The following is a 72,089-nucleotide window of genomic DNA, read 5'->3' as shown; positions in this document are numbered from 1 at the left end:
GAATACCAATAGACCAGGGAAAGAATTGGCAGGAATGTGTAGGAGAGGCTAGATTTTATTAACAAGTTACCATATTATGTATAAAAGCAGAGATGAGCTGCTGAAGAAAAAAAAATCAGGTGGAAAAAAGTTGGCTATTATGCATGGGAATTCTCAGCATTCAGGTTCTCATTTAAAAGAGCAAGATGAAGGGTTTCAGCTGGAAGAAAAAGCTATCCGTTTAGCTAAGAAGAAGCAGAAGGCTAACAAAAGAAGTCTGCATTCAACCTTTGTACAGATTCAGCCTAGTTGCCATGATGAGGACTGCTAGGAGAGTGCATTTCAGCATAGGCTGAAAATGTAACAAAGTCATAAGTGGAAAATGAAACAATGGTACAGGGAGAGACTTCTAAGGCCAAAGCTTGCCCCAAAACAGGAGAACCAATCAAGGAACACAGTGTTTAGGGAGATCACTGAGGATTTTACTCAGCAGGAATTCACAGACATTTTGAGTTGGTTCACCCAAAGGATGGGAGAATCATTAATATTTTGGATGGTGAGATGAAGGAGCTGGAGGAGTAACAATAGATGGCGTGGATTGCTTGAAATTTATAGGTATTAGAATCCCTTTGTACAGCAAGCCTTTGAGATTACAATATTCAATTAGTTAACAATACAACTAATCTATTAACTTTGGCTAGAGAAGGATGCAGTAAGCAATATCTTACTGATTCTATGTGGCCTAGTGGAGATAGAAACAGATATTCACTTAGGGACTGTAGAAGAAAGTTAAAGGAGGAGGTAATGAAGACTGCCATAATGATCAGAAACACAAATGGGTACTATGACACACCCTTAGCAGTTTGCCTAAGAATATAATAGTGAAAATGACTACTCCTGCTTACAAACACCTAGTTTTGACTCTAATAATTGGGGAAGTATGGAATCCTCTTTCAGGGATGCTGGACAACATTCCTCAGTTAAGTGACTTAGGGAACTAGAAAAAAGACAAAATTTCTAGAGAGAGAAGAGTAAATAGAAAGTGTATTCAAAGACAGAATTGTTTACTGCTCTATTGAAAGCAGGGGTAGATTTAGGAACCATAGATGGTATTCCAGCTAATGAACTATGTAGAATGTACTGAGAAAAGGGGCTTGATACTAGATGGAATAGAAAAGTAAGAACTGCCCCTATAGACCCTCCTGAACCCTTGTATTCAAGTTTGCCACACCATCAGGGAGAATAGGAAATTAACTGAGCCCCTATTCAGATTAAAGAAATACACAGGCAGGATTACAGACCTCATATAAATTTGACCATATATACAGTATCAAATACTGTAACTAGGGCATTAATAGATACTAGGGCAGAGACCTCCTTTACATATGGAAACCCCGACCAGTTTAAACATGGAACTCCTACCACCATCAAAGGATTGGGAGGGGCTGAAATATCAGCTAGACAAGTCAAGCTAATGACGAATACTGGACAATTACCAAAGAAGAATATATGGTGGTAATCATATCCATTCTTGAATACGTCACTTAAATAGATATACTGACAGGTATGCCTTAAAATTACTTGAAAGGAGATACCAATTTGAAGTAAAGAAGATAGGAATTAATACAGTTTTAGTGGATAAAATAAAAATGGACCCAATCACTTTCCCTGAACCTTCTGAAATTATTACGTTAAAGAATTATTGTGTGCCAGGTGGGCAAGATGAAATTACCAATACTACAAAGCAATAAAGGCAGGAATGTTAGTCCTTGCAACCAATCCTGTCTGGCCAGTAAGAACCAGGCAGGACATAGAGGATGACAGTGGATTATAGACAATTGAATAAGGTGATTCTTCCCTTGTATGCTGCTGTTCCAGATACCATTACCTTAATAGAAGGATCCAGAAATATCACGGAACTTGGTACATAGTTATTGATTTAGCCAATGCTTTCTTTACTATCCCAGTGGATTTTAAACAATGGGACCAATTTGCTTTCCCTTGGCAGGGCCAACAATATACTTTTACATGCTTGCCATAAGAATATCTGCACAGCCCCACTATTTGGTATAGGGTAGTTGCTAAACATTTAGATAAATTAGAGCTACCTGCTGTAGAACTTACACACTATATAGATGATATTATGATACACAGAAAAAAATTTAAAAGAAGTAGAGAAGAGTTTGATACTTTCAATTGAGCATGTGAAAAGCAAAGGGTGGGAGATTAATCCTGCAAAGATTCAAGGGTCAGTTCAAACTGTAAAGTTTTGGGGTATACAATGGAACAAAGGACTGCAAAATAGTCTCCTGCAAGCCTGACAAAAGATTCAGGATTTTCCTATCCCCACCAATAAGAAAGAGGCCCAAAAGTTTATAAAATCATTTGGATGTTGACAATATCACATACCACATATAGGACAAATTTTGAAATGCTTATGTAAAATTACTAGGAAGAAATATGAATTTGATTGGGAACTTGAACAGAGTAAACCTTTTGAAGAAGCAAAGGCCACTATACAATTGACCTTGGATTTATGGCCTATAAAAAGTGGTCCAGTGGAATTACAAGTGACTGTTCACGATGAATATGCAAACTGAAGTTTATGGCAAAAACAACAAAGCTGAAATGTACTCTTAGGATTTGGATCTAGGAAGCTCCTTTCATCTGGAATTCAATATACCCCTTTTGAAAAGCTGTTGTTAGCTGAATCTTGGGCTTTGATAGAGACTGTAACAACTGATTTTAGGTCATGAAGTAATGTAAAGGCTTGGAATCCCAATTATAACTTGAGTAATGAATGCCCCAGAATTGGACATTGCAGAAGGCTAGCATAATTAAATGGAAATGGTGTATTCAAAAGAGATCTAAAGTAGGCAAAAGTGAAATGTCTGCTTTACATGAATCTATAGCAAACATATACTGAGGGAAATGATAGCCCCTGAATCAAAGTAACAATTGGTACAGTCCTTGGTAAAATGGAAGGAGGGATATGATGGATTAACTGAAGAACAAAAGAGACATGCATGGTTTACTGATGGGACAGCAAAATATTTGGGGTACAAAAGACATTGGAAAGCAATAGCCTGTAACCCATGTACTAGTCAGACTTTGGAAAGTACTGGGATAGGTGGAAATAGTCAATATGCAGAATTTATGGCAGTACATCAAGATATCAAAACAGAACAAGGAGGACAGTGTTATATATTCACTGATTCATGGGCAGTAGCTCATGGGTTAGTTACATGGATGCCCATGTGGAAAAATCAAAATTGGGAAATTCATGGCAAACAAGTCTGGAGCAAAGAATTATGGGAAGATATATGGGACATGTCTTTGGTTATTAATTTGTAGATTTTTATGTAGATGTCCATGGGACCCACATCACACCAGAATATGAGTACAATTCACATGCTGATTGACTAGCAAAGATTACTACTCAACATATTGTCCCTACCCTCACACCAACTGATGATATGGTATTAACAAAATGGGTTCAACAAATGGTCAGTCATTAAGGGGTCCAGGCCACACACCAGTGGGCACAAGACCACTAGTATTTTTTGTTCATTGTCAAAATAAGTAGCAGAGGAATGTTATATGTCAATTAGAAAAGGAAGTAGCTGTTCTCTGGGTAGTAATTGGAGAGACAGCAAGGGGAAAAAAACCATCTCAAATGTAGAAAATAGATTATATCAGATCCCTACCCCAAGATAAAGGATGCAAATGTATATGTACTTGTATTGACACCTATTCAGATGTACCAATGGCTTGTCCCAATAAGAATGTGACCCAGAAAAACACCTGTAAAACTCCAGATATCATAAGTCTATATTATGGAACCCCAATGCAGATTCAAAGTGACAATGGGTCACATTTCAAAGGTAATGAAATAGAGATATTGTGTATTAAACAACATAGAGTGGATATATCATATTCCATATTATCCACAAACATCTGGGTTAATTGAAAGAATGAATAGATTATTGAAAGAACAGTTAAGGAAGTTAAGTTCTAATAATTCTTATCAACATTTGAAAGATAATTTGTTCATTGCTTTATATAATTTGAATAATAGACCATTGGGAGGAAGCACACCTTTAGCCAGAAATATTACCCCAAATTTGCAAATTAGAAAGCAACAAACACACAAGATCCGAAATACTGACTATTGGACTGTGAGACTAGATGTCCCAGCACTGTAACCAGTGACACCTGGTTTGGCAGGATGTGATTTGTATTGTTCAGAGAATTTACATTGGATGGAAAAGAAATAAGAAAAATCTCTATTGGAATAAGTATGAGAATCCCCAAAAATCATTTTGGAAGGATATTACCCAAATCAAGATTAGCAGCTCAAGGAATACATGTACTAGATGAAGTGATAGATTCTAATTATCAAGGAGAAATTATTATGACATTCCAAAATTTAGGTGAACCCACATAGTTTTGTAAAAATAATAGAATAGTTCACGTGATTATTATTCCTTGTGAAACAATGCCCCTTGTGAAAGCTGATCCTCCTTCCAAAACAATAAGCAGAAGAAGTGAAGGGTTGGGCTTTATTGATAAAATAAAATTGAGACCTAAAGTATGTATAAAACAGAAAACAGATGATGTCCCAAAGGCTACAGAAATTATAACACAAGGGAAAGATAATACTGTAACTGTTGTTTATTCAGGAGAAGATGAATAGGAAACTGCATTCTTAACTCATGTATTCTACCATGAATGAGGCTACGATAGTGGGTTCATGGATTCCAGAAGCACAGCTGACCCTACCTACCCTGCCTCTGGTTATTATCTGTTTGCTTCTTTTTGACTTTTTGTCTGTTAAACTTGTTTGCTAAATTTGTTTCCTGAAGGCTTAGTACCTTGCACCTGCAAATGCCTGATTGCTTAAGCCAGATGTCATCCCCTGTCCATGCCTGTGATGTGTCACCCCTGGATTTGACATTGATCAATCTCCAGATGCCAGCAACAGAACAGTGGTCTCCAATGGGACCTCTTGGGGCAGGAACAATTTCAACAGGAAGTAGCTGAAGAAGAAGAGACCTTTACCTCTTACCCCAGATTTTAGGCCCCATTTGTCTGAGGCAGGAACAATGTCATGCTTGTGATTAAGCCTCACCCTAAGATATTGTTTTATATGCTTATTTTCTATTATCCCTGTTACAATTCCATTGATACCAGTTGCCCCACCAACCTATGTAATGAATGCAAAAGATCATAGGGCCAAATATAATGATAATTTAAATGGGAAGATCTTTCCCATTCATTAATAGGCCCATATGATCTGCTTAAATCACATGGAAGCTTAAGTCACATGTTGTGGGAGGAGCTTGCTGAAAGGTTGGAACAGGAAGGGTGGAGTAAAGCTGAGAGGAAGTTGATCACCTAGTGAGATCTGGGGAAGACACAGGCAAGCAGGCACAGGTAGGCCAGTGAGTGTTTCTTTGTGGGAAGGCCTCAGCTGGGAGGTGGGGGTGCAGAGGGGGCACAAGAAGGCTTGGAAATGCCTTTGTCCCCTGCAGTGCTAATGTGTATTGGCTTCTTGGTTATTATGATGGATTTGGCTTTCTGGTATCTGAATAAATGTTTGTTTTTTTTTTCTTGCCTTCTATACGCAGAGGCTGTTATACTTTGGGATTCAGAACTATGTTAGCATATTCATAGTCATCCTTGGTGCTGTGAATATTGCTTGAGTGATACAGACAGCCTATTTATTGCATTAAGTGACCAGGAAGTCATATCAACATGTTCAAAGGCTGCCAGGAGACTGCTTCAAGGGAGGTACATTTTAAACCTCAACCCAGAGAGATGGGTTGCTGCACCACAGAGATGTTTGCTGCCTTTCAAGAACAATCAAGCCAATCTGCATAGGGGAATAGGTTAAGACAGTGCTCCTCCCACAGATTTGTATACACTTCTCTGAGCCTGAACATGTACAAAAAAAAAATCAAACTATATGTTTTGTCATCATTGTTTGTTTTGTGTGCTTTTTTAAATAGCAATTACTAACTCACTGAAATTTAAATGTATTTCCTTTGGAGAAGTTTTGATTTTCTTACCTGTTATCCAAAGGTCTGTTTCCATTTTGAAACAGACTAAGCACTGTTGGAGAGTTAACCTGTTTGTCAAGGTTAACATTTATTTCTCCCTTAGTTAATGCCTCTAATAAACTAAAATACTTGTTATATGGGTTTTTTGTTTTTTTACTTTTCATTCATTTATTGATTAGGGGATGTAAGAAGAATTGATAACCAAGTTTCAGGGTCCCAGTTTTTGTTTGTTTGTTTGTTTGTTTTTAATCAATTTATTTATTCTTAGATTTCAACTTTCATTTCCACAAGATTTTGAGTTTCAAATTTTCTCCCCATCTCTCCCCTCTCACCCCTCAAAACACCATGCATTCTGATTACCCCTTCCTCCAATCTGCCCTCCCTTCTATCACACCCCTCCTTTCCCTTATCCCCATCTTCTCTCTTTTCTTGTAGGGCAAGATAGATTTCTATTCCCCATTACCCATATTTCCTATTTCTCAGTGGTATGCAAAAACAATTCTCAATAGTCATTCTTAAAACTTTGAGTTTCAAGTTCTCTGCCTTTCTCCCTCCCCACACATACCTACTGAGAAGGCAAACAATTCAACATAGACTACATATGTGTAGTTTTGCAAAAGACTTTCATAATAGTTATGTTGTGAAAGACTAACTATATTTCCCTCCATCCTATCCTGCCCCTCATTTATTCTATTCTCTCTTTTGACCTTGTCATTCCCCTAAAGTGTTTACTTCTAATTACTCCTCCCCATTTGACCACCTTTCTATCATCCCTGCCACCCCACTTATCCCCTTCTCCCCTACATTCTTGTAGTGTAAGATAGATTTTCATATCAAATTGAGTGTGCATGTTATTCCCTCCTTAAGCCAAATGTGATTGGAATAAGCTTAACCTTTTTCTTCTCATTGCCCCCCTTTCTCCCTCCATTGAAAAAACTTTTTCTTGCCTCTTTTATGAGAGATAACTTGCCCCATTTCATTTCTCCCTTTCTCCTCCCAATATATTATTCTCTCATCCCTTAATTATATATATATATGTGTGTGTGTGTGTGTGTGTGTGTGTGTGTGTAAGTGTGTATAATCCCTCCAACTATCTAAATATTGAGAAAAGTTTCAAGAGTTACAATATTATCTTTTCATGTAGGAATGTAAATAGTTCAGCTTTATTAAGTCTTTTAAAATTTCTCTTTCTTGTTTACCTTTCCATGCTTCTCTTGATTCTTGTATTTGAACATCAAATTTTGTATTCAGCTCTGGTCTTTTTATTAAGAATGCTTGAAAGTTCTCCATTTCATTGAAAGACCAATTTTTCCCCTGAAGTATTATACTCAGTTTTGCTGGACAGATGATTCTTGGTTTTAATCCAGGTCCTTTGACTTCTGGAATATCATATTCCAAGGCCTTCTATCCCTTAATGTAGAAGCTGCTAGATCTTGTGTTATCCTGATTGTATTTCCACAATACTCAAATTGTTTCTTTCTGGCTGCTTGCAATATTTTCTCCTTGATCTGGGAACTCTGGAATGTGGCTACAATATTCCTAGGAGTTTTTCTTTTTGTATCTCTTTCAGGAGGTGATCAGTGGATTCTTTCAATATTCATTTTACCCTATAGTTCTAGAATATCAGGGCAATTTTCCTTGATAATTTCATGAAAGATGATGTCTACACTCGTTTTTGATCATAGCTTTCAGGTAGCCCCATAATTTTTAAATTGTCTCTCCTGGATCTGTTTTCCAGGTCTCTTGTTTTTCTAATGAGATGTTTCACATTGTCTTCTATTTTTTCATTCATTTGGTTTTGTTTTGTAATTTCCTGGTTTCTCATAAAGTCTTTAGCTTCCATCTGCTCCATTCTCATTTTTAAAGAGCTATTTTCTTCAGTGAGTTTTTGAACCTCCTTTTCCATTTGGCTAATTCTGCTTTTTAAAGCATTCTTCTCCTCATTGGCTTTTTGGACCTCTTTTACCATTTGGGTTGACCTATTTTTAAAAGTGTTATTTTCTTCAGTATCTTTATGGGTCTCCTTTAGCAAGCTGTTGACTCACTTTTCACAATTTTCTTACATCGTTCTCATTTCTCTTCCCAATTTTTCCTCCATCTCTCTTACTTGATTTTCAAAATTCCTTTTGAGCTCTTCCATGACCTGAGAGCATTGCATGCTTATTTTGGAGGTTTTGGATTTGTAAACTTTGACTTTTATGTCTTCCTCTGATGGTATGCATTGTTCTTCCTCATCCAAAATGATGGAAGAGAATACCTGTTCACCAAGAAACTAACTTTCTATGGTCTTATTTTTTTTTCCCTTTTTGGTCATTTTCCTAGTCAGTTACTTGACTTTTGTGTCCTTTTCCAAGTGGAGGTTATACTCTAGGGACCTGTAAGTTGTCAGTTCCTTCAAGGTGGCACAATCAAGGAAGAGTAGTTTACTCCTCTCCTGTCCTGCGCTCTGTTCTGGGAGCAACCACAAGCTTTTCTGTCCAGGTTCTGTGAGTAGAATTCTCTCTCCAGAGTTTTCACCAGCTCCACCAGCCAGTATTCCTCCTCACTTCAGGAACACCACTCAGGGCTGAGATCCAGATCAGTGGCTCAATTCGCCCAGAGTCTTTAGACCAAGGGCTCCAAAAATGGACACTCCTATCACCTGGGACTGCTTGGAGCAGGGGCTAGAGCAGGACTCTGCTCCCTTCTCACTCAGGTGAAAGAACTTTCTCACTCACCTTTGAAGGTGACTTTGGCATTTGTGGGTTGAGGAATCTGGGAACCACAGCTGCTACCCATGATTCCATGCCCTGAAGCCTGCTCTGATTCTGTCCCTGCTGAGCAATCAAGGCTGGGCTACGCTCTGCTCTGAGCCCCTTGCAATAGACCTTTCCTGTAAGCCTTCCAGGCTGTCTTGGGCTAGAAATCTCTTTCACTCTGTCTTTTTGTGGCTTTTGCTCTAAATGTTTTAAAGTAATAATGAGAATCTTATTCTGCAATTTCAAATTCATAATGCTACAGGCAAGACTGAATCTTAAAAACAGACATTAGTAGAAAGAGTCAAAATAATTTGGAATACATATCATGTAACCAGAGTGCATAGATTTCCCTCCTTGGATTGAGTGTATTCTGCTCAGAAGGTGTTTACTGATTTTTACCTTACTACTGTACTCTGCAAAACTTCTTTTAATGTTTGTGAAATAGAAAAGGCCATGCACTATTAACCCCAGCCTAATTGATTTTTCTATCACATTTTGCCTTTAAATGAACTAAAGTGGATTAAACATAATCACCATTAAGATGCTAAGTCCATATATGCTTTTCTTTATTTAATATTAATTAAGCACCTAAAGTCCATGCCTTGTACTAGGAACTTGGGATACAGGGGGAAAAAAAATAGAATCCTAGCTCTCAAGGAGATTAAATTCTATTAGGAGTAAATAGCACATGTTAAATAAATAAATATATAAATAATAAGTAAATTCAAAGCAAATAAATAAAAAAATATATTCATGTAAAATTATATACAAAGTTAGATTCTGAAGTCCTGGTGAGATGAAAATGTGCTTTCTGTATGACAGAGCATATGAACTGACCTTTAAGGAAATTCATGCCTCCTCACTTCAGTGTTTTGCATTCTCTCTACACTGTATGTGACTGTATGGAAACAACTCATGAAACAATATTATAACGGAGATGGGACCAGACTTGAACTGAGAAGCATAGCTTCCGCTACAGCACAGTTAATATTCCATGGTTGGACCAGTCAAGTCTGACTCTGTTTGAGGGGAACAGGGCCCTGGAGGAAATATGAAAATACAGAATGTGAGATCTGGAAGGTACCTGAAAGGTCACTTAATCCAACATCTTTTCTAAATAATAGTCTTTTACATCTATGTCACTCTTTCACATATACAAAAGTCATTTCTAATAACAACTTTGTGAAGCCTTAATGACTGACATTTGTAAAGCTCTTTTTCTTTTATACATCATTTGCTTATGTACATTTACTGCAAGTAGAAAAGGTGCAACTTTGGAATAAGCATGTAGCATTGGACTTGTAGTCAGAAAAACATGACTTCAAATCCTGCTTTATGCACTTAACAGCTTTGTGACCCTGGAAAACTTATTATCTCTTAGTCTCAATTTCCTCCTACGTAATGGAAATAATTATCCCCCAATTACTTACATCACAGTATAGTGAAACTCAAGTAAGATGAGGTATGTATCATGTTTCACAGAACTTAAGGAGCTAGTCAAATGTTAGCAAAGACTACAATAACAAATATGGCAACTACCATCTGTGTAAAATTGGGCAAGTCATTTAACTTTTCTGGGCCTAGTTTCCTTTTGTTTTTCAAATGAGAAGGTTGTATTGGAACACTTTGAGGTCCTTTGCCCCTTTAAATCACAATATTCTAATCTGAAAGAATTACTTTGTACATCAGGCAGCTAAGTGACACAATGGACAAAGGATCAGACCAGAGTCAGGAAGATTTGAGTTTAAATATGGCCATAGATGTTTACTAGCTACATAACCTTGGACAACTCACTTATATGCTATTTGCCTCAATTTCTTCAGCTGTAAGATGGGAATCACAATGGCACCTACTTCCCAAGGTCATTGTAAAGATCAATGAGATTATATTTGTAAAGTACTTGGTTTATAGTAGCAGCAGTAGTGTTTGTCCTTCATTTTCTAAGAGGACCATGACATCCAAGAGATTATGATATGACTTGCACTTGACTTTGTTTTGAGTGAGGGAGGGCTGTGCAGGGTCACTAGTCTCACTTTTTCCTCTTGACCCATCTGGATCCAGTCACTAGATATTCATCAGGATGACTGGAGATGGCCCAGGATGTAATGGGAGACCTTGGCTTTTTAGGCTAAGGCTTTTTCCAGTACTCACTTAAAGTGAGGTAATGCCCCTTCAGTGAAGAGGCCTTTTTAAAAGATAGTCAGGGGGATAGCCCCTGGAGAATGGAGTACTAATAGGAAGTTAAGGAGGCAGGCAGAGGGTAGGCACCATATTTCAAGATTTGGGAAAACATAAGGGTGAAAGTAGTTTAAAGAGGAGGGAAGCTGTCAAAAAAGATGGTTGCCAATTTCAGGGTTTCAGAGTGGATAGAATTATCCAGTTCATAATTTTCTCTAAAGCTAGTCCAATCTGCCTTTTTTCTCTACTGATAGTATACCTCAACATTTCTTCAAAGTACTTGCTGAATATGCTTTTTGATTCTAAGCTTAGAAGTAAGACTAGGGCTAAATATATGAATCTTGGAGTCATCTGATAAGATGATCAAGTATGAAAGTACAGAGACAGAACAGAAAGAATCCTGGGAAAGAGCTGTAGGGTAAATTCACAACTGGGGTTAATATGTGGAAGATGATTCAGTAAAGGAAAGTGAGTTCTAGTCTGATAGGAGGATAATTAAAGAGTGTCAAAAATCCCAAAGACAGGAGAGGATCCAGGAGAAAAGGGTGGTCAATTTTCTTAAAGGTAGTAGAGAGATTAAGAAAGATTATAACTAAGAAAAGGTAGTAACTGAGTAGGGATTTAAGGAATGCATAGGAATTCAACAGTTAAGCTAGTCTACTTGTGATTTCCTTGTAGATATGTCCCATCTCCTATTTCTAGACCTTTGTACAATTGATCACTGGATGGAAGTTATGTGTTGTTGTGATTGGTGCATAAATTATAAAAAAAAACTGTATGAGGGGGTGGGGATAGAGTAGGTTCTGGAAGGTTTTAAATGCCAGAGAACTTTGTATTTCATCTTGGAGGCAATAGGGAGCCACTGGAGTTTATTGAATTGGAGGTGGGGGTGGAAATGACATGGTCTGATCTGTACTTTAGGAAAAATCACTGTGGTGGCTGAATGGAAGATGTACAATAATTCAGGTGTGAAGTGCTGTTTCTCATCACTTGGCATATAGTAGGCACCAAAGAAATGCTAGTTCTTGTTCCTATTGTTTTTGCTGCTTACCTATAACTAATAGAGACATATTTGAACTTTGCTTTCTCTTGATGGCAGATCCAGTGCTCTTCTTACCAATGTCTTATGAGAAGGTGAAGTTCCTTGCCCAAGTTCAGAAATTTAGTAATATTAGAAATAGAATTCACATTCAATCCTATCCAAGCCTCAGGTTCTTTCCACTAAACAGGACGAATCACTTGAGATTTGCACAGGGAACCCTAAAACATCAGTTTGTGCCTATCTAGTTTACAATTCTAGAAAGAAAAGGAAATATTTAATTTCAAGAAAAGAAACTTGGGGGATAAATGTGAAGGGCAGGAGGGTTTGAGGGTAGTGTGTAGAAAAGGAGAGAGAAATAAACCAGTTTCATTTTGGCTTTGCCACAAGGCTGCCGTCTTTGCAGCAATCTCAGATGAATGATGTTATGGGATATTATTTCACAGTTCCCAAATATTATTTTGTTTCAAATACGTTGTTCCAAAAAGCCTTTTTTGTTGTTGTTGTTGAGTCGAGGAGGACACTTTTCTCCTCAATATTTGCTCATAGTCTCACCAACACATATAGTTAAAAAGATTCATATAGATAACTAACTAGGTTTTAGAACAATGACCATCATTTACACTTCTGGGCAAAAAGTGGTTAGAGTGCCAAAAAGCAGAAATTACAAGAGTTATTCAACAATAAGACATAATCAATCAGGAAAACTTCATAGAAGCAAATCATCCTTCCTCTCATAAGTAGTTAGTTTTTCATCAATGAAATTATTTAATAGTTTTCAGTGTTACTTTAATATGAGGCTAGTAGACAATGTATACCATTTAGCAGGGTTAAAACATTGCATAAGAAGATTTTAGAATTAAAATTGACCTGAAAATAATCTAGTTTTATCCTCTCTTTTCCATTTGCAACTTTTATTTCCTTCTATCTAAAATTTCCTGATTGATAAATATCATTTTTTCTCTTCCTCATTTACTTCTCAATTGCACAATAAAGAAAATAAGATTACAACAAATATGCTTTATCAAACAAAACAAATTCTAATATGTCATATGTCCAAAAATATTTGTCTCCATCAATTCCATTATTTCTCTGGTAAGAGTTGTTAGGTAAAATATTCATCATCCCTCTCTTTTTATAAATAGAATAGTATGGAAAGTCACGCAATTAGAAGAAACCCCAGAATTACTATAGTTTGTATGTTAATAGATACCCCCCAACTATGGCATTCCTAAATGGCTATCTGGCTATCCAATATCTCTTTCATGAGGTTCAGAGATCAAAAATTTTATGACTCCAGAATAAGCCCATTCCATTTTTCAACAACACTCTATCAAATATTTGGAAACTGCAGTGATGTCCTCCTGAAATCTTTTTTTCTCCAGACTAAGTATCCATATTTCCTTCAAACAATCCTCATATGGCATATAAGTACCCTGCTCTTCTCTGTATATCTCCAAGAATTCAAGAATTTTGAGTGCATTCAAAAAAAAAAAAGAGATAATCTAAACTATGTGTGAATGAGAATTGCCTCTGTTACTGATGTTCAGTCATTTTTTAGTTGTGTTCAACTCTTCATGATTCCATTTGAGATTTTCTTGGCAAAGATACTGGAGTGATTTAACATACTCTTCTCCAGCTTATTTACATATGAGGGAACTGAGGCGAATAGGGTTAAGTAACTTGCAGAGTTAACTATATTGAGTAACATAGCTATTACGTGTCTAAACCTGGATTTGAACTCAGGAAGATAAGTCTTCCTGACTCCAGGACCTGCACTTCATTTATTGCCTAACCTAACTGTACCACCTAACTGCCCCTATAGTGAATTCCCTCTGTGATGTAACTAAAAAATGGTTATGGAGTTTTTGCTTGAAGTGACCCAATGTGAAAGAATCCAGAGCCTACTGAAGTGGCCCATTCCAATCTGGGATAACAATTATCATTAAAAGACTTTTTCCTTACTTAAAGTCTAAATTATCCTGAACATACCATCTCTCTCTCTCCTCTTTCTCTCTCTCCCTCCTCCCTTTCTCCCTCCCTGCATTTCTTTTTCATTTTCTTTTTATTATGAACTCAACAATCATCAATGCAAACATTTCAACATGCTAAGAATAGTAATAAAGGGAATTGTATAAGATGTTGTCATGTCCACTGTTTCTTTAAAAGCATTTATATACATACATAATTTAATAGAAAAATTACTTTTTATATACTGTACTTTTATTTTAAATATGTCTTATTGATGCTCGTTCTTTGTGTGTCTATCACAGCCAACTAACATCTTTCCATCCACCCACTACAAGCTCTTTCAGGGGTGGGAAACTTGCATATGTGGCCTTCTAGGATTCTTGAGTTCAGCCTTTTGACTGAGTCCAGGTTTTAAAGAACAAATCCTTTTATTAAGGGGATTTCTTTTATGAAGTTTGGATTCAGTCAAAGGGCCACACTTGAGGACTTAGAGGACCACATGTGCCCTCAAGGCTGCAGGTTCCTCACCCCACCCAGGTTACACACACACACAAACACACACACAGTATTCATGTACATGCATATATAGATAGTTTCTAATGCTGCATTTCAAGTACTATGAATTTGGGTGTTTGTTGTGCCTGCTACATCACTCTGTTGATTCATATCAAGCTTGCCAAACCCTTGGATCAGAGCAACACATCCTAGAAAGCAGAATTTTCCCTGTCTTCACAAAACACACTTGATCTCCAGCTTAGTATTTACCATCTTTTAAATGAGATATTCATTTCCCATGTCACTCTTTCTCTGATAGTGCCCCATTCCTTCAATTGGCAGAAGAGAAGAAAATAAAATCTGTGCTAACACTTTTTTTAACTTCCCAAATATGACTTCATTAAAGCTAGAGATATTTCACAGCTTTCTTCCAGTGATACAATCACTATGACCATCAGATAAAATATCTCCTATATTATATATTTCTCAAGAAAACAATGTTCCTTTCAACTATTCAGAGCTGGTCAAAATATTGCTACTTCCACACTCTTCAGAAGCAAATTATAAACAAAGACATATTTTTTTTTTCTCTGTGTGGCCAAATGATGGTGTATTGTTTTTTTACTACTCCATAAAACGCTCAACTTTTTCCCATTTATTTTCTTCTCTTTCGTTTTATTGCACCAGGCACTGCATCTCAATTTTATGTCTTCATTTTCAGACAAATTTTAAGATGAAATCTTATTTTTATGTGTTATTGATGGATTTGCTTTTCATTTACACTCATTTCTGAAACTACAGCTTTTTCTTAATCCCACCTCCTCAAATTATTCTCTCTTGTTTTACCATGCATTTGTTTTATAAGCATTTAAAATGTCTTTTTCACTTCCCCCAAATGAACATTTTTAAAAGTGAAAAATAGAACCCTCATGATGAAATATTTATAAATTTATAAATATTTATGAAATATTTATAGACCAGTAGAAAAATTTTCTACATTCATTTCATTTTTCATTCTACATTTTAAATCTATTGCCTTTCCAGCAGAAAATAGGTACCAGATTTCCTTTTCTTTGAATTAATTAATTATCCCATTGCTATTACTTTCTATTAATTATTGCTATTAATTAATTGTTGCTATTAATTTATCATTGTACTTATTAGAGTTCCAAACATTTTCAAAATTGTTTCCTACATATGGTTGTCCTCTTAGAATATGTTCTAATTCTACTCACTTTACTGCATCAGTTCAAATTTAAAGTGAATTGCCTTGGGTCATATTTGAGGCATCTGAGGCCAGATTTGAACTCATTTTCCTAACTCCAGACCCAATGCACTCTCCACTGTGCCACCTACCTGCCTCAATAATACTCTATTACATTTATATATCACAATTTGTTTAGCCATTTGTAGATATGTAGGCACATTGTTGGTTTCCACTTTCAGACTATTATGAAAAAGAGCTGCTAGAAATGGTTTTTGTACATACAGATCCTTTTCCTCTTTCTTTGATCTCTTTATTATATAAGCCTTGTAGTAGCTATGTTGAAGGACAAGTCCAACTTAGTAACTTTGGGGCATAATTCCAAATTGTTTTTCAGAATGACCATCTCACTGTTCCCCTAAGAGTTCAGTACCATGCCTGCTTCCCCATGGCCCTTGCAACATTTGTCATTTTCCTCTTTTGTTCTCCCCACTGTTATCAAAATAAATCAATAAGAAAAAAACAAAGTCAAAAAAACATTTTTAAAGTTAGACTCAAAATATCCAATAATGTTCACTCTATTTTACAAAATAGACTATACTGTGTCTACCAGAGGGAGATAAGGACATGTGTTACTTTCTCCGTTGACTGGCACTATTATCATTTTTTCAGTTAATCAGATGTTTAGCTTCCTGAAGTGATCTTGTCATTTATATTCTTGAAGCCATTTTGTATATACTTCTTCTGCTTTTGCTTCTCCTTATTTTACGCTGCATCCATTTTTCCAAATCTTGTTGGTTTTTTTTCCCATATATCTCATATTCACTTTTTTACTAAACAATAATGTCTCTTTTGTTCAAATACTAGAAATTCTCAGCCATTCCCAAAACATTAGGCATTCATTTTGTTCCTATCACAAATGTGCTTTTATGAAAATGTTGGTATACATAGGACTTTTTTTTCATAAGAAGAAGGAGAAAAAGGAAGAAGAGAAGGAAAATTATTGCATAGGAGAAAAATGCTTGGCGTCATATTCCACAAAAAAAGTGTTGTTTCATAGATACAATTAATCAGAAGAAATATAAAAACTAAAAACCATTTCCAAGTATATAAATGGGCAAAAGATGTCATTACAACTTATTAAAAATGGCAAATTAAAAATTACATACGAAATCAATCTAAATATTTATTCCAAAACAACTCCATTTATATTTTTCTTATGTATGTTTGTAAGTTTTATCTAACTTAATATTTATTCACATTAATGGAGTTGCTGGATCAAAAGATATAAACAGTATAATTATTTTTTCTTAATTCCGCTGATATTCCAAATGTTTTATTAATTCATAGTCTACTAACAATGCATAATATGCTTGTTTTCCTACACTGTCTCCAGAATGATCAATTCCCATTTTTTCTAGTTTTAAAATTTGCAGGATATGAAATGAATTTTTCAAGTTATAATTTATATTTCTATCAGTAATTTGGAGCATGAAGCATATGGTTATTTTCAATATGTAGTTCTTTTCTTGGAAGCTGTTCACATCCTCTTACCATTTGTATATGAGGAAATAGCTCTAAGTCTTATATTTTTGCTGTTTTATTATATGTCTATAAAATCACAGATTTATCAGTGAAATATATGGCAAAGCTTTCCCCCATTTAACTGTCTTCTTTTTCTTCTTCCTCCTCCTCCTCCTTCTCCAGAAGCCAATTTAGGAAGAACTGGCAGTATTCATCATTTCTCTGTCACAGCTTGATAAAATATAGTGAATCCTTCTTTGGGTGAGATCTGGATTGATCTCTTGGTTGATCTGAGTTATCTTACTCTTATTGAGAGAAGTCCTTTAAATTGTATTGTTCTATGTATACATATCTATATCTATATCTATATCTATCTATCTATCTATTTATCTATCTATCTATACACACACACATGCATATACACACACACACACATTCTCTGATCTCTGTTTTGCTATCAATATGGATAAATGGGTTTCTTGACTATTTTCTACATATGTTTTTCGTGAAACTGGGGTTTGATGGGAAGGCAATCCATCCTTGTATATAGTAATTGAAGTCTTATTTCCCCTTTAAGAAACAGTATCAGGAATTTAGGGTGGACATGCAAATATGCTCTAGGCTAATAATATTTAAGGGAACAAATAGATATTAATCTAGTCAGTACCTATTCTCTCTGAGGAGATCACAGTGGTGCTCAAGTTTTCACCCTAATCCCTTGCTTCTCTTCTTAGTAGTAACCATATTCCCTTAGAGACATTGGGGGTGGGGGTGGAGGGAAAAACTCTAGAGATGCATCTATTGTGTGAATCACTTTGAGACAGACTTATTACATGTGAAAAATTTTCTTTTCCTGTTTTGTTTTCCTAGCTGCTCACAACATTTATAATTTGATGTTATAATTTTATTGTTTGATAATATTTCTACTTTTGTTCTGTGGAAGCATTCTATTTCTACTTTTATGTCTGCTTTTAATAATTCTGGTTAATTTTTCTCTATGATTTCTGGAGATATGATATTCAGAGTTCATAAAATTTCCTCTGTTTTAGACTTTAGGGTTGATCTGATTCACAGGGCTCAAGCAACCCTAAAGGTTCTCCAGAACATTCCCAAGGGGTTAACTCCAAAAATTTGCATCTAATACAGCAACCTACATGAGTAACATAGGTATGTCCCTCTCCTACTGTCAATAAGACCACTGGCTTTGTGAGTAGAGTTCAGGGAGAAACAATGTCAGAAACAATGGTCTACGGAGATTGATTTTAGTTTTTTGTTGTTTTTCCTAAGAGTATTGCATCATTTCTTCTCTTCCTTTCATTGCTGGTTCTGCTACACTGTCTTTTTTATTGAGATAAATGAGGAGTTAAAACCTAGTCTAACACCATACTAATAATTAATAGTCTTCAATTAAATTTCCTTTTTTAGTTTGATATTAATAAGTAAAAACACACATACATTTTAACATATGAACAAAAACAAAGACTGTGTATAAAGCTTGTCTGTTAAAACCAGTTTTCAAATGAAATTACCTATGTATTTGTCTAGCTTTAGGAAGATATGCAGTTCTCTACGTGTAAATAGATCCAATCAAATCCAATAAACATTTATTAAGCACCTATGACATGACAGGCACTGTGATAAGCACTGAAGACACAATTAATAAACATAAAAGACAAACACTGCCTTGTAATGTTAAGCTTACAGTCCAAGAGTGAAGACTATAGAAAAAGAGGAAGAATGGTGTAGGGAAGGACACCATGGGCTAGAGAGTGCAATCATATCTTCTTCCTTGGAGATGAAACCAGAGAGGTCAGCAGGGCAAAGTGATCTGACAGTCCAATTTTTGCCCTCTATAAAAGAAGTTATTGGGAGCAGTTTGATATTTACCCACCAACCCTCCAGAAAGGCGAAAGGAGACTGAGGGAGATGAGGTAAAGTCAATCAATCCTTAAGTTAACAGCACACTATTGAGTTTAGAAATCTTAAGCTTATTCTGGGGGGGGGGGTGCATCTTACTGCCTGGAGTGTATATCTCTATTTCTATCCATCTATCTATCCATCTATCTGTCTGTCTGTCTGTCTTTCTCTGTCTCTCTATCTATCCATCTACCCATACACAATGTTTATTTGTGTATATGCATATATGCATACATATAGAGAAAGAGAATCTTGAAAATTTTGTTTGTCCATGTTTGTTTGCTTGTTGTCTCTCAAATAGTTTGTGAGCTCCTTAAATTTAGAATCAGTCTTTTGCCTCTTTTTGCATCCCCAAGACAGCAGAGTGCAGGGCAAGAATAGGTGCTTAATAAATATTTATTGCCTGGCTAAAATGTACAGAAGAAAAGAGAAATAAGTACAATGTAAGATAAATAGGCAATAATTATAAGACAGAGGGCACTAGAATTTAGAAGGATTAGAAAATTCTTCTTGTAAAGGACAGTATTTTAGCTGAAATACTCTTTTTTCTTCTTTTACTTTATCATTTCCCATTACTCTAGTCAACCTACTCCCAAGAAAAATCATCCTTTAAAATAAAAATATTTAAATAAACACACATACATACAAATACATTGACTATATCTGAAAATCAATGTCTTATATTGAACCTCTAGACTATTACCCCTCTGCAAATAGGTGTGAGGAATGTTTCATCACTGGCCTCTTAAAGTCCAAATGGGTTCTTGCTTTGATTAAAGCTTTGACCTCTTTTAAAGCTGTTTTCTCTTATGTCTGTATTATTGTCATGGAAAAGCTTCTTCAGGTTCTTCTCATTTCACTCTGTTTCAGTACGTGTAGATTTTCCTATGTTTCTCTGAATCCATTATGTTCATCATTTCTTATGGAACAATATTATGTGTGGCTGTATTCCTATATAAAAATTCATTATTCATCTATTTCTGAATTGATGGACATCTATTATTTTCTAATTCTTTGCTATAACGAAAAGTTTTTCTATGAGTATTCTTACATGCGTGGGTCCATTACCTTTTTTTAACCTCCCATGAAAGTTTTTAAGGACATAAATTGTCCCGTAAGGACTATTTTCACGATGTCATTTAGAGAAAACAGAGGTAACACTCATGATCTCAGACAAAACAAAAGTAAATATAAATCTAATTTAAAAACAGATAAGGAAGGAAACTATATCTTGTTGAAAGATACCATAGATAATGAAGTCTGTTAATTAGGGATTCTTGGAAGTCCTCTATTTGGCTAAATGTTCATTATCCCCCTGAAAGAGATCATATCTACTTTTACTGGATAGGTGATTCTTGGTTGTACTCCTAACTACTTTGTCTTCCTATATATCACATTCCAAGCCCTGTGGTTCTTTAATGTTTAAATTGTCAAATCCTGTGTAATCCTGATTGAAGCTATGTGAAATTTGAATTGTTTCTTTTGGGCTACTTGCAATACTATTTCCTTGATCTGTGAACTCTGGGATTTGGCTACAATATTCCTGGGACTTTTCATTTTGGGGTCTCTTTAACGTGGTGATCATTGAATTCTTTCAATTTCTATTTTGTCTTCTGGTTCCAGTATATCAGAGTAGTTTTCACTGATAATTTCTTGAAAGATTTTATTCAGGATCTTTTTTTTTTTCACATGGCTTTCAGGTAGTCCAACAATTCTTAAATTATCTCTTCTGGATCTATTTTCTAGGTCAGTTTTTTTTCAGTGAGAATTTTCATAGTTTCTTCTATTTTTTCCCTTTTTTTATTTTGTTTTATTGTATCTTGATGTCTCATGTATTCATTAGCTTCCACTTGCTCAGTTCTGATTTTTAAGGAATTATTTTCTTCAGTGAGCTTTCATACCTCCTTTTGCATTTGACCAATTCTATATTTAAAGAGTTGTTTTTATCAGTGAATTTTTGTATTTTTCTTCCATACTGTTGACTATTTTTCATATTTGTCTTTCAATGCTCTCATTTCTTTTCCAAATTTTTCTTCTACTTCTCTAATATGCTTTTTAAATTTCTTTTTAAACTGTTCTAGGAGTTCTTTTTGGGCCTAAAAGCAAATTACATTTTTCCTCGAGGCTTCACATGCAGCCATCTTGACACATTGTCTTCTTCTAAGCTTATGCCTTGAATCCTCCTTGTTACCATTGTAACTTTGCATAGTCAAATTCTTTTTTTCTGTTTTCTTTTTTTGCTCATTTTTTTCCCCTGTGTATTTAATGACTTGGTGTTTTTATGTCAGAGTTGGGCTCTTTCCCAAGCTTTTTGTGTTAGAGTTCCAGGCCTTGTTTCTGGCTTTCACTAGGATTCAGGACCTAGCTACTTGCTTGCACTAGAGAATATGATTCCCTTTTGGCTTGCACAGGGGGTGGGGCTCCCTGATTACCTTCCCAGTGTGTGGAGTTTCTCTACTGACCTGCCCTGCCCCACAGGCAGTCTCCCAGCTGGATTGCTATGAAAACAGTCTTTCTGCTGGTCTATCCTAGGGGTGAGGCCCTGCTGGTGAATTGCTATGGAAACTGAGTCTTTCTGGGGGAGGTCCCAGACAGCAGGGTCTTGTGGTTGGCCTGCCCTGGGAAGGAGCCTCTTTACTGTCAACAAAACTGTCAAGACCTAAATAATGGCTTTGTGGGGTGGAGTGGGCTTTCTGTGAAGCAGAAACTGCTGCCTTGCAGGAGGATGGGGCTTTACTTATGGATTGCCCTGGGCCAGAGCACCTGGTGCAGGCCCCCTATAGTGAAACTGGCTGTTCCTGCTTTTGGAACCTGTCTGACCTTCCATCCCAGTGAGATGGACCTTTCCTCCTGTGCTGGTAAGCAGCTTCTCTGTTCCTTGATCAGCTTCTGAGGTGGTTTTCAAATTGTTTGGAGGAAAATTTGGCAGGGATTTAGAGAGTTCCTTCCTTACTCCATGATCTTAGCACTGAAAGTTCCATAAGATAGTCTTCTAAAACTGAACCATTTCTTTAATTTTAATTTATTGATTATCATTTCATTTATTTTAATTCTATTAGGATATATTTAATATGCTGCTTTACTGAATTTCACATGTATTTAATGCTCTAGTATATGGTGAATTTTTGTAATGGTGCCATATGACCTAAGTAATTCATATACTTTCTGTCATACACATTCATTAGTTTCCATGATTCTAATTTATCTAATTTTTCTAAAAGTCTGTTCAAATCTTTAACTTGTTCCTTATCTATTTCTTGATAAATGTGAGTTACTATTAATGTTTCACTTGATTGAACACACAAAAGTAATTGGCAAATATGATACCAAAATCTAAGTCTTTAGAAACTGTCGAGGCCTGAGTATTACAGATTCCGTAAGCTTAAAATTGAATTTAATATCTGAATCTAGCATGATTCAACTAATAGAAGATCATAGAAGAATTCTGTAAAAGCTATAGAGGACCATCCATTTTACACACACACACACACACACACACACACACACACACACACACACACACACACACACACACACACAAACACATACCACATTTTCTAATTAGGAAACTGAGACTTAGTGAATTATCAAAGGTCAGAGAGGTAATAAATAGTGGAGCTAGACCTAAATTTCCATCCAGGTCTTCTCAATCCAAATCCAATCCATTTTAGTGCATCACAAGGAGGTAGAGCCTCCTAATCACTAGCCAAACAAGTTAAAGAATTGTTATGTTACTCGGATTGTTTTTCCAACACCAAATAAAAGTATAACTCCTATATCCCCATTTAGTTCTTCCAGTGCCCCACAGTCCAAATCTAAGCAACAATCTGTCGGTCTATACATTTCTTGTGGGCTGAGTCTGACTTTTGGATTTGGAGCTGGGAGGTGTCTATATCCCAAGCTGTCTTATCAATAGCAGGTGCTTAATAAATATATATTAGTTTGGACTGCCTTATCTAGAGGTGACTCTGTTTAAGGTCAGGGGAGGCTTTATTTGGGCATTCTTAGAAACAGGAGGAAGATAAAAAAGAGACATTTATATGTAAAATATAAGGTTTTAATGATTTCATTTTACTCACTACAACCTCTATAATTGCAGGGCATAGTACCGAGCACATTTTCTTAAGGACAACTAATAGTGTACAGATGCATTATTTTTTGAATAGCGCTTAAGCTATGTACATATGCATACATATTTTATATTGAATGAATAATTCATAGATATACAAATATCATACTTTACTGAGGTAAAAGAGCACAGCAAGGTTAAAAAAAATCATGGTCAGGCTGAATGCTGATTTCACAATGCAAGTGAAAGCCATTCTTAGCCAATATAAAGGTCACCTCCATGCTGATCTTACCTACTGATAAATATTTAGGGCATGTTTATAATTTTGTTCTTTTGGAAGATGGGCCAAAATTAATGCATTTTAAGGCAATCTTTGGAGTTGTTAACATTTTCGTGGTCTTTATCTTGTGATTAACAGGGAAAATTAGTCATCAATGACAGACCAAAAAAATTGCTTTACATCTCTTGGATCTACACTTAAGTATCATTCTAATCTTTTAGAAAATAGCATTTTTAAAAGAAAGGTTAGCTTTTTTCATCCTTCACATTTTGCTATCAATATTATTTAGTATATAATTACTTTATGTTATCCAAATTATGTTTCCAAATTTAATACAATTTTAAAAGCTTGAGTCCCTATGCTATGTAGAATATAAATTGTAGGTACATTAAATATAGATACTACCTGTACAGGTTATTTTTTTCTGATAACTATTCAATGCTGCTACTCACTTCCATAGTGTCTTTAGAAAGGTAAACAATCCAGTATACCAAGTTGAATCCTGCAAATGCCACAGGAAAGAGAATTCTGGAATATTGATCTATTTTACTTGTGCCACCAATGACCGATGGGGGTGGTGGTAGTGGTGGTGGTAGTGGTGGTGGTGGTGGTGGTGGCGGTGGTGGTGGTGGCAACGGCAGTGACAGTGACATGTCACGCATCAACTGTGAGTTAGGTGCTCTGGTGAGAATTTTCTTTATCTCAGGGGACTGAAGTTTTGATAGAGTTAGAGAGTTCACTCGCTTCTTCAAAGTATAATTGGAATGAGGATGCTGTGGAAAGAAAGCACTCAGTCGTTAGTAACATACTTGTCAATACTGGTGACAATTTATTCAATAGACATTTGTTTAGTGCCTTCTTTTTATTTTCAAAGCAATGTGCATGGGGATATGCTAAGATCTTCACTGTAATAATCAAAACAATGTCAGTAATTCATCAAAAAGAAAAAAGTTCCTTCTACACTTCCTTAGAAAACCAATGACTTCTTTCTATTGACTGTCTATCATGTCAACTTAGGATGACTCAAATCTGAGGCCTACTCTCCTGATTGATAAATTCCTGGCTGAGACTGCCATTTCATGAGGGATCTCAGTAATAATCCTTACTTCACTCCTACATAAATTCACTGTTTGAACTGTTCTACCTCCGCACCAGCTGTCTTGACCCAGTAGCACCAACTAGCTTGTGTACTCGGCTTGCCTCTCCTCTTTTCTAGCTCCCCTTTATGTTTTGTCTTCCCTTATTATAAGCCCCAGAAGGAACTATCTTGTTTTCTTATTTCTTTTTTCCACAGTACTTGTCACATTTTAAGTGCTTAATAAATTATCTTTCATCTACTATCATTGAATCATCCAATCAGTGTGCAAATATTTGTTAAGTAATTCCAACACGTAAAGAGCAGGCTCAGTGAATTGATAAACACTAATAAGTTGATTCCAGATGATGCTGGAAATTTTGAGATTTTAATACTTTTGCCGCTTAGTTATGTATGTAGCTCTTAGGGACTTGGAGATACCAAGATGATATGACTGTATGACAAGTTAGGTCTAAAACAACTTCCTAAATTTAGATTTTTGGTGTTTTCCTTTAATGTAAAAGAATTTGTGCCCCATTCCTTCCATATTCTGATGGCAGACAACAAACCTCAAAATTCCCAATCCCCAAGAATGACTATCTTGTTTCTTGTCTGATTCAAAAATAACTTGGGGACCCTCCTAATTTGTCCTTATTCTCTAAGGCAAGTCTTGTTAGCAAAAAAAGCAAAATGAACAAGTATTGCCAACCTTCAAGCAAAATATTTAATAAAACCCCTCCTAAGCTCCCTAATCACAGCAACGGGATTCTCTCAAAAGACCCTATCTTTTGTGTCCATGATAACATTCTAGAACCATATCCTTGATAAAGACACATCTGTATAATCTATCAAAGAATAGATTTAAGGCTGAAAAGAATGTGAGAAACAAAGTACTCCAAAACTTGTACAGAGGAAGAAATTAAGTCCCAAAAACATCTAGTAACTTGCCTAAAGTCACAAAGGAATTAAAAGGCAAAACCATGTTTAGAAGCCATATTGATTCATTCCAAATTGAGTTCTTTTTCTATTGTACCACATTTCCTCAAAGTTAAACCATTAGATGAATCTGAGAGAAAATGACTGGGATCACAGAGACTCCTGGAATGGAGTATCCTTTAAATAGGAAGAGTCTAGACAAACAAAGACACAAAGAGAGAGACTGCATTTAAAAGAATTAGAGAATGTTCTACATATTTTAAGGGCATCTCTCAACTACAACACAATAGCAAAAAGTTCTCATACCCACTCTTAACGGGGAAACTTTAAAAAGCAGATTTTTAAGCCTATTTTATAAGAAAATGATAGTTTTCTGTTACTTTCCTAAGTATCATAATTTTGCATCCTCATTCCTTGTACTAACTTTGTTAACTCAATGTTTTGTTCATTGATATTGTGTGCCAGGTTGGCACGGGGATTTTAAATTTGTGTGTGTGTGTGTGTGTGTGTGTGTGTGTGTGTGTGATAATTCATTTGGAGGAAGAGGACCATGAGACAAGGCTTGGGGCCAGGAGGAGGAAGAGGTTGTAGATAGGTAATGATTCACAGACATTTCTGAGTAAGAAAACAAAGTTTGGCCACTCTCCCTCTCCTGGTGCTAATCACCATAAGATGATGATTATTGCCCTTTCCATAAAACTGTACTTAAGTCCAAGGTGTCATTTGATTTTCTTGCCCATAGGAGCATTAAATTCAGCCTTTCTTCTTCTTATCCTAACTATAGGGGCTGAAATTGCTAAGCACAAATTAGATCTTGTTCATTCATTTCAGAGTAGTTTCAGGATTATATTATGCTTCTATTTTGTCCATTACATTTGCTCCTGAAGTACATTTCTTCACTCTGAAGGACAAGCATTACTACTATTATATAATATGTGTTCTATAATGTGTGTTCCAATGAATCGATGAATGATCTGATTTCACTCTCTTTTCCCTCTTCTCTCTCTCTCTCTTTCTCTCTTTCTCCCATCCTCCCTCTGTCTCTGTCTTAAAAACACAGAGATTCAAAGTTCCTGTGTGTTCTAAAAACTCCATCACTTGCACTGAAATGAAGTGCTTCCAGAAGTTCATTGTGTTAACCAAATATAAACCAGTGCTCCCACAAGGCCTTTCCTTTATTTCCATTTCCCTTGACAGATGTGATTCAAGATGTATGGGGGTCATTTACATAGAGCAATCCCCCATAGGCTTGAGTCAAAAATTTCCAAGAGAACAAAAACTTTGGCTGTCCATTTTCCTGCAGAGTGTAGACTGAACTCTTCATACTGGCATTCAAGTCTTCCAACAATTTAGCTTCATCTTATCAGTTTTATTCCCCAGTCTCTTCCAAACACCCCTGTACACCCCTGTTCCCTGTAAACAACAAGCATAATACACCAACATATTTTTTCAGTGAGAATACCTCTTTGGCCCTTTAAATGTCCTTCTACTTTGACAAGAAAGATTTATTATTATACTTTACCATAAATTTCTGTTTCTCTTTTAGCATTGACAAAGAATATCTTTTTTCTCTCCTGACCCTAGATAGTTCTGCATTTTCTTCCTAAATCACTAAATGCCAGAAAAGCAATTTTAGAAAACTTCTTTGCTAATTCTGCTATTTCACAGATGAAGGAACCAAGCTCTTGAGGAGTCAAATGACTTGTCTTGGCTTAACTCTGCTCTCCTGATGACCAGTCTATGTTACTCCCCAAAATACCCAATTCCTTAGTTGCTTTGTAATAAGGCTGAATACCAAAGGTTTTTCCCCAACTATCAGCAACATGGCTTAACAACCCAATTCTGTAGGGTTTGGGCATCTTCCCATTCACGCTGTGAGTATCTCTGTGGTATGTTTGTCCTTTAGTGCCCATTTCTCAGCACGCCACTTGAGGCTGGGTTTGCCTTACAGCAGGTCTCCTTCACAACACATGTTATACATTCTCCTCACTTTCATAAAATAGACTTGTTTACACGCTGGCAAAAGAATTGCTACTTTGATGCCTTGTGGGGTACGTTTCTCACATGGGCAGACCCCATGTGACTCTGGCCTGAAACTCAGCAGCCACCGGATAAGTTGAGCACCTCCCTGAGTGTTGGTTGGTCTACAGTAGCAGAAGGGCCTGCAGATTTGGTGACATTTGGACTACAAGTAACAACTGTTATAATTTTTCTCTCTGGACTTTCTTCGTCCTGAAAGCTTTCATTCAATTTACTAAAGAGACTTGGCTGTAATTATAAACATCGGCTTCAGTGTGAAAGATGAAATTCTCTTTTGGGAAAATAACAGGCTCTCTGTGGGTGAGTCTCTATTCAGAGTATTCTAGTTCATTTTCTCATAACCATTTCTCATACCACATTGGTTTCTCCTTTTAGTTATTCTGTGCTTATCTGTCTCAGTTCATGAGTCAGATCATCTCCTTCACAATATTCCAGAATGAACTGAAGCACAATACCAAGTCTAAGCTTTGAAATGGTCATCACAAATCCTAAAGCATATTTTGTAGATCTCCTGTGTGATCAGCATTATATGGAATGTCTTGCATGAATGTGAATCAAAGTGTCTTAAGCTCAATTACTATTTCATTGTCTTTGTTTTTCCAGACTTTAGCACAGTGTCTGGTACATAGAAAACATTCAGTTGATTGATTGATTGAAGACACATGTTCTATAGTTGGAGGAGCCTGCAAGAGATAAGAACCACGGCAGAACTACAGTGGGTAAAAGTTGCAAAAAAGCAAATGTCTGTGAAGGAATTGTCCCTTTGATATGTGGACATTTTGGCTGCTGGTAGAAAAAGAAAGGATATTTCTCGAGGGAAAACTGATAAAATCTACATGAGAAGAAACATAGCCTTTCAGATAAAATATTGAGGAGAAACCCAAATTTTTCTCAGCACCTTATAAGAACTGCCACTAAGATGAATGCACTGAAAAGAATTAAGGAAGAATAAAGACATTGGTCACGATGGCTACAGGGTGTGGTGGTTCATCACCTCATTTACATGTACCTATTTTTAGAGTTTTAAAGGTTATGAGTAAAAACTGCAAAAAAATCCTTTGGCACTATGGGAAGATTATGCAAAACTACCGACATGATACCTAACATAAAGGTATAGTTGCTGACTTTTCAAATCATAAGTGAGAGACATGTGACTGCTGATTAAGACACACTTATCTGTAGCACAGGAAGTCAGAGAAGAAGCTGTAGGAAAAACCCACATAAAAGCAGAAAAGAAGAAATAGGAACAGGGGGGAAAAATATGCTTTGCATTTATTTTGCTGTGGGAAAAAGATTTGTATTTCTGGAGAGACAAAGGGATAAAGCAGAATCCCTTGCTATTTGCATATCTGAAGAAGTTTGCAGTTGTCTGTCTTAATAAAATTTCTTGTCACTGAAAGAGCATAACTCTTTTTCAGCACTCTACCAAGGGTGACTATGTGCTAAAGAGTCTGTCATTACTTCAGTGGCTGAATGTAGCCAAAAAAATAACCACACACACACACAAAATGAAAAAGAAGAAAAAGAAAAAGGAGGACAAGAAGGAGGAATAGCAGAAAAGGAAGAAGGAGTTTTGACAACCATAACAAGAGCAGAAAGAAAAAATTTTAGCCAGCAGGTGATGTGTGTTAAGCACTAATCTCCAGAGACACCAAGGTCTTCAAGCCTGCCTTACAGGATTATGAGCCCATGAATTTTCTTACTTAAATCTCCTTGTCAAGTTTCTGCAAGAGTGTGCCTACTCTCTACTATGCACATCATGTGTGGTTGGTGGGATAATGTGATATGGTGAGAATAATGGAAATGGTATTGGGGGCTTCAGAGAATAACAAAATCTCAGACCAAGTATAGCCAATCATTTAACTACTGGCATTTTTTATATGAAATATTTGTCCAAAAGCCAATGAATTGACATAATATTGGGAGAATTTTACTTTATCCATTTGTATATTATTTTTGTTGCTGTTCAGTAATGTCTGAGTCTTCATGATCCCATGGATTGTAACATGCCAATTCTGTTCATGGGGTTTTCTTGGCAAAGTTATAGGGGTGGTTTGCTATTTTCTTCTCCAGTGGATTAAGGCAAACAGGTTAAGTGACTTGATCAGGGTCACAAAGTGTGTGAGGCTTTGTGTCTGAAGATGGATTTGAATTCGGCTTTTCTTGACTAAGGCCCAGTGTTCTATCCACTGAGCTATCTAGCTGCTACTACTCATGAAAACAGAAGAAATAAAGAAGTCACATATTTTGGGCTCCCAAATTTTCATTTGAGAGTTGAACAAAAGTGTTGATTGAGATGGTTTCATCACATTTAAAGAGTAACAAAAACGTTTGTCCATGGGACACTTGATCATCTATCTTCCAGTGGCCATGGGGAGCATAAATAGACAAATATGAAGGTATCTATGGTTTATATGTGAAATTACAATGAAAAGAAAAATGATTATAGCATCAGAGGGCTTGGATTCAATATTAAGAGCTTACTATCTGTGTGACTTTGGACAATTCTCTGGCTTCCATTTTCTTCATGTATAAATAAAATAAGGGGCTTGGACTATGTATACTCTGAAGTCCCTTCCAACTCTATATCTCTGATATCATTATCTCAAATTAGGAAGAAGATAGTTTGGTAAACTCTCCAAACTAAGTGTAATATGAATCTGGCAGATGGCCAGCTAGACTGGGATGGAGTCTATGAAGAGTAAGTTGTGAACCTGCCTCTCTGGTATTCTTAATGGTATCTAAGGAGAGCCTTGGAGAGACGGGACTATAGAGCATGGGTGAACATTCTGTAACCTGTTCCATTCAATTAACCACATGGCTTCAGCTGGTTTGAGGAAGTATTCAAAAATGCTTTTCATATTTGCCTGTTCCCTCTTTCCAACTCTTTAACTCATTATTTTTAGCTATAGTCTGAATTTTGGAGTCAGAATCCAGACTGAGTTTAGCAGTTAGTAGAGCATTGATGCTCCAAGGAGAAGGAAATAATCTGTACAAGTGGGAAATCATAAAAAGTTTTCATTGGACAGTTGTGCAGCATCTGGATATGGACTTGGTGAGACCAATTCTATCTTAAGATCTGAGTCAAAGACTGAGGTGGTATAGAAAAGACTATGACCAAAAAGTAATGGTGAGGGGATAGATGTTTTATGTTTATTTTTGCTATGTATTTTAATTTTTTGATCCCTTTGTAAAAACCAATTGATTATAAGTAGTTCTAATTACTGGTTCCCCAATAAATGGGAAAAATACAATTTGGGTCTTGAGGCAAGAGACCTTCTTATTTCTAACTTCTCAAGTTGAGAGAGTGGTGTTAGAGCACACATATTAAATATGTAAGCATATTCATTTATCTTTTGTGAGTACTTTTCAATGAGAATAAAGTTTTTTTTTTCTTTTTAAGCATAGGAAATTTAGTTCACCATTAAAAAAAGCCTAAGATTTTTATACTACTCAGCAGTCTTATATCTGTATATGTTGAATGTTCTCTTAAAGAGGGCCATTCAGAAAGCATCAGAAGTTGTGCATACCAAATAGATAGATAGATAGATGAATGTATAAATGAATGAATGGAAAAATAGGTGATAGATAGATTGATAGATAGGTAGATAGATAAATCCTACAAAATGTTTTTGTCTTAATAGACAGGAAGATTTGGTTATTATTATGATAGTTTCAGCTGTCTTTGTATTAGATGACATACTGGTGTGAACAAAGATCAAGGGAAATATTATATTATTAGGATATACTGTCTATAACAGCATCTACAACCCATCCTTTTAGTCAAGCTACTAGTTTTGAAAAATGGATATTGACCTATGCAAAGATGTTGATTCTAATTATCACTATTTCTTAGCCAAGTTTGACCAATGAAGAATATTCACTATAATAAAGAGGCAGAAAGAGCTCAGAAATCACCTCTGTTAACAAACACTATCTCATTGCCAAATAGAGAAAGGAGAGTATAAGACCTTATAAACTACTATACAAAAAATTCCTGATGATAACAACAACAAAATTAAACAATATCCCCTTACAAGATAGCAAAAAGCAGTTGAGGGGAAAATAAGCATTAAGAATATTTCACACAAGGTCCAGGTCATTCTTGGAGCATTGGAAATGAGACAACTCAAAATTATCAAAATGAAATGTAAAGCAAGAAAACCCCACAAATCTTCTAGAAGTTCTTTTGGTGGTCCATTATAACTAACAATATTATTAAAATCATCATATTTAGCTATTTTCTACCTTATTACCTTATTTACTATGTGTTAAAATTATAGTGACTTATGTGACATATTAATTATATTATTATATTATAGTGATTTAAATGTATATCAACTCCAGTAGAAAGTAAATAAGTTTCTTGAGGAAAGAAATTGTAATTATTCTTCTCTTTATATGTCCAACATTGATTGTCTTACACAGAGTAAGAAACTAATAAATTGCTGAAATTGTTGGAGAAGCCTGAATCAGACCAAATACACATGGAATAAACTTCTAGTAGGAGTAGCACAATTCTAAAAGTGCTGCAAGATAGATTTTCAAGATATCTTAAAAAGGAAAAGATTCCAAAATAATTATACACAATGCAAATGTTAATGTCATCTAATAAAGGTGACTGAGATATCAGTACCTATTTATCCAGATACTTACATTCTCATTTCTATAAAATCTTTATGAGAATGGACCACACATGTAATAAGAGTTTAACTGTTAACAGTGATATTCACAAACAAGTTTCTAAAAGAATACACATATTCACCATCACAAAACATGGAGAGACAGAAAATGAAAACATCTTACTGTCTTATATTGTGCCTGTTGTTAACATGATTACAAAAATGCATTTGATTCACTGGATAAATGCAACCTTAATAGTTTTCCTTAAGTTATCTTTTATGCATATGTCAAAGCCATGGAAATGTTATGACATGACATCAATTTTATTGAATGATCTATAAATTATTATTATCAAGTAAGGTATTGAATAAGGAGATATGATAGTCAAAGGCTTTCACCAAAGTTATGATAAATATTATCCTATGCAAAGTCCAAATAACACATTTTAATCAATTCATACTATATTATTAAATACATGCAAGAATTCCAAAACACTGTGCTACATCAGGTCAACAGATAAAGTAGTTCTTGATCAATGAAATCAAGAACAATTTCATTGTGGGAACAATTTTCCAGTTGTTTCTTATGGAATAGATTCAATTCTCTGTTCAATAGACTAAGAAAGCACTGAGAAGCATGGCAACCATATGGAACAGAGTAAGAAAAGTTATGAAAGACCTAGAGAAGGACTAGGAAAATGGGAAGTAGGAGGATCTGCCTGGAACAGATAGTATGAGCCACCAGGGACTACTGGGTTAAATCTAATGAACATGTCATTGAGTATCAATTTTCTCCATTTCTACCTGTTCATGATGACATTATGCTGATTATATTGAGGGCTATCAATGAGATCCATATTCTTTCAAGATCATTCTAGCTATCCACATTGGGGAAAAAAGTGAATGAAAAATTCAGATTGTAAATGATATAGTATGACACACAATTGAATGAGTCACTACTTCATTTGGATCACAAGTATACATACATACATGTGTGAATGTATATGCCTGTACATAAAAATATATACCTTTAGATGCATACATACATGTATGTATATATGTGTATGTATGTTTAAGTAGGATGTGATGACACATGTCTATAATTCTTGTTACCAGAGAGGTCACTTGAGTTCAGAAGTCATGAACTGTGACAAGGCTAAAACCAATTGGATATTTGTACTATCAGACATAAACATGGTGATTTCCTGGGAATGGTAGGCTGCCAGGATTTGACAGAAAGGGAAAACAAGGACAGATTGAAAATTGATAGGTCAAAGAGTCACATAAAAAGACCTGATCTCAAAAAAAAAGTATATTTGTGTATGTATAAACACATATAATATGGAAATAAGTACATATAGAGATATAAGTTATATAATGTACATAGATGTCCTAAAAATCTTAGTGCCATTTTAACTTTTAATAACTTTGGAAATATAAATGCTACAAGCTTACAAAAACTTTTGAAAGGTTTATTATTTATGTTTTTAAAGTACTGATAGCCTTCTTATTTCAATTTAACATAGCCACTGGTGGCTATATATTGATCTAATCAATTTTGAATTTTGTAAAAACTTTTACTAATTGCTGCTCGATGACTGAAAAGATTATACCTGTAACCTTGAAGAAGATGGGATCTGAGCCCCTAAAAAGAAAAGGACCATGCCTTTGGGATATGGACCCCAAAAATGAAAAACCCTGGACTTTCTCACCTGGCCCAGGTCCCTGGCACTTGCCCAGGGCAACCTGCCCTTCCAAGTTAACTAACTGCCCTTTCGTTGCAGCCCTCATTGTCTGTACCTGGCCCCACCCTAGACCACCACTTCTTAATTCCATCTAGACCTCAGAGTGAATGTGAATAGCAATTGTTTCTGTTTTGGCCAGAAACCTGAGGATCTTTGATTGATTTTTTTTTTTAAACTAGATAAGAAAGGCCATTTTTTGCCCCTTTCTTTACCTAGCCTAAGTATCTGGGGCAATCTTCTGTCTTCCCGATTTATATCTTGCTACTGGACCTTGATAGCTTTAGAGGAGAAAGTGATGCTGGTGGCTTTGCACTGCCTTCCCTCATTGAAATCCAATTCACTTGCAAGTCATGACATCACCTCTCAGATGTCACAGACCTCTCCAAGGAACAACAATTGTTTGAATGTTATCTCTCCTTCTAGACTTTGTGCTCCTTAAAAATAGAGACTATGTTTTGCCTTTTGCCTTTCTGAGCATCTCCAGTGCTTAGTGTAGTGCCTGGTACATATTAGGCACCTGGTATACTTTGTTGGTGGATAACTCACTTGTAATGAGATGGAGGAGGATGAGTCTTCACCCTCTTTACCCACACAGAGGCTTACCAGGAGAGAATAGTATCACAAAAACCCAGAGAAGGGAAAGTTTCAAAGGGGAGAGGATAGTCGAAAGTGTCAAATGCCACACAGAGACCAAGAATGAGACAGAAAAGATGGTGAAATTTGTCATCTGAAAACTTTAGAGGAACAACCTCAATTGAAAGATGAAATTGGCCATCAAATTTCAAAGGATTGAGGAGTAAGAGAAGAAATGGAGGAAATAAATGTAAAGGTATAGTTTTTTTTGCCTCTATGTCTCCAGCTTAGAAAGGAGAAGAGATAAAAGACATAGTTTGAAGAGATAGTAAAATATAGCAAAGTCCTTAATTTGTGATGTGGAAGATTTGGTTGTGTTTGAAGGTAACACAGAAAAAATTAGTAAAGTGCTTAAAACAGTGCCTGACACATAGGAGATACTTAATAAATTCCTCCTTTCATTCTCTCCCTCCCTTCCTTTTTCCTTCTTCCTTTCCTCCCTCCTTACTGCATTCTTGCCTTTCTTCTTCACTTTCTTTCTGCCCTCCTTTTTTTCTTCTTTCCTTCCTTCCTTCCTTCTTTGCTTCCTTCCTTCCTTCCTTCTTTCCTTCCTTCTGTCTCCTTCCATTTGCTAGTTGACTAGCTTTTGGATAATAAAGAATTGGCGATAGGAACCTCAAAGGCAAAAAATAAAACAAAACCCCCAAACAACAAAAAAACCTCAATAGATTTCTAAAATGGGAAGAAAAAGCAGTTTGTAAACCATTCTTCTATGTTTGAAATTAGGACCTACCATCTAAAGCACAAGAGGAAAGGCTCCAGTCAGTGTTAAAATGGGCTTCTGTCAGAGTGCAGATGAGGGCTCAGCTTGAGGCTGTCACAGTTTGGAGGAGAATGAGCACCTATGGTTTTGAGTTTGCAGAGGGCACACCTGCCACTGAGTGCCATCCTGCCATCTATATTTTTAGACAATGCTTGGTTTTGAATGCCATTTAACAAAAATGCATCTTGCATCAAACTAGCCATTATGACTAACTAATCCCTTAAAGGAAGAAAGGGATATTTGATAGATGTTTAGATGGCCTTTAAAAAATTGTTCTATTTATAGAGAAAAATGTATTCAGAAATAGGCTGTAATTCCTTAGGTTCTAAGGGTTAAGAGAAAAATATATTATAGATCCAATCCTCCTTAACTGGACCATCTATAGATTTGATTTGGCAAGGCATTTTGTATTTTATCTTCAAAAACAAAAGATCTGGGGTCAGTACAACCCTGGTTCACATTTTATATCTGCTACTTGTGTGACCTTAAGCAAATTGCACTTCTTTTCTAGTACTCAATTTTCTTATCCTTAAACTGAGAAAAGTAGAATGTGTATGTGTGCATGCATGTGTGTGTATACACACACACATATACATACATATACATACATCAATACATAAGTACATATACACAAACCTGTAAGACAGTTAATCGTTGACACTGCTTACATAGAAGAAAGTCAAGACATAGATTTGGAGGGATTTCTGCTCAAGGATGCAAAGATTATGAGTCAGAACTAAGACTTGAAGCCATATTATCAGCCTGCAAGTGCTTTTTATATTACTGTAACATGGAGTGGAATTTTTTTCAAATTAGTAGAAAATTTAAATTGAATAGTATTTTAAAGAAAATGTAGTTGTTAATTTCAAGTACTGTATTCATTATACACTAAGTTGATGTTCAGTAAATGGTAATGATTATGATATAGGCTATAAACAGACATGGACAAGTAAAATGAGAAAAGTTAATGAGAAAGTTACAATTCACCATAAGCTGGCATTATGTGATTTTTATATGCTAAACATAAAAGTCCTGATTCAGTTACTTGGAAAATTTACTTAATAAGAATAATGTACATCACATTCAATTTCTCCCAACTAATGCAGTAATTTTAAGGATTCACTATCTATTATATATGTAGCATACTTTTTGTAGAAGTAGTTGTTTTTAATAGTCTATTAATAAAGCAACATGTACTGATAAGACAATGGAACTTGAAATTACATGACCTGGGAGTTCAAGTCTCACTTTTGCCTCTTACTAGTTGTCTAAATTTCAACAAGTGCATTATCCTCACCCAGCCTTAGCATTCTTATCTGTACAATGGAAAAAATAACACTTGCACATCCAACCTTACAGGTTTGTTGCAGATGGTACAACGAGAATATGCATGCAAGAGTGCACTGCCATTTGTTGCAAAGCAAACTCTTTGTAGATATGAGACTATCAGGGTGGAATAATTCATATACTGTCAAACTTAGTCGATGTATTAGATACTTATACTGAATTTTTTCTCTTTCTTATTTTCATCTTTTGTTATGGGGTATGGTTTCATCCTGGGTCCCTAAACTAGGATGAATATGATGAGGCTAATAAAAGATATCAAGAAGACATCCAAAAATGAAAGTGCTTACTAATTAATGTGCTCAGTAATTGCAAGTTGTTATTATGTCACTAAAGGTATGCTAAGTCCTTTGGACCAGCTTGATTATCTCAAGAAATGCCATGCTATCATATCCACTTGTTTAAGAATACATTGTTAGGGGACAATCAATGTGTTTGGATGTTTAAGTAAAAGTTAACTGCTTGTTACTCTTTGTTTTTAAATTGAAGGATCTTAGGGAAGTGATCCCACGATAGAGCAATTTCATAAATTGAAAAGTGATTTTTAAGTATACAAATTTATACATATATCCACACTTACTTAGTAACCAGCTAATCTGTACAAAAACACTCTAAAACAATTCTTCTGCCTTTTCCTTGTAATCCATTTTATGAAATTTCTAGATTAACCTGCTTAAATCACGTCCCCAGTCGAGGTAATTTCTTATTCAAAGCTTTCAGTAGTTACCCCAAATTATTTCTCATTGCATTCAAGGAATGACATTATAGCCATGAATTAACCCCAATCTACCTCTTCATCTTAATCTCTTGGTACTTCTACTTCATTCATGTCATTCTCCAAACAAGTTGGACTGCTCATGATCTCTGCAGCAAGCCCCTTTCTTCACAATAATCCCTCCTTTTATCCACCCACCCATAGCTCTACTTATTCAGTTCCTACCTATCTTTCAAAGCCCAATCCAAATTCAGTCTATGCCAAGGTCACCCCTGTATCTGTGCCCCCAGGAGTTTACTTCATTAAATAATCTCCACCCCTCTCTAATTTTTAGTTTTGCTTTCTCCATTGATTCCTTCCCCATTACCTACAAGCAGCTAGAAATTCTCATTAAAAAAAAAAAGATTACCTTCACTTAATATCCCCATTTCCTCAAGATATACTATATCTTCCAGTCAAACTCCTAGGGGGGAAGGGTGGGGAGAGAATTTACTTTCATTGCCTACATATTTGTTTCCCATTTACTTCTCAATCCAGTCTAGTCTGGCTTTAAATCCCACTGCTAGACTGAAACAACTCTTCCTAAAATCATCTATAATCTCTTAGTTGCCTAATACAGGAGTGGGGAACCTGTGGCTTCTAGGCCACAAATGGCCTTCTAGGTCCTTGGGTGAAGCTTTTTGACTGAGTCCAAGTTTTACAGGACAAAACTTTTTATTAAGGGGATTTGTTTCTGAAGTTTTATTCGGTCAAAGGGTCACACTTGAGGACCTAGGGGATGACAGGTTCCCCACTCCTGTGGCTTTTACTTGATGTTAATCCTTGACCTTTCCATAGCCCTTGACACTGTTCACCTCTGTTTCCTCCAGGATATTAGATCATCTCTGGTTCTATAAATTGGAACAATCATTCTTAAGCACTTTTGTTTCTGGTTCATTCATATTCTATGTCCTACAAATGTGTCTATCCACCCTGGACCCTTTTCACTCTTTTCTTTATGATGTCTCCATTTCCTCAGTACCTCTTATTGGGGGTAATTATCATTTCTATGATTCCCAACTATATGTATCTAACATGAATTTCTCTCCTGAAGTCCAGTCTTACATTATCAACTATGTGCTGGCCATCTAAAAATGGATGTCTCGATCATTCCAGACTTAACAGGTTAATAGTGGAACTTGTTATCTTACCTTCCTCTATATATCCCTCTTCCCAACATCCCTATGTGTGGAGGATATAACCTTTCAGCAATGTAATATCACAAATATTTTGTCATCCTCAACTCCAGCCTCTTCTTCTTCTGCCACAATCAATAGATTAATTATTATCTTGCTGATTCTTCCTCTATGAAGGTCATATCTTTCTCCTCTTTACTCACATGGCCACCACTTTAGTTCAGGCCCTCATCTCTTTTTATCTGGACGGTTTGGATGAGTCTTCTAATTGCTTTCTTTGCCTCCAGTATCTCCCCATTCAGTTCATCCTCCACTCAGCTATGAAAGGGATCTTCCTAAAGTGCAATCGTGACCATGTCACTCTCCTATTCAATATACTCTGATGGATTGCTATTACCTCAAATATCAAATTAAAGATCTTGTTTGGCTTTTAAAATCTTCATAACTTGTCTCATTCCAACTTTTTCTCTCTTTACAGGTTACTCTCCTCCATGGTTTCTATGACTCAGTGACACAGGCCTCCTTGTTGTTCCTCACACAAAAAATTTCATCTCTTGACTTCATGCATCTTCACTAGGAATCTCTCATGCCCGGAATGATTTCCTTCTGAATATTCCTTCTGAATAGTCATCTCTTGTCTTCCTTGGTTTCCTTCAAGTCTCTGGTAAAACTATACCATCTACAAGAAGCCAGTCCTGGTCCTTGCTTAATGCTAATGCCTTTCCTCAATGACTATCTCCTATTTAACTTTTATATAACTTGTTTATAATAGTTGTTCGCCTGTTATCTCCTCATTAAATGTGAACCCTTTGAACTTAAGAACTAATTCATTTTTTTCTTAGTGACCCCTGCACTTAACTTAGTTCCTGTTCATAGTAGTTAAGTTAAATCAAGCCAATTAATATTTACTAAGTACCTACTTTTGACCAGGCTCTATGCAAAATACTAGGGACATTACAAAAGCCAAAAATTCATAATCTCTTCTGTCAGTTAGTTCACAGTCTAATAGTGATGATGTCCCATATGAGAATGGTAAAAGTGTCAGAAGAAAGAGTTGTCACAAAGGTAGAAATGACAAGATTTAACTAATTAAATATGAGAGAGATGAAGGGTGAGAAAAAGTGAGGAGTCATAGGTTACACATCTGAATAATTGGAAGGATAGTGGTACCCTTGACATTAATAAGAAATTTAGAAGGAAACAGGATTTGGGGGTGAAAGTATATTATTCAGTTTTGGAAATACTGAGTTTAAAAGATCTATAGATAGTTATCTAATAGACAATTAGAGATACAGACTGGATATCAGGAGAAAGATTCAGAATAGAAAATTATATATGAGAGTCATCTGCATAGGGATTATAAATTGAAACTAAGGGAGAAAATGAGAATACTCAGTGAAATAATTCTGAGAAAGAAAACATGAGTGTCTAGGACAAAGATCTGGAGGATCCCCATCATTAGTGATCATGACAAGGATGAAGATCCAACAAAAGAGACTAAAAAGCAGTGAGACAGGCAGGAAGATAACAAGGAGAGAGCAGTGTCAAGAAAAACCTAGAGAAAAGAGTAGATTAAGGAGAAGAAGTTGATTGATTTCAGGGAGGTTAAGAAGGATGAAGATATTAGATTTGGCAATTAATATTGAACATGATTAACAGATTCTGGTTAACTTGATTTGACATGATAAATATTCTTAAAGTATAATTAATACCTTGGACAAAGAATTTCAATGGCTCCCAATTTCCTTTAAGACAAAATACAGACTTCTCTGGCACTGAAGACCCTCTACAATTTGGTTCCAACATATCTCTTCATACTGATTAACCATTATTCCCACTTATATATTAGACATTGCAGCCAAGCTAGTTCTACATGCTATTTTCATATATTATGTTCTATTTCCTACTTCTATTGCTTTTGAAAGATTATCCCTTATACTTAGAATACTTCTCCTCTTAATTCCCTTTTGACTCAATCTGCATTCCTCCTCTCACACAAAACCATTTTTAATATATTTTAGTATTAGTGTCCCTAAAATTACTTTGAATTATCACATATTTTGTATTTTTTTATTTATATAATAATTGTTTCTTCAAGTAGACTTTTAGCTCCTTGAGGGCCAGTACTGATACTTTTTCTTTCTTTGTGTGGGTGGGATCAAGGGAGGAGGGGTGCATTGAGGAGTCTTTTTATTCTCAGCATCAGGCACCATGTCTCGTAATGCTTGATGAATTGAATGAAATTCATAAATATTTATTAAGCACCTACTATGTGCCTGTAACTATGCTAAGTGGTGAGGATACAAAAAGAAGCAAAAGACAATTCTTGCCCTCAAGGAGCTTTTGATTTAATTGAATTAAATAAGTTAAAAGAAAAGATCATAACTTGATAGATCAAAGATTTCAAGTGTGATGGAGGTTTAGAAGTCACTGAAATCAGCTCTCTCATTTATAGATGGAGACAGTAAAGTGCAGAAATTTGAATGACTTGCTAAAGTTTACACAGACATTGAATTCCAGAGTTAGGATTCAAAAATTCTGAAATCTGAATTAGTATGTCAAAGAAAACAAGAAAATTTTTGACATAGAGCTGGACAGAAGCCACAGACAATACTGGAAAACTGAGGATGAAAAAAAAATACCTTAGTCCAAACGCCTTAAAACAGAAAGATAATTAGCACAACATAGGAAGCTCTCCTTTAAAGTATTCTTTCTATTATGAACACTAAATTTAAAAAAGTACCAAAGTTATTTTAATAACCATTTTCCAGCACAAATCAGTAATAAAAGTGGCAGCCTCTCACCTAATTCCATTTTAAGCACTGGAAAGTCACACTCACATAAAGATTTAGAATTGATGAGGATGTGAAACACTCAAGTGTTTAATGTCAGTTAACTTCATAACATTAATTTATGATTCTACCAGCAAGTCTACTCCAATAGTGTTGTTTGGATGACAATAGTCATTTTTAAATGTCATGATATTTAGGGGTGGGGGGAATGACTTTGAGTTTATAATATTGCTTTGTTTCTTCTTATGTATTTCCATAAAACAAATTATCAGGGTTTTCAGTGAACAAGTAAAACAGAAAAGCTCCGGAAGAAAACCTAAGTTCATTTCTTATGACTCTGAGGGTGGCTGCTTTCTTTACAATTTGAGTTAACCTTTTAGAAACAAAACTTTCTCCATTTAAAAGAAATTCTTGAAATGAAACAGGACTCTGAAATGTCCTCATTTCTTTCCAAAAGGGAAAAGGTTATTCATTTTAAAATCAACCAACCAACCAACCAACAAACAAAAGAGAATGATAGAATGTCAGAATGTGAAAGAGCCTTTAGAAATCGTTTAGTCCAGTCATTTCATTTTATAGATAAGGTCACTGATGCCCAAAAATGGGGAGTGAATTATCTTCATATACTTTGAAAGACATTTTTGGTAACTTCATTAATAATAATAACCCCAAAGAAAATGCAACCATGTTGTTATGGGGTCAGAGTTAGTGTATGGCAATGGGAAATTAGGGGAATTAGAGACATATGAAAAGAATTTAAGGAGTGTGAAACCATTATACTAGCTGTGAAAACTATTAAGGAACGCTGAAACAAAGGGCAACTTGGGCTCTGGTAATACCACTGAGTGGGGCACTATCCTGATCAATGTGATGCAACTGTTTCTATGCTATGAGTTAAAGACACAGACAGAGTGGCTCAAGTTGGCAGGATGAGGGTTCACAAAACTATAGGGATGATCAGCTTGATGCTGAGGAGAATGGTATGAGTTCTGAGACATTATATTTGCTACCATAAGAATTAAGATTAACTACTAGAAATAACAAATGTCAATACCTCAACTACTGGAAGTGTTTCAGTGCAGATGGAATTGACCACCAATGTAGGCAAATGATGAGTGTTCATGAAAAGGGATAAAGACATGAATATTTTAATTTTGTTTACATACTACATAATACAGTAGTATTATGTGTAATAATAACTGTGTAATCAGTGATATAAAAAAACAAAGTTGGAAATACATCTTAATGATTACAGACAAGGGCATCGTATCACTTGTTGTCAGTACAACCTTCAGCATAAATTTAGACAATAAAATACTGTGACGGTTTCGTGGATCCAAAACATTTAGAGGAAAAAACTTCATTCTAAACCTAGGTTAAAAGAAATAGGAGATGAAATTGAGGAGTTAAATCTGAAGGGAGAAAATTTGAAGAACACAAGATCATTAAAAACATGGAACTGGGACTGAGGAAGACCTGAATTTAAATCTAATCTCAGACACTTCCTATAGGTGAAGGTTTAGGCAAGTCACTTAATCTTCACCGAAAGTAGTGGGACTAGATAAGATCCATGATAATTGTTTCAAACATTTCACAGTGTAGCATGAATCTGTAGTAAAGCATTTTATCAGCTTTCTCTCATTTATAAGACTCAACCATTCTTTCATAACAGAGAGTACAATATAATAGCTACTGAGAGAGCTTATAGTAGTAAGCTCTCCAGTTTTATGTCAATTATATTCTTGTGTGCTTTATAAAAAGTACTTTCATAATATTTCACAAAAAAACTATAAATGTTTATAAGGAAAAATATATTAACTAAAGACCAAAAAATGTGTGTGAAAGTGTCCCACAGGTGTAAACATGATTTATTCCCTCAAAAATTATTAACTAAATTACCTAAAAATGTGGCAATATTGCCTTTTTTATGACTACAAAGCTTTTGAATTAGTTTCACATGCATGGCTTATCCATGTACAGTGGATATATAAAATAAAACCAAGTGTAAGGAGAAAACCAGAGTACTTAACAGAGATTTAAAGTCACTTTAAAATGATTATTTAAATCAACACCAAAACAAACATGTCAAGAACAATAGTTCTTAAAAATGCCATCTTTTAGGGAAACTATTTAAGCCCATTATGTTTTTGCCTATCCTTAAATTCATTACCACTTTTCCTAAATAGTACTAAGTAAACCTTCTATGTTAAAGAGGGACTCAAATTACAACATCTCATTCTTCACTTTATGAACATTGATTATTTCAATCTATATAGCTCAGCCCACAAAAAATGCAACCCATCCAAAGACTTATTCCTTTAGTGGGAATCTTTTTTGAAGGACATCACAATGTCATTTAGATTCAGTAAGTATGAAGTTCTTAATGTATACCAAAATATGATTTTTTTTAAAAAAGTATTTGAACTTGAATTCAGGAATCAATTGAATTAATATTATACTTCAAAATAATCTGATCTCCTCCAGGCAAGACAGAGTGAACATTAAACTATCTTGGAGAAAGTTGAGTGTCAGCTAAGTGGTGCAGTGGGTTCCAGGCTTGAAGTCAGGAAGATTTTTTACTGAGTTCGAATCTGACCTCAGACACTTACTAGCTGTGTGAAGCATCACAAGCCATTTAACCCTGTTTGCCTGTCTTTCTCATCTGTAAAATGAGCTAGAGAAGGAAATGGCAAACCACTCCAGTATCTTTGCCAAGAAAACCCCCAATGGGGTCATGAAAAGAGTTGGACATAAATGAAGTGACTGAACAAAATTAAAATGTAGTAAGAGACTTAGTGGAATCCTGAAATGGAATCCAAATGGACAGAATGTATTCAGAAGCAATTAATACCTATTCAACGTAAGACTAAATGTTCATTGTTGAAATAGTAAAATGAAATGTAAGAAATCTATCTGGAAAAACTCCTAACCAAAACCTGTACAAATTCTGGCCCTAAAAACTATGGCAGCAAAGAAAAGTATAGACTTTTCTCCTAAAATGGAGGAAGAAAATCAATAGACATTCTCAGAGAAATATATGTGTGTATACATACACACACACACACACACACACACACACACACACATTATATATATATATATATATATATATATATATATATATATATATATATATATATATATATAAAATGCAATGTACTCTATGTGGAAACCATTAAATAGCTTCAAGAATGTAATCAAAATATATTCCAAGGGATATAACCACATAATATAACCAACAATGAACCAGCAAAAGCAAAAAAGTCTTAAATAAATGTCAAAGTAATAACAATATGTTTGTAGAAATGGAGGAGTTTTTTAAGGCAATTCTTGATTAGGTTATTGTCACTAGAAATTAGAAAAGAGTAGTCCTTAAGGAGTCCAACCTTGAAATGGAAATCATAGAATTGGACTAACACATCAAAGAAATTTACAAAAATTCAGTACCTATCATATTCCTATGTTATTGTTATTCATCAACAACTTGCTATCTTCCATGCACTAATGAATGACAAACCATACTACAAATACAAAGCTCAAAATATCCTAGAAAACCAACAAAATATGCTGGAATTAGAGTATTATGACAGAAAAAAACTTTTGCCCATCCTTTTCTGATATAATATTTCCATGGAAATTTAAGAACACTATTTTAAATAGATTTTGCTATACCAAATATTCATAATCTCAAAGCTATAGTAAAAATAAAAATCATAAAAAGCATTTATTTTGAAAGGACTAGAATAAGAAATTGAAATAACATGGGAATAAGAAGAAGTACATATCTTGTCTATCATAATGGACTCCTTTTTTTTACAGGTTAAAAAAAGTCGCTATTTATAGTTGAATAAAATAATTAGAATATAAACTCACATAGAATTGCAAGGGAGATTAAGCATATTGAAATAGTCTTAGTGAAGTTTCAAGCTAGGACATAAATAAGCTCATATCCTATTGAGTTTATTCAACTACAAGTAGCAATTATTTTGTTTATCTGTGAAAGAGTCTATAGAACATTAAACATAAGACAAAATAACAGCATAATGATTTATCTTAGGGCAATTTTTCTCCAATCTCCACTGAAAAGATAAAAACAATAAAATAATACAAATAACAATAAATGAAACAATGGTTTAAAGACTAGAAATAAATTTACATACTTTATCTTCTTTGATCTTTACATCATCATCATCATTGTCGTCGTCGTCATCATCGTCATCATTATTTTCAGTTTCATTTTACAGAGGAGGAAATTGAAAATCATTAAATTAAGACTTTCCCATGATAAAGTCAGAGATATAATTCAAACTGTACTCTTTCTTTTCTCTTATTCCAATACTCTATCAAGTGGTTGTCATAATCTAGTATGTTTAGCGTTTAAGTAAAGTGTGAGAGCTCCCTGATTTTATAGTTCTATCTTAAGTAACAAAATAGTAGTCTTTTATTTTTTTTGTGGGGGATAACAAAGAAATGGGAAAATCAGCATTGTCCATGCCTGAAATTATTTATTGTCTAAAGAGATATGTTGTAGTTCAAGAGATTGTAAATGTAAAATCTCATCTTTCTAGTTTTAATAGCTAGTAACTGCACTGACTGTGTTTCAATATAATTGATTCCCTTTGTAGTCCTACATATTTTATTTTAAACATTTGAAATTGTTATTCTTAGAAGGTATTCATAAGCTTCCCCTGCCTGCTAAAAAGGGTCCATCACATACACACACACACACACACACACACACACACACACACACACACACACACACACATGTTTAAAAGCCCTAGTCTTAGGAACTAGTAAGTCTCATCCCCCCATTTTATAGATGTGGAAACTGAGGCAGAGAAGTTAAGTGACTTGTCCATGGTCATACACATCTATGAAGTATCTGTAGTATTATTTCTTCATTCATTGTTTCTTTCTTTCTGTCTCTTTAAGGAACAGCCAGGTTCTAGAATATTTTAATACTCTTTCTTTTCCTCATGATCTAACATGATCAAATACTGCTTTGTATAATGTGCTGAATAGAAAGACAATATGCAGAATAGTAAAATGCATTGGCTGATAAAGAAATCATTTAATTTTACATAAAGCAATCCATTCTCAAAATAAAGTTGGATATTTGAGAAAAAATTCATCAAGCACAAAAATTTTATTTTGGCCTCTCAGAGAACCACTCTCTAACAAACATTAGGTAGCCATCTACATTGAATTCCCCAAAGCAATTGGAGAGTCAAAGACACTTTGGGTGAATAATTTTACCACTATACAAAAAAAAGAAACAGACAGTAAGGAAGTTTTCCACAATTATGTGCAAGTTGTACAGAATATGGACCTTTTTTGCTACTATAATTCATATTTTATCACTAGTCAAAACACAGTAATGTAGTATAATCAGTAGAATGTTAGGAGTCAAATATATGATTTGCTTCTAAACTAGTTCAGTTTCTTATTTGCTTAGGTAGGTAACTTAACACAACTACACTTTATATTCATCATCTATAAAATAAAAAACTAGTTGATATCTAAAATACCTTTAAAAGTGAAAGATTTCTTCTATGATAATATGCTACCATGAATTCCCTTTGAAAAGAGGTACAGCAGGGGTTTCAACAATGAATTTACATTGACATTATTGTGAGAGTTCTCTGTCCTTAATATAATCTCCTCCATGTAGAATCAAGAAAGGAGATTTGATTTATATCACATTGATTATAGTAACCTGGGTGACAAATACAAATTGATGGATTTTCTGCCATCTTTTGTTGAAACTTTCAGATACCTTGATAAGCAATGAATTACAAATTCTCATGTTTGTCTTTCTTTTCCACTTTAAAAAAATGTATTGAGACCCTTCTTTAGACATGGTAATACTTTAAGAAAGAACTCTGAACGATTTGCTTGTATTTTATAAATTTACTAGTTGTTCAGATCTTGTCCATATGAAATTATTCATCTGCATGAACAAAGAAAATATGTGATTGCTACAACTTTCAGGAGTGGAAACATGATGGTGGAGTAGAAAACCTTCTAGACAACTCTTCAAAAATTCCCCTTCAAGCAACTTTAAAATAATACCTCAAATTGAATTCTAGAGTGTCAGAGACTGCAAAAGATCAGAATGACATAGTTTTTCAGCCCAACACAACATAAGAAATTGTAAAGAGAGATTCATAACATGGGGGAAGAGGCTTGTCTAGAGTTCACATGGAAGAAACACCAGTAGTAAGACTAAGTGGTGGAGACAGAAATATCAGTAATTTGGGAAGCTCCTGAGGCAGAGATAGTAAGGAAACTTGGCAAATGGTCAGAAAGAGATTAAAAGGTTGCCTCATGTTACCATTAGACACAAGATAAGATGCTGTTAGACAACTCCATTGTCTATGCTCATTTCTGAATCATAGTTCAAGGGCAGAGGGAAGCATTTTTGGTCAAGGAAATGGAAGTCCTGAGGAGCAGTATTGCTTCTGGTCCTAAGGGACCAGGGTCAATGAGGAATAGTATCAATTGTAATTCCAAAGGATCAAGGACTCTTCCTGGATAAGGACCAGAGTGCAGAACAAGACAACAGTGATGACATATCTTTCCAGATCATTCAACCTTCGAAGCACTGAAAACTTCCAAACCACTAGAACCAGCTCTAAAAACAGCAGGGTGAAAAACCTGAAGGTTAAGAAAGAGTCCCTCTTCTTCATGCCAGAAACAGAGCCCAACAATAACATAAACTTCCAAATCAAGAAATAAGGTGAAAAACATGAGCAAACAAACAAACAGAAAAGAATGTGACCATAAAAATCAAAGACACTAACTCAGAAGATGACAATGAAGTAAACAAACAAACAAAAAATCTAGAAGCAAAGCAAAAAAGAAAAAAATATGATTTAGATAATAGCCAACAATAATTCCTTGGAAAGGTAAAGAAATATTTCCAAACTCCAATGAGGGGTGGAGAAAAAAATTGAGTAAAGAAATAAAAGCAAATGAAGAAAATTAAGAAAAGACAATTAGTAACTTGGTAAAAGAGGCACCAAAAATACTAAAGAAACTGCCTCAAAAACAGAACTGACCAAATGAAAAAAGAAGTACAAAACCTTGGTGAAGAAAATAATTCCTTAAAAATTTGAATTGCCTAAGTGGAAGATAATGATTCCATGAGATATCCAGAAACCATCAAACAAAGAAAATAATGAAAAAAAGATTAAAGAAAATGTTAAATATTTCAGAAAAATAATTGACCTAGAAAAGAGATCAAGGAGAGATAATTGAATAATTATTGAATTATCTAAAAGACAATCAAAAAATGATCTTAGTCATCATATTTCAAGAAACTGTCAAGGAAAAGTGCCATGATATCCCAGAAACTGAATGGTAAATAGAAATGGAAGGAAATTATGGATCATTACCTGAAAGAGATGCCAAAGTGAAAACTCCCAGGAATATTATAATCAAAATTTCAGAGCTCCCAGGTTAAAAAGAAAATACTTCTAGCAGGAAGTAAAAAAAAACCAAACTACTTAAATACCATGGAGTCACAGTTGGGATTACAAAAGACTTAATACATACTACATTTAAAGAAGCACAGAGCTTGAACTATTATATTTCAAAAAGGCACAAAAGTTGGAATTACAACCAAAAATAATCTACCCAGAAAACTAAGTACAATTCTCCAAGGGAAAAGATTTCATATTCAATGATATAGAAGACTTTCAATCAGTCCTGATGAAAAGACGTGAGCAAAATTTCTTAAAAAATGACTTTCAAATATGACTCAAGAGAAGCACAAAAAGGAAACCATGAAAGAGAAATCATTAGGCACTCAGTGATGTAAAAGGTACATAATACCTTCCCATAAGGGAAGGTGATATATATATATATATATATATATATATATATATATATCTTCTAAGAACTTTACGATTATTAGGCCAGATAAAAGGATTCTAAATAAGAACCAATTATGCTGGGATGATATAAAAAGGATGGATGAGAAATAGGAGTGCACTGAGAGAAGGTGAAAGAGAGAGGAAGAATGGAGAAAATTATCTCATATAAAAGAAGTATACAAGGAGGAGCTTTTATAGTGGAGAGGAAAATGGTGGGGGAGTCAGACTTTACTTGTACCTTACTCATATCTAAATTGGTTCAAAAAGAGGAAATATGTGTGTGCGTGTGTGTGTGTGTGTCACACACACATACACACACACACACACACACTCACAGACACGTCTGTGTTCATTTGGTGAGAGAAATCCCTCTTGCTTAACAGGGAAATAGGAGGTAAAGATGATTTTAAAAAGGGAAGACAGATAAAAGCATCGAGTGTTCAGAAGCAAACCAACTTTAGAGGAGAAACAAGATAAAAAGAGAGAGAACTGGACAAACAGAAGAAACTAGGATAGAGAGACATGAACAGCAAGCAATCATAACTATGAATGTGAAAGGGATAAATTCACCCATAAAATGGAACCCAATAGCATAATGGATTAGAAACTAGGATCCAAAATATGCTGTTCACAAGAAACAAACTTGAAGAAAAAACACACACACACACACACACACACATATTTAAAGTAAAGAACTGAAACAGAATCCATTATACTTCAGATGAAGTAAAAAAAAAAAAAACAGACAGGGGTAGCAACCATCTCAGACAAAGCAAAAGGAAAAATAGACCTCATTAAAAGAGTTAAGCAGGGAAACTACACCTTGCTGAAAGGATAACATAGACAATGAAGTAATATCAATACAAAACATATATGCACTGAATGGCATAGCATCAAAATTCTTAGAGAAATTGTTAAACAAATTACTGGAAGAAATGGACGATAAAAGTACGGTCAATGGGGGTCTCAACTTTCCTCTCTCAAGGTTGGTTAAATCTAACCAGAAAATAAATAAGAAGGCAAGGAGATGAATGGAAGCTTGGAAAAGTTAGATATGATAGATCTCTGAAAAAACTAAATGGGAATAAAAAAGAATATGCCTTTTTGTTAGTTGTAGATGAGAACTTCACAAAAATTGACCATGTATTAAGGCATAACATTCTCACAAGCAAATGCACGAAAGCAGAGAAATACATAATGCATACTTTTCAGATCATAATACAATTTTTAAAAAATTTCATTTAATAAATCATCATGGAAGCATAGGTTAAAAATTAATTGGAAATGAAATAATCTAATCATAAAGAATGAGAGGATCAAAGAAAAAACCATATAAAATCAATAATTTCATTAAAGATAATGACAACATGCCAATATTTGGGGGATGCTGCCAAAGTAATACTTAGAGAAAAATTTCTAAATGTTTACATCAGTAAAATAGAGAAAGGCAGATTGATGCATCAGGAATGCAACTATTTTTAAAAACAGAAAAACAACACATTAAAAATTACTAATTAAATACCAAAATGGAAAGCCTAAATATCAAAAACAGATTTAAAAAATATAAATTTTTTTAAAAAATTGAATAAATAAATAAAACTATAATTCTTTTGAAAATATAATTAAATAGATAATCCAATTGTTAATTTGATTTAAAAATGTGCCACTAATGAAGATAAATTAAAGTTATTATTAGGAGTTATTTTGCTCAGTTATGTGGCAGTAAAATTAACAATCCAAGTGAAATGAATAAATATACACAAAAGTTATAAACTGCCTAGATTAACAGAACAAGCAATAGATTGCTTAAATAATCCTGTCTTAAAAAAGCAAATTGAATAAGCCCTAAATGAGCTCCCTAAAAAATATCCCCACTACCTGATATATTCACAGGTGAATTCTACCAAACATTTAAAAAATAATACCAATGGAAAGCAAAGATGTCTATTATCTTTATTATTATTCAATATCATACTAGAAATGCTAGCTACAGCAATAAGACAAGAAAAAGAAATGGAAGAAATAAAAATAGGCAACGAGGAAAAAAGATAAACACTCTTTGTAGATGATATGATGGTATAAAGAGAGAACCCTAGAGAATCATCTAAAAAAACTACTCAAAAACAACTAAAACTTCAGGAAAGATGTAGGATATAAAATAAATCCACATAAGTCATCATCATGTCTATATACTACCAACAAAACCTGGGAGCAAAAGACAGAAAAAGAAATTTAATTAAAAACAATTGCAGGCAATATAAAATACTTGGGAATCTACTTGCCAAGATAAAACAAGGAATTATATGGACACAGTTAAGAAATACTTTTTACTCAAATACATATCTAATCAAGTGGAAAAATATTAATTGCTCACAGGTAGACTGAGTTAATATAGCAAAAATGATAGTTCTACCTGAGTTAATTTACCTATTCAGTGCTATACCAATCAAAATTACCAAAGAATTATTTTATAGAGCTAGAAATAATTACAACAAAATTCAGTGGAAGAAGAAAAGGTGAAGAATAACAAAGGATTCAGTGGGGAAAAACATGTGAAGGAAGGAGTATCAGATTTGAAACTATATTACAAAATTGTAATCAGAAAAACAAGTCTGGCACTAGCTAAGAAATAGAGTGGGAGATCAGAGAAATAGATTTGCTACACAATATGCAATGATAATTGACCGTAGTAATCTAGTGTTTGATAAATCCAATCATACAAATTTGGGGGATAAGAATTCACTATACAACAAAAAATTGCTGGGAAAACCGGAAAGCAGTTTGGCAGAAACTAGATAGAGATCAATATCTCACACCAAATACTGAGATAAGGTCAAAATAGCTAAGTGATTTAGACATAAATGTTGATAAAATAAGTCAAGTAGGTGAATATGGGGAAAAAATGTATCTAGCGGATCTGTGAACAAGAGAAGAGTTTATGATCAAACAATGAATATTGGAGATTATAGGGAATAAAATAAATAATTTTGGTTGCATCAAATTAAAAAGTTTTTGCAAAAACAATACTAATGCAGCCAAAATTAGAATGAAAACAGAAAAAATGGGGAAATTTTTGCAACAAATTTCTTTGATAAAGATCTTCCTTCTTAAATATATAGGGAAGTGAGACAAATTTATAAAAATATAAGCTATTCTTCGATTGGTTAGTGGTCAAAGGATATTGAAAGGTTTAAAAAGAAAAAAATCAGAGTTATCAATAGGTACATAAAAAGATGCTGCAAATCACTACTGGCTAGAAAAATGTTAATTAAAACAACTCTGATATATCACCTCATGCCTATCAAATTGGCTATTATGACAGAAAAAGAAAATTACAAATTCTGGAAGGGATGGAAAAATTGTTTAATACACTATTGGCAGAGTTGTGAAGTAACCCAATCATTATGCGTCCAAGGGGATATAAAATGGTGACACCCTTAGACTCAGTAATGTCTCTTTTAGGTCTGTATTTCAAAAAGATCAAATAAAATTTAAAAAGAACTTATTTATACAAAAATACTTATAGATGCTCTTTTTGTTGTGTCAAAGATTTGAAAATCAAGATGCCCATCAATTGGGAAATGCCTAAATAAGTTGTAGTATATGCTTGTGATGGAATAGTATTATGCTATAAGAAATAAAGAGCAAGATGATTTCAGAAAGATCTGGGAAGACTTCTATAAACACACAAAGTGAAGTAAGCAGAAGCAAGAGAATATTGTACACAGTAACAGCTATATTGTAAAGTTGATCAACTGTGAAAAACTTGCCTACTCTGATCAAGACAATGATACGAGACATTTTCAAAGAATTTGGGATGAAAACTACTCCTCCAGAAAAATGCTCTCCTCCAGAGAGTAAACTGATGAACTCTGAATGAAGGTTGAACCATCTTTTTTAAACTTATAAATTTTTTTATTATTTTGTTTGTTTTTTTCTTTTGTGATGTGACTAATATGGAAATGTTTGACATAACCTCACATGTATAATCAAAATCAAAGTACTTGTCTCCTCAAGGAAAGGGGGAAAGGATGGAAGGGAAGGAGAGAATTTGGAACTTAAAATTTTAAAGAATGACTTTAAAAATTACATGTAATTCGGAAATACTTAAACAAATAAATAAATAGATTTTAAAAATATTTGCTATATATCCAGATATTTCAAACAGCCAAACATAAATACATTTAAAATATTTAACAAAATATTTAAAATATATTTTACAATAAATATAAAAATTGATATTTTTATAAAAAGACTATAAACCAAAAATCTGAACTCTGGATACAATTTTGCTATATTTACATGTAACCCCATTTTCACATTTTTTTCCATTTGACTTTCTGATAAATACTCCTCTCCTATTCTGTATCAGTCCCTGTTGACTTCCTTCAGGCTCTGAAGATTCAATATATTGAACAACACTTGTTTCTTTTTATTCTCTGTAGTTGATGTGTGTGGTCTGGTTCAAAGGAAACTTCTAAAGCCTAAAAAAATCCTTACAAGGCTCCTCAGGGAACCTACAATCTGATATTAAAATCAGGAGAGTAAAATAATTTTATGAAAAGAAAAATGAAGATGTGAGATTTTTTTCCCCTCTGAAACTACAGAAGTTTGATGACTGTGGAATGAAAACTTGAGGGTTAAGTGTTTTGCTCCCATTTAACACTGCTTCAAGATAATTCAAGTACCAGATTCATTACTCTTGCTATCTCTTTCTATAGGATTCATAATATTGGAAAAATGAAAAATTACCAAAACAATCTCATCCTCCACTGGCGCTGTTGTGACTGAGGGCAGCACTGTCCTGGACACCTTTTCCACTCCTCTGTGGTTCTGAAGGTTGGTAAAATAATTGACAGCTGCAAACTCAATAAGGGCAGAGAAGACAAAGGCAAAACACACAGCTATGAACCAATCCATGGCCGTTGCATAGGACACCTTTGGTAAAGAATGTCTAGCACTGATACTTAAAGTAGTCATGGTTAAAACAGTGGTAATTCCTAAAAAGGAAAAAGAAAGAAATGTATGGTTTTAGAACTGAGGATCCTATAATGAGGTCAAATGAGACAGTGTTAATGAAAAGCATGAAGGAAGTGCTGAATTAATGAAAAAATATTAGCAATTATAATGATGCTTTTAAATGTTATGAAGGTTGACTACAAACATCAAGAAGCTGATAGCTATTGATTAAATTGACGTTGAATGATTGTAGAAATTTAAGGACATGTCTTCCTTGAAACCATTCAATCCTCAAACTTCCTGTCTTTTCTAATGAATCTTTTAGGAAAAGGACAGAAGTACAAAGAGGTAAAAATACCTCTCTTCCATAGGATGAGATGATTACTAAGGTCCTCCAAATTCTTTAATTTCATTGGTTTAAAATTGTATTGAAAATAATCACTTATTTATTCATGAGGAATTTGGTTTTATTCTGACCTACTTCAAACTACATTAATCCCTTTTCCTAACAATGTAATAGACTGTTAAGAAGTAAGGAAGATAATATCAATAAAAATAATAGTAATAGTAAATCTTTAAAATTTTTTAAAGTACTTTACATGTCATCACATTTAATCTTCACAACAACCTTGGAAGATAGGTGCTATTTTTTACTCTTTCTATTTTACAGATGAAGAAACTGGGGCTGAGATGAAGTGAGTTACTTAGGGTTACAAAGGACTAAATGTCTGATATTAAAATCAGGAGAGGAAAATAATCTTTATATTTGAACTAAGATCTTCCTGATTTCAATTTTGGGTCTCTATCTACTGTACCACCTAGCTTCGGTGTATTTAATAACATATAGCAACATCAACAACATTCACATAAGCACACTAAAGTTTGCAAAGTGTTCTACATGCATTTGATCCTAGCAACCATCATGTGCTGTGTTATTGTTGCCATTTTGTAGATTAGAAAACAGAATCTGAGAAAACATCGAGTTCACGACAGCCACGTAGCTACTGAGGGTTTATAGCAAAATTTGAAAACTAGTCTTCCTGACTCCAAGTGTAGCCATTTATCATCTAGAGTAAATAATTAAATAAGAAAATAGATATATGATTAAAAAACAAATAAATGAATACAGAAGAAAATTGCAGTACTTAATTAGGTCTTATATCAGTATTATGTTGACTATGTTTTATTTTTTTTAAATGACAATTGGAAAACTAACAGAATTTTCTATTCATGCAAGAACTTAGAGATAATTTATATCACTGCTTGTTTTAGAAAGCTAATTATCACTACCATTCTTCAGAGATTAGTTGGGGGAAATCTATATAAATTGTAGATGAAGTCCATTTGATTTCGTGACTAACTCAGGTGCATCTAGTTGGTACAACTGATAATTTCATTCCTATTTACTTCAACAGGTAATCATCATATATCCATTATGTACCCAACACTACCTTTGGCACTGAGGGAATAAAGAAAAAAGTCATTATATATCACTGGGTCCTTCCCTCAAGGAGTTTTCAAGGTACTCATACAGAAATGAGCTTCATAATAGCTTGTTCTATATTACACCTTTGTTTTTAATCATTTTTAGGAAATAATATCAAACTACTCCTGGGCACACACTGATTGTCTTTTGTACTGGGAAAGTCCCATTTGTAAACCTTCATCAGAGTATGACTTTTTCTTAATTTTAGGGTTAATGGAAGAGAGTGTTATTGGGTCACATTCTAAATCACATAAGGATTTTGATGTTATTGTGAATTTTAATGTTGCTTATAACTAAAGATCAAAGAAACAGAATCCCATAGTTTTAAGTCATAGACTCCCTGAGCTTGTATTTCTCAGCTATAAAATAGAAGGGTGGGGCTTTTTAACTCCTGGGGTGTCTACCAAGTTCAAATCTGTGAGTAGGTTGAAGAGACACAGGACATTTCATTTTTAATCTAGAGTGTTCAAACTGGAAGTGACTTTGGGAGATGTGTCTGCCCAGCTTCTCAGTTTTGCAGATGACAAAACTGAAACACAGAAAGAGTAAAGAATTTTCCCAAAGTCACCCAGGCTGGGAATGGCGGTCCTCTTGTACAAAACATGCTAGCATTAAAAATATTATTATATTATTATATTTGCTTCTCTCAGAAAAGATTCTTAGTTGTGTAAGTTTTTTAATAGTTCTTTATATCAACTTGAGTCTAGAATCAGGTTAGACTGAAGTCATTCTGGCACCAGTATTGGCAGCCTTGTGCCTAAAGTGTTAGCTACTTTTCTTCTTCAGGTGTTCATCATCCAATTCAATTCCATATTGTGTTTTTTTTTTTTTTTAACTTATTTAATACGAGGAAAATACCTTCTAACTACTGGCCTCTCAATTTATAGAATAATTGTGTATTGCATTAAACCAAATTGAACTGAATTTGTATAATTTTGGACTAATTTCTAACTAAAGCAGCAAATATCTTACTGCTTTTTGCTTAAGGCAAACTAGGATGAGCTTTAGAATTAGAAAGGTCATCTAGGAAAAAGGAGTTCAGAGAGGTGGATCACTTGCTCATAGATGGGAAAGATAAGAGTCAATCCCAGGTCACGTCATATCTATAATCTCTCCACTGCACCAAGCTTTCAATTAATGGCCTTGAGAAGTTTGAAGTTGACAACTGGTCACTTTATTTACTTAGCCCTCTGATCTAAAAAAAAAAAACAAAAAAAACATAATGAAAAGAATGGGCAGTGTCAGTCTTTATAGTTCCTTATATTCTAAGAAACTTAGTGAGACAAGGTGCTGTGATTTAAGTGACAACTGATTTGGTGACAGGAAACCTGAATTCAAGCTATACTGCATCTATGTAACCTTGAGCAAGCCTTAGTTTTCCCGGATCTCTGTACTCTCATTGGTAAAATGAGGGTTGGATGAGGTCATTTCTAAAGTCCCTTTCAGCTTTAATATTGAGATCCTAGATTTCATTTTGCAATTCCTTTATGTTCCTAGCAGTAACAACAAGATCATGCTAATATCAGTTTTAAAAATATGTTCACATTCATTGACTCAAATGATCATCATGACAACCTATCAAGTAGGAACTTGAAGATTTACCATATGCATTTTGAAGATACAAAAGCTGAGGTCCAAAGTAAAGAAATTAATACCCCAAAGTCAAATAGTGAACTAATTAACTGAATCAACTGCTCAACAATTTTTGTGAATTAGCCTGAATGGGATAAAAAGACATTTCTATAATCTTATGCAAACAGCAGAATGTTGGCTAGTACACATGAATTGAAATAATTTAACAGCACAAATCATCCCGTAGAAATCTTTTTCCACAGCCTGATATTTCAGCTTAATATTATTTATATTATGAAAAATATCTATAAGCCAAGTGGGAAGAATATATTATTGCCTTGGGATAAGGATATCTGCTATGTAAGTTTTATAATGATATGTTTTATGGGGCAAAAAAAAATACCTTAAGTGAACCAATATATAAACATCTATGAGGGGAATACATTTCTCATTTATATGGTTATTGGTAATCCATGAATGACATATATCTACCTATATGCTGACAAATTTACAATACCATGAGAAACAGCAGGGGGGATCTGGGTTAGACTGTCCTCAGATACTTAATTTAGCTATGTAACCATGGCAAATTCTCTTTACCTCTCAGAGTCTCAGTTTACTCCTCTACAAAACAAGGGGATAATTATATTTACAAAAATCTTTTAGAGGTAGCATAGTATTGGATTCAGAGTTGGAATTGGGTTCAAATTCCATCTTTTTCACTTTCCAGTTGTTTATCCTAAAGAAAGCCACTTCACCTCTCTAAGCATTAGATTCCTCATTCATAAAAGACAGCTTAGTAGATTGAATAGAGTGCTGAACTTGGAGTCTTGAAGACTCAGGTTCAAATTCTACCTCTGATTCTCACTAGCTGTGGGCAAATTGCTTAGCCTTTTTGAAACTTAGCTTCTCCACCTGTAAAACCAGTGTGATAATATCTTGTGGCTGCCTCAGAAACTTATTGTGAAATTTAAATTAAATAATTTATGTGAAGAACTTCATAAAATTTGTTGTATTATAGCACTAAACATAGACTTCCCTGATTGCCTCAATTGCCAGTGCCTTCTCTCCAAGGATATGCTGTGTATTTATGGTGAAAATGTTATATACAAATGCTTATTCACATGCATATTATATCCCCTCCTTCAATGAGAGTTTCTTTAGTTTTCCTATTTAATTTTTGCTAAGTATCTCCCATACTTAGCAAAGAGCCTGGAACACAGTAGGTATGTAATATAAATGATCAATTGTTGTTGCTTTTTTTTGTTCTTACCTTCCCTTTGTTGATTATTTCCAATTTATCCTGTCTATCTTGTTTATATCTAGCTATTTCCAATTTATCTCCTCTTTTACACCCTGAATTACTTCACAGTATGGACTGTCTTTTACCATTCTTTATATCCTCAGCTCTTATCACAATGCCTAGCATGTAGTAGGTGCCTAATACATGCTAACTGACTGACTGACTGAACTTATAGGCTTATACTGAAAATTAAAATGAGGTAATTATGAAAGCATCAGATGTCTATGAAAGGAACTTGTAAAACATATAATGCTAGAGAAATTAAGCTATTATTTAACTTAAGCATCATATATTTGTTTCTATGCATTTTATATGCTTGCATTTTTAAATTTTTTATTACAGCTTTAGATCTTTTATTTATGGTAAGCTCATTTAGCTCTTTCAAATGCAATCTGTGGATATAAACTACATAATGTCTACCTACAGAGTTGGAATTACAAAATTGGGGAAGGGGAGAAGGAAGGGTACGTATCTCACAACTATATTCCCCATATTTTGTTCTATTGCTCCCTTTGTTGAGAGTCTTTTAAATTCCACATTCAGACCTATCTTCTTTTTCTGTATTTCATTTCTTCAGGTCCAATTTGGAACACAAGCTAGGACCCAGGAAGAACACCAGCCACTATTCTTGAAAAAACAGTCCCTTAGTTGAGCATGAGCATAACTTGGATGAGGGTCATGGTGAGTGGGTATTCTCTCTAAATAAGAAAGGAATTAATTTTTCACTGGTAGATGGCAAAAAAAAACCCAACAATTGCCATGAATATTCAATTAAAATATGGAAAGGATGTGAGGTAATGAATAAATGATATGAAGGCAGAGACAGTAAGACATACCAAAAACAGTTCTAGCAGGAACAGACTCCTTATTAATCCAGAAAGACACTTGAGATAGAATGACTGTCATAATGCAGGGAGTGTATATCTGTATCATGAAATATCCCATCTTCCTTTGCAAGTGGAAATAAACTGTCATGATTACATATTCACCTGCAAGGAGACACGTACATCAGGGTTATTGTTGTTGACATCATGCAAAAGAAGGAAGCTTAAAGTAAATCAAACAGGATTTTAAATTAGCATGTCCTGGGAGGAAAAAAAAAGAAGAGGAAAAGCTCAATGCACAAAAAAGGGGAGGGGGGAAGGGGGAACTGATCATTCGATAGAGCAAAGAAGTATATCCATTTATTCTTTGGACATTTTTGTCACGTACTGACAAAAGCAGCATTCTTCAAGGTCAAGCCAGACTGCATACATCTATACACCTAGTGGAGAAATCAATTTTTAGCAAATCTTTCTGGAACTTTCAAGAGGGCAAGTTCAGCTAAGAAATAATAAATAAAGAATGTCAACAAGGTATACCACTGGAAAATTGTGGTCTAGTTACCAGGTGAGGGCTGCCAGATTCTTACCTGTATTGGACTTTACTATCTCGCTAGACACAGTCTGTCCAATCAGATCATACTGGAGGAGGCTCGAGGATTCTTGAGGAACTTCTACAGAATAAAGAGGGCCCTTTTTCCACGTATAGATGATCTCACTTTTGGGGTAAGCATCTGAATTTTAAGAACATATTAGGCATAGCGATGAATCTTAGTATTTTCATCTGATCGACATAAGCCATTTTTGTTTCCTTTTTTGTAAGGAATGAGATCTAATTGTAACAAACTGAGCTGTCATTGTCATTTTATCTGAGAAGCTAAAAAACATTTCTTAGAACCTGCATTACTATATACACACAGAAGATGTGATGAATTAATTATGCTTCCTGAATCTTACTGAGAATCACAAGTAGCTGCAAGTTATTTGTGTGTTTTATAGTGATACTCCTTTCTAGCTCCCTAGGATATCGATTTAGTTACTCAAATAATAACTTATGTTGAATAAGTTATTTGCATACGTGAGATTTTTCAGACTTACAGCTCCCGAACTTCAGTGGACAAGCATGTCCATCCATAGGAAAGTTAACCAGTCTCATGGGGCAGTCAGCATTGATAGTAAGTCTAAAACACATTGAAAAAGAGGATGCTATGATATTATTATCTAGAAGGCCCTGAGGACCAAAGAAATATAGCTGTTCAAAGCTTACCTCATTGTGTAGAGAATAGTTCCATTCTGCATGATACGGAAGAGTTTGTTTGGGGTTGTCATGTTGTGAGCTATGGACTTTTTTCCATTCCTAAAAAATGTGTCAGGTGTCCAGATTTTGCTGACCATCAGATTATTCAAACTTAGAATCTTAGATGGGCCCCTGAACTTTAGCCTCTCATCAGTCCATGTCTGACGGAAGAAAACATCCATTGTATATTCCTGTGATAAGGCAAAACAGTCACTGAGCTGCCTGATAATTTATTAAACATCTTTCATTCATTGCTTTAATATTAAAACTTATTTCCTTTAAGGAATAACTAGAAATAATCACTCTTTGGGGAAATAGCCTATTCAAAATGCTTTAGTCTCATTGCAACATTATTCTTCTTGTTTCTTGGAATATTTGTTGTGTTACTAACCCTTTTCACATGTAGTAAAATAGCTATACATAACCTAACATGAAAACAATTCTCTTAACTAAACACCCTCTGTGTGTTTCTCTCACTCTCTCTGCCTCCCTTCCCTCCATCTCCAAATTACCTCCACCCCATCCTCACCCATTATGTCCCACTCCATCCCCATCCACATCCACATCTATGTATCCATTTCCATCTCTATCACAATCTCCATACTTATCCTCATTTCCATTATTCTAAAGGAGAATATAACTTAAAAATTCTGTTGCATTTTAGGTTCATAAGGTTCATCTAGTCTCAATTCATCTTATATCTTCTTTTGGCATTTAACCCTCTATTAAATGGCTACAGGAGTGTGATTACACTTTGCCTACCAAGTGCCTTTTCATCCTCAAATCAAAATTCAGTTACATAGTTCTCAAAATACATTATATATTCCAATATTCCATTGTCCAGTCAAGAAGTCTTTTACATATGTAGTTAAAATTATGTCACTAAATTTACATCTCATTAAAATTTGTCTTCAAAAACAATGTGCTTGGTACTTTGAAAGTAAATATGTGATTGTATCAGGACAATTTTTATTTCTTTTTTCTCCTAAGACTTCAAGAAATATGCCTTTGTAAACTTGGATGAGGGGACAATTTTTGCACCTAATTTCCCAGTTCCCTTTTTATGTCTGGCTTTTATTGTCAGCATTTATTTGAGACAAAATGTGACAAACATGGTCTCACTTAATGCAGTCAAACTCTGGATTCTAGTGGCTAGATTCAACATTATGATGCACTTTGGGGGAAAAATATCCCAGAAAAAAGTTCTAGGCTTCCCCTCTCACCACCCCTCCCCCAACCTTCAGCCAGTCAGGTCTTCAATAATAGCATTGTAGAAATTCATAGCAATTGCCAGCATTAGTAAAGTTCAACAAATTCATGCTGCATTTTCATATTATTAAAAACCATTAAGGCTCTGGATAATGCAAGCTCTCCATACTCATTCAGGCAGGCAGTCCCAAAGTGAAAATCTCTCAAATCTCAGGTTCTTGTCCTTCCTCTGTCTCCAATAGCTGATAGCTAGAAGCTGAATGTAAAGGAAGACAGCAGTGGCACTTCCACTATAAAATCTAGCAATGCTGGAGCACTGACTGTGGATGGTGTTTAATGTTGTTTTAATGGATAGGTTAAAATATTACTTGAGGACATCCAAAGAACACCACAAAGTACTTAGTTCTCAAGGGCTAGCTTAGAGTTTTAGTGCCATTTACCATAAATATGGCTTTCCAATACTTAGTCGTCTATCCATAAAGTTGACTGCATCATACCTTCCTGAGTGCCATTTCGTAAATACTTCTGTGTTGGATTTCAAAAGGTAGCTAAACCACAAACGTTAAATGTTTTCTCAGTCTAGTTGTTATGCACTTGGATCCTTAGTATCCTTCTCCCAACCTGATAATCCCCACTTTTTCACTGGGAAATAAAATTTTAACTATCATTTTTGTTTGTTTGTTTTTCCTTCAATAGACCTGAGGAAGAAAGACTAAAGAAAGTCACTTATAAATTGTTCAAGCTTGGGCCCTAATGAGATTGTCTAGGAGATTAAATTCAACAATCTACTCTAAAAAATACCCCCCTTCCAATATGATGGGAAATATTTCAATTCAATTAGTTCAGCAAATATCCATCAATAACTTTCTAAATGTTAGGCATTGGGCATAAATAAGTGAATCCTGTATCATAGACCTAAGGCCATGGTTAAGTGGAAATACTAGGTATATCTCACAATTTCTGGTCTTAATTCCTACTCCCTAAAGAACAGATTCTTTAGCATGGGATACCCTGGAGCACGTAGAGCTCGAAGTACACTTACCATTTCCACATCAGACACAGGACCAAAGCTTGTAACATAAATATCAGTTTTCACTTCAGTGACAGCACCTAAGATGAAAGTGAAGAAGAGTGAGGGTTTTTTCCCCCTCTTATATCTTGCCCATATAAACAAAATTTAGAGAATTTCCTAAGGGCTACACAAAAAATTCAGCAACATTCTGCAATCATTCTTTTCTTTCCTAGGAATCCCTAGTTCCATTCAGTTGTGAAAATTCACTTATGCCAACCCAGACTAAAAGATTTAAGGTGAGACTAGCTCCTGGATTTCCCCAATTACTTTGCTCAGGCTGTGTAAGATGTGGCTAAAAAAACAAAAACTTCAACAGAATTCAGTTAAGTTTCCCTTGCAAATAGTGTGATCATAGAAGGACAAGAAAGGAGGAGGAGGCTGTTTGAGGATAAAGAATAATCAAAATTCACCCCCTCTTACCTCCAAATCCTGGTCGAAGCCTGTTGTCATAGCCATCTAACAGGTTGTCCAGTATCCTGCTGATATTCTTTGAGTAGAGGTTTCCTTCATACATGGGATCACCCAGGGCATTGTCCAGGCTGCAGATAAAGGGAACATGCTATGTGGCTCTCTCGCTCACTCCCACCCCATCTCTTTATTTCGTTTGATCAGGACCCCAGAATATAATTTTCTCCTCCATTCCCCTGATATAAGGAAAGAAAGGAACTGGGGTAGGGAAAACACTTACCATAAAATGATGTACAGCCACTTCAGAAGTGAGGGAATCCTGCAGTGCATTGTACTGTGCAGGGGCTTCCCCTTTCCCACCCTCCTCTACCAGTCTACTGGAGCAATGCTCCCAAGACCTTACATATCCCTTGTTCTTATTCTCTTCAACCCAGTGACTCAGTGGATAAAGAAGCTTCTGTGGAAGAGTTTCAGGGGAGTGTACAAGTAGGTACCCCTCTTTCTTTTACTTCCCTCTCTTTTGGGGGAGTTTGTAGTCTTAGACTTCTTCACCACCACTCAGGCTTCTCTGACTGGCTCAGTTGGATAATGAGGGTTGAAGGGACAGTGCATGGTGAGAGCAGTGACAATAATAGAATAAGGCATTAGGGGAGATTAAAAGGAAGAAATCCACTGCTAGTTTTGGCAAGGAGTTAGCAGGGCCCCATTAGGGAATCTGGAAAAGCAGTGGCATCTTGCTGATTGAGATTATGTTCAAAATGGGCTCCACATTTTTTATTTTTATGGTTCACATATTCCTACTCAGCTCTTACTACATTGTTTTTTTTTTTTTTAATAAATGGCCTTTCTCTTAAGTCTTCATTTTGATTTTTTCTATATTACTGATAGATCTTTTCTTTATATTTAACAAAATGTCCCAATGTCCTGCCTATGAGCAAGTAAAAACACAGAAAAAGGACTCGAGTTTTGTTAGTATGTGTTTTGGTTTCAAGCTTTTTTATTGTTTGCTTCCTAAAACCAGGAACCCCACCCCACCCCCAACTCAAACCCTTTTGAATTTCTCTTTTATTTTCATTTTTGAGTTCCAGATTCTTTCCTGTCCCCTCTCCAACCTATTGAGAAAGCAGGAAATATGATATCCTTTTATACATGTGGAGTGATACAAAACATTCCCACATGTACCTCCATTTTAAACACACAGCTTTTCCACCTGAGACTTTATGCGTCCCAGCACAATATTCAGAAGGACGGACAGTTTTTTATGAGTTAGACTTCTTCAAGAAATTTAAATAACCAAAAGGCCAATACAATCCAGGAATTACTTCAAGAAATAAGCATTCTGTGTTTTTTGCCAATCATAGAAATGCAGTCTAGAAAGAGCACCAACAGTATACAGGACAAGTTCATTTGCAAAATGTTATGGAGTAGGATGATAGGAGATTATGAATGATAGTGCCTCACAAGTCAACAGAAAGGAAACAAGAAGAAAAGGAATTTCTCGCAAAAATGACTTAAACCTATCATGAGACAGCATTTGAAGATGAAGCTAAAGGGAAGATAACAAGGAAAAAAAAGGGAATGCATCTGCCACTATTTAACTAGTGACTTATGTTTGTATTTCCAAATTCCTAGTTACTAATCTTTGGGATTTTGGAATGGAAAATGGAAATTCCAGGGACTTCTTGGCAATCATGGAAGTCATAAGTTCTTTTTTTTTTATTTTTCATGATATTTTATTTATTGTTTAAATAACAATGATTATACATTCACAATGGTGGTTCATTTTCCTGTTATAATTAAAAGCATTTTTACATATTACATATTAAAAGTTTCCACAATTTTCAGTGAAAAGCTAATATATAATAAATACATAGTTTATTGTTACCCTGAGCCAATATATTGTCATAATGATTTAAAATGTATCTGGCAATGAGGTGACTGATTTCCTTTATTTTTTTCTTAAAATACTTCAAACATTACTCATATTCTTCACTCATCATTAGGGATATATAAAAATTTTAACAAATAAGAATCAGAAAGTTTAGTTCTATTTACAAACAACTGTACAATATTCAAATCCTTGCAAATGCTTGAGTATTATCAGTATTATGTAACCCAACATTCAAATCTCCTAACAAGGTTAGTAGCACCACAGAGAATCATGTGTAAAATTACTAATTTGAAGAGTTATTTTGCTTCCAAAACTCATAATATATTGGAACACCACTTAGCATACTCATATAAAATATACTACGTGCATAAGCATTAATATTTCTTTTATTTGCAAAAATGATTCATTGTTCTAAGGATACAGGGCCTTGAATACACACATAATATGGCAACAGTTATAAGTAAAATTGATTAGATAGTGACTGCTTCTCTCCTACATGCTTCTTCGTAGTGCCCAGAAATGTCAACTTTAACCTAAGATACTAAGGGTCAACATTTCTTTATCTTACTTTCAACTTAATGTCAATGGATTCCATCAAACCAGTAATGTCTCTAGGTTGATTGATAGCCATTTATTCTCACAAATAATTTCCTCCAAATTCTAAACTGATTTTTCTCAGGATTCAGAAAAAAAATAAATTTCCAAAAATGCTGGGATATATGGAGGCACTTCCACTCATCAGGAATGATAGTGATACCACCATATTGGTATTCCACTAATATGTGTGTATGAGTATATACATATATATATACACACATACATACATACACATACATACTAGTACTATATGCAAAGCAGCACATGTGCTTAAGGATATGAATGCAGGGAGAGCTGTTGGAACAAAGCATAGGCTGAAGAAATCCATGATGGAAATGACACAATACTAAAGTCTCCTAGAAATAGTTTGAAGAAATCTTGATAAGGAGAAGATTGTAGAAGTAAAAAAAGATCACTAGTTCTTTATGGAAGAAAAAGAGCAGAGTGGTGCTTGATGAGATAATAAAACTACCTATCCATATGCCGACTTCATCACCTATATTTTCGATGCATAACAATGACAATAACTCAGGTTTATATAGTGCTTTAAGGTTTGTAAAGCATTTTATCTCATTTTTTATGAAAGTATGAGAAAGAAACAGTCTTTTCCAAAAGCAGACAATGTGCACAGTCACAGGAGATTGTCAGGCAGGGTGGTGGGGAAAGAGGGGAAACATCCCACTCTGTCTGTCTGCCCATTTCCAGAAATTTTACAACTTTGCAGAATGCAATATATTCTTAAAGACCCTCCTCAAGCAATATGTGAGCACTTTTCTACCTATATATGTTGAAAGCATACAAAACTCCATGTCAAATAGAATGAACAGATAACTATATAATATTCTTCTAAGTATCATATTGTAATGCATAGAACAAGGAGGCATGTTCTCCAAAAGTGTGTACAATTTTTATAAAAGATGTCTTACATTAATGCAAAATTATTTTCCCTAATAATGATGATATGTGTATACATACATACACAATACATATTATGTATTCAGAGATATTTTGCTTGAGTAATATGGTACAGTAAAACATGCAGCCTTTAAAGAAAAATTCTCTCTTTGAAAAAGATCAAAATAACTGGAGGTACAAAGTAGATAAAGAATATTAATTGGCCAGATCACATTATGCAGTTGTATAGGAATTAATTTCATCTACACACATGCATACAAACACACATATACATACACACACCCACACACCTTATACACACATATATAAAGATATGAAGATATAGATATATGGGTAAATAGGAATATGGATATCTATGTTTCTATATTACCAATACCTACATCTATGTATTTATCTTGGTCTATAAATATCTCTGAATATATACCTATAGATTATCTATAGATATATGTCTCTCCTACACATATATGTGCCTAAGTGTGATGTGTGTATGTATGAAGGATAAACATTCTAGATAAACAAAGTGCAGACTCTAGATCTGCATAAGAAAAATGAAGAATAATGTGCATTACATTTTAGGGAGCTGTTCATTGGCTTCAATGATCCTAAGTGGCTTAAAGGTCATATTCAACAGTATGCCTGAACTGCAGTATCAGTAGATTAATTAATGATGATGCTGCCACAATTCTGTTGGATTTGTCAATTATATACACAGCATATGAGTATCCTTCAAAGAAAAACTACACATCATCAACATCTCTATTGGAGAAACATCCTAATTATCATCATATGAAATAATTTTAAAAAGCTGTATCATCAGTCATAGGAGGCAATAATCACCTTTCCAGAGTCTACTTGATCATTTCAAGACATTAGATAATTCAAGGAAGGGTAGTGTACTGGAAAGAGTTCTGGTTTTGGAATCAGATGGGTTTAAATCCTTTCTCTCTTTCTTATGACCTATGTGAATTTTGGCAAGTCATTTAATTGTTCTGGAACTCGTTTTCCTCACCTAGAAAATGAGAGAATTTGGCTAGATGGCCTTTAATATCCCCTGTAACTCTAAATCCATCTGCACCCTGTTACTTATATGGACCTCAGCTTCTTTATCTGTAAAATTAGGAAGTTAAACCCTAAGATTTCTTCACACTAGAATTCTAAAATCATTAGAAGCTCTTCAAATAGGATAGTTTGATTGATTGCAGTCTCCCAAAGTAAAATTTGCAGATGGTGCCATGATGGCTACAAGACTAAACTTTTTTTTTTTTTTCACAGAGAAGAGGTCATTAATTAACATAGGCAAAGTGCATCACCCAATGGTCTTGCCCACTTGTTCATCTATTTTACCCTTGCAGAGCTACTTAGGAATCATTTCCATTGCAAGTTTATTTGGACAAGCCAGTGAACACCATGATGAACTAATAGAACATATTATTATAAATTTCCCCAAGGGAAAAAGGTCACAAAGGAACAATTTCTATATTGCAATTGAAGATCATTTAATGATGCTGGAAGGGATCTCACCTACCTTAATTCCAAGAAGCAGTTTCCTAATGGGTGGACATTTCATTAATTATAGATGCTAAATGACAACAGAGAATGAAATTAGAGTTATGAAATCCCTGTTGAAAGGCATAGAAGATTAGACCTTTCAATTTCATGATGTTGGATAAGAAATCTGGAGTTCATTAGCCAGACATTCTCTGGGGCTATCCTTTGTCCAGAGATTTAAAAATAATTACAATGTAAAGAAAGGTAAATGAATTCATAGAATGCTATGATATACATGGCATTATTACTGGAGACTGGTGTATTATATGATTTTTGCTGCAAAATAGCTATGAAGAATCATCCTGCTGGGTACTAATACTTCAGAAAAAGCAGGGAAAGGGATAGAGTCACATAGAGTATAGTAAGAAAAGAGTACTGAAATGGTAGTAAATGTAACTAGATTCAAAATCAACAGTCATTTCTGTATTGTGTGGCTTTGGGTAAATTACTTAACCTCTCTGAACTTCAGTATCCTCGTGAGTAAAATAAGGACAATATTTTAACTACCTGTCTCACGGGATTATTTGAAAGATGCAATGAAATTCCATCGCCAATTTTTTCCCATAATTGTAAAGCACTCAGTAAACATGTGTCAGTGTTATTTCAGTGAAAGGAAATGTGAAGATTTAAATTCTCATCTCTTCCTGCTCTTAATTCTCTTCTTCATTACTTTGAAACTATCTAGACTTATCTATGCTTCTCTTACCTTCTGCATGTTCTTATTGGAACATTTATAACTGTTTTATAGGCCTCCATGGTACATATAACATTAAAACCACATTTAGCATTTAAGTACCACCAATGCCACATTTCTATGGTTATCATTTTGTCTTTGATCCTAAGACATTATAGCAAGGAATATTTTGTTTTCTTGCCAAGCTACTTTTTCTACTATTTTATAACAATACTCCATTTCATAATCTGTCTCTATCACTTAGTACGACTATCTCCCCATGCACCCACACATTATGTGACACTTGGAGGTAACCCTTAAATCTCATGCTTTTCTCCCTCATATTGAGGAAATCTCCAAGTTCTATTGATAGGCCCTTTCTGATGTCCCTTATCTTCATCTTTCCCTTTCCATCCCTTACTGACACCATAGTATTCTATGCCCTAATCACCTCATGCCTAGATTAGGACAGCAGCCTCTGAGTTGGGTTCATTAATGTTTCCATTAATTCTTATATGTCTTATATAATGATACCAGTCTAATGTTCCATTAGCATTTCATCATTTTATTCCACTGCTCAAAAACCTTCAGTAGCTACAATTTCCCTCTGGGTTTAAATGAATACTTTGTTTTCAAATCTAGTCTGCCTTACCTAGCAGACAATTATCATTGATGACTCAACATACGTGTATCTGTCATTCAAAGTAACATCAGTCTTCTTACCATCCCTCCAAAATGTCATACTGAATTTTTGCCTTCAGGCCTTTATTCATGTTCCTCTTTCATGAACATTTCTTTCCGTGTGTCAATAGAAAGTCTACTCAAGCCCCACCTTTCCCCTGAAACCTTTTGCTATCCATGACTCTTAGGGGTCTCTCCTACTATACTTTGTCCATTGATTCACTGTGACTGTATTGCTCTTATCCTGTACCATGTCATTTGATTCTCTCTTCCAAATTAGATTGTAGAATCTTTGTCATCAGAGACCCTTATAATTCCCTTGGCTCTCCACAGTACCTTATATAGTGCGGAACCTAAAAGAAATATGTATGCAACTAACTTGCTGACATTCTCTCTTCTTAGAATTCGATACCTCTGTTGTATATATAAACTCTGAGGTTACTCCCCTCCCCTCTACTGGCACTGCAGGTCAGATCAATGAACTAGTAAATATTTATTAAGCACCTATTGTGTGCCAGGCACTGTATTAAGCACTGGGGATACAAAAAGACAGAAAAGATAGTCCCTGCCTTCAAGCTACTTAAAATCCAATTGGAGAGACAACATGTAAACAAACGTGTACAAAGCAAGCTAAATGCAGGATAAATGGGAACTGATTAAAAAAGTGAAAGCACTGAAATTAAGAGAGGCTAAGAAAGTCTTCCCAGAAGGTGAGATTTTAATTGGGGCTTAAAGAAAGTCAGGGTGGTCCATAGGTGGAATTGAGGAGGGAGAAAATCCCAGGTATGAGGGAGAGCCAGAAAGAATTCTAGGAGCCAAATATGGAGTGTCTTCTCGGGGCATCCAGGAGACCAACGTCTCTAGATCAGTCAGTGTTGGGGAATAAAGGGTGAAAAGACTGGAAAGATGGGAGGCAGCTAGGTTATGAAGGTCTTTGAATGCCACAGCATTCTGTATTTGCTCCTGGAAGCAATATGAAGTCATTAGAGTTCATTGAGTAGGAGAGTGACATAATCAGACCTGTGTTTTAGGAAAATTACTTTAGTGGCTGAATGGAAAATGGATTAGAGTGGGGAGAAAATTGAGGCAGGCAGACACACAAGCAAACTATTATAATGATCAAGGCATAAGTTGATGAAAGCTTAAACTAGAAGTGTTTCAGTGTCAGAGGAGAAAAGAGGGCATATATGAGAAATGTTGTACAGGTGAAATCTACAGACTTTGGAAACAGTTTGGATATGAAGGTGGTGAGAGTAGTGAGGAATCCAGGATGATTACTAGGTTGTTACCCTAAGAAATTAAGAGGATGCCATTTCCCTCTCCAGTAATAGGGAAAGTAGGAGGGGGGGAGGGTTTAGGAAAAAATTTATCCACTGGACATACAGTTTAAGAAGTTTGAAAGGCAGTTGAAAATGCAAGACTGGAGGTAAGCAGAAAGATTAGATCAGGGAAAAAATACATTTGAGAATCATCAGTACAGAGATGATTGCTAAATGCAAGGGAGCAGATGAGATCATCAAGTGAAGTATTAAAGAAGGAGAAGAGGAGATGGCCTAGAATAGAACTCTCAGGGACACCTGAATTTAAAGGGCATGACCTGGAGGGAAATTCAGCAAAGGAGACAGAGGACTAGTGGTTAGATAAGTAGGAGGAAAACTGGGAGAGATAGATGATCCAAAAACCTAGAGAGAAGAGAGTAGCAAGGAAGAAAGAATTACTGACAATATCAAAAGCTATAGAGAGGTAAAGTAGAATGAAGATTGGGAAAAGGCCATGGGATTTGGCAATTAAAACATCATTAGTAACTTTGGAGAAAGTATCGTCAATGAAATAATGATAATGAAGATCAGTAAAGGGATAAGGAGAGAGTGAGAGAAGAGAAAGTGAAGGTGCCGATTGCAGTAACCTTTTTAAGATGCCTCCAAGTTTACTCCTAGTCTAGGGCTTCTCTTCACTATCCAGCTATAGCCGTTGTTGTAGCTCAAGATACCCAATTGATATGCTTCCCTCAAAGACTATTACTGGTATGAATTAGTCATTGAGACTAAGCTTTTAGACACAGATATTTATTATGGAAGTATGGTTGGGACAAAATATCTCAAACTAGGAAAACATTCTCCCACAATGATGTTCATAGAAAGTGAACTCACAATTAAGGATCATATGTGTGGCAAAGGGCACAGAGCAGCTGTAAATCCTTTTCTCTCTTTCATCAGGTGTTCAATTAGTTCCCTTTAGGTATGTGATAGCTTTTCTGCTGAGTTCTTTGTGTAGCCTTGAATCTACCTTTTCTCATTACATCCAGTCTACAGGCATACCTCAGGGATATTTCAGGTTTGGTTCCAGAAAACCACCATAAAGCAAATATTGCAGTAAAGCAAGTCACATGTATTTTTTTTTGCTTTCTCAGTACACACAAATGTTATATTTGCACTATACTACAGATTATTAAGTGTACAATAGTATTATATCTTTAAAAAA

At 34.8% G+C, this 72,089-nt stretch overlaps 1 protein-coding gene across 1 annotated transcript; it reads right to left on the bottom strand.

Moving 5' to 3' along the window:
* Positions 1–23,191: 23,191 nt before the first annotated feature.
* Positions 23,192–69,010, bottom strand: GABRA6 (gamma-aminobutyric acid type A receptor subunit alpha6). The gene is made up of 9 exons (XM_072629444.1): positions 68,961–69,010; positions 63,316–63,434; positions 62,866–62,933; positions 60,585–60,805; positions 60,416–60,498; positions 59,908–60,051; positions 59,333–59,485; positions 53,929–54,176; positions 23,192–24,229 (listed from the first exon to the last, which is right to left on the bottom strand). Exons 1-9 carry the CDS (start codon positions 69,008–69,010, stop codon positions 23,888–23,890), a joined length of 1,428 nt encoding a protein of 475 aa, XP_072485545.1. The 3' UTR covers positions 23,192–23,887.
* Between the last annotated feature and the right edge of the window lie 3,079 nt (positions 69,011–72,089).

Source organism: Notamacropus eugenii, chromosome 1 (assembly GCF_028372415.1).
Source record: "Notamacropus eugenii isolate mMacEug1 chromosome 1, mMacEug1.pri_v2, whole genome shotgun sequence".
Lineage (NCBI taxonomy): Eukaryota > Metazoa > Chordata > Mammalia > Diprotodontia > Macropodidae > Notamacropus > Notamacropus eugenii.
The sequence above is the reverse complement of the archived record's forward strand: the minus strand, read 5'-3'. Positions and strand labels throughout refer to the sequence as shown.

Bases quoted from the DNA above. Each gene is read 5' to 3' on its own strand.
- GABRA6 (XM_072629444.1), bottom strand. From the start codon at position 69,010: ATGGAGGCCTATAAAACAGTTATAAATGTTCCAATAAGAACATGCAGA. The intron at 60,499-60,584 runs GTAAGCTTTGAA...AATGTGTTTTAG, and splicing joins ACTATTCTCTACACAATGAG to ACTTACTATCAATGCTGACT. The intron at 60,052-60,415 runs GTAAGTCTGAAA...CTTAAAATTCAG, and splicing joins TCCACTGAAGTTCGGGAGCT to ATGCTTACCCCAAAAGTGAG.